This window comes from Morus notabilis, unplaced genomic scaffold, assembly GCF_000414095.1.
Source record: "Morus notabilis unplaced genomic scaffold, ASM41409v2 Scaffold250, whole genome shotgun sequence".
NCBI lineage: Eukaryota > Viridiplantae > Streptophyta > Magnoliopsida > Rosales > Moraceae > Morus > Morus notabilis.
The window spans coordinates 114,715-184,555 of record NW_010358072.1 but is presented as its reverse complement, the minus strand read 5'-3'; the positions used below and the strand labels follow the sequence as shown (position 1 = coordinate 184,555).

The 69,841-nt window shown below is 37.3% G+C and overlaps 7 protein-coding genes and 1 pseudogene across 9 annotated transcripts in view; 3 read left to right on the top strand and 5 right to left on the bottom strand.

The window, feature by feature from the left end:
• Positions 1-2,720, bottom strand: part of LOC112090313 (mitogen-activated protein kinase kinase kinase 5-like) — a 3,645-nt gene extending 925 nt beyond the window's left edge. Inside the window, exons 1-8 of the mRNA XM_024161316.1 lie at positions 2,254-2,720; positions 1,403-2,152; positions 1,176-1,263; positions 1,024-1,086; positions 763-926; positions 582-657; positions 375-434; positions 161-286 (exon numbers count right to left, since the gene is read on the bottom strand). Coding sequence (XP_024017084.1) covers positions 161-286; positions 375-434; positions 582-657; positions 763-926; positions 1,024-1,086; positions 1,176-1,263; positions 1,403-2,152; positions 2,254-2,675 — 1,749 coding nt within the window. The 5' untranslated portion in view covers positions 2,676-2,720. The remainder of the gene's footprint in view (positions 1-160; positions 287-374; positions 435-581; positions 658-762; positions 927-1,023; positions 1,087-1,175; positions 1,264-1,402; positions 2,153-2,253) is intronic.
• Positions 2,721-10,387: 7,667 nt separating this feature from the next.
• LOC21397588 (protein OSB1, mitochondrial) lies at positions 10,388-13,832 on the top strand. The gene is made up of 5 exons (XM_010091636.2): positions 10,388-10,542; positions 11,431-11,895; positions 12,204-12,342; positions 12,776-12,857; positions 13,193-13,832. The coding sequence occupies exons 1-5, from the start codon at positions 10,388-10,390 to the stop codon at positions 13,462-13,464; spliced, it is 1,113 nt and encodes a 370-aa protein (XP_010089938.2). The 3' UTR covers positions 13,465-13,832.
• Positions 13,833-14,471: 639 nt separating this feature from the next.
• LOC21397586 lies at positions 14,472-16,966 on the top strand (annotated as a pseudogene).
• Positions 16,967-37,682: 20,716 nt separating this feature from the next.
• On the bottom strand, positions 37,683-39,589 carry LOC112090316. The gene is made up of 4 exons (XM_024161322.1): positions 39,435-39,589; positions 38,775-39,374; positions 38,476-38,673; positions 37,683-38,244 (listed from the first exon to the last, which is right to left on the bottom strand). The coding sequence occupies exons 1-4, from the start codon at positions 39,587-39,589 to the stop codon at positions 37,683-37,685; spliced, it is 1,515 nt and encodes a 504-aa protein (XP_024017090.1).
• Positions 39,590-40,906: 1,317 nt separating this feature from the next.
• LOC112090315 lies at positions 40,907-43,168 on the bottom strand. Its single transcript, XM_024161321.1, has 3 exons — positions 41,951-43,168; positions 41,616-41,905; positions 40,907-41,555 (listed from the first exon to the last, which is right to left on the bottom strand). The coding sequence occupies exons 1-3, from the start codon at positions 43,166-43,168 to the stop codon at positions 40,907-40,909; spliced, it is 2,157 nt and encodes a 718-aa protein (XP_024017089.1).
• Positions 43,169-44,049: 881 nt separating this feature from the next.
• On the top strand, positions 44,050-47,323 carry LOC21397585 (probable disease resistance protein At4g33300). Its single transcript, XM_010091633.2, has 5 exons — positions 44,050-44,852; positions 44,949-45,343; positions 45,445-45,800; positions 46,087-46,292; positions 46,381-47,323. Exons 1-5 carry the CDS (start codon positions 44,159-44,161, stop codon positions 47,211-47,213), a joined length of 2,484 nt encoding a protein of 827 aa, XP_010089935.1. The 5' UTR covers positions 44,050-44,158; the 3' UTR covers positions 47,214-47,323.
• Positions 47,324-50,561: 3,238 nt separating this feature from the next.
• LOC21397584 (nucleobase-ascorbate transporter 3) lies at positions 50,562-56,284 on the bottom strand. 3 transcript variants are annotated; one of them, XM_024161312.1, is made up of 15 exons: positions 56,237-56,284; positions 55,506-55,806; positions 54,529-54,626; positions 54,260-54,436; positions 53,542-53,642; positions 53,320-53,395; positions 53,185-53,244; positions 52,906-53,090; positions 52,710-52,806; positions 52,370-52,456; positions 52,142-52,200; positions 51,928-52,019; positions 51,763-51,840; positions 51,042-51,202; positions 50,562-50,916 (listed from the first exon to the last, which is right to left on the bottom strand). In XM_024161312.1, exons 2-15 carry the CDS (start codon positions 55,660-55,662, stop codon positions 50,698-50,700), a joined length of 1,647 nt encoding a protein of 548 aa, XP_024017080.1. In that variant the 5' UTR covers positions 55,663-55,806; positions 56,237-56,284; the 3' UTR covers positions 50,562-50,697. The 3 variants fall into 3 exon arrangements, with proteins under 3 accessions (XP_024017080.1, XP_024017079.1, XP_024017078.1); XM_024161311.1 differs by lacking the exon at positions 56,237-56,284 and adding an exon at positions 55,936-56,014; XM_024161310.1 differs by lacking the exon at positions 56,237-56,284 and having other exon boundaries at positions 55,506-55,908.
• Positions 56,285-58,056: 1,772 nt separating this feature from the next.
• LOC21397583 (serpin-ZX) lies at positions 58,057-60,681 on the bottom strand. Its single transcript, XM_010091631.2, has 2 exons — positions 60,243-60,681; positions 58,057-59,210 (listed from the first exon to the last, which is right to left on the bottom strand). The coding sequence occupies exons 1-2, from the start codon at positions 60,630-60,632 to the stop codon at positions 58,428-58,430; spliced, it is 1,173 nt and encodes a 390-aa protein (XP_010089933.1). The 5' UTR covers positions 60,633-60,681; the 3' UTR covers positions 58,057-58,427.
• Between the last annotated feature and the right edge of the window lie 9,160 nt (positions 60,682-69,841).

Below are 69,841 nucleotides of genomic sequence, written 5' to 3'. Positions count from 1 at the left end.
CAACGCCTTGTTCATCCATACAAATGGATCAAAGTTCTACTTCTACAAGAAAAGCCTAATATTTCTGCGTTACATTTGAAGAGCCAAAGTTTAGAGGCATGTGAGAAGTTTAAAAGGCCTAAAACTAATGCAAACAAGCATAACATGTTAAGTCACTTACCCCTGTAAACTCACACCAAGGAGGTCTGCCATTCAGCATCTCGATGATGGTACAACCTAAGCTCCATATGTCAATGGCCAAGGCAAGATCAGGATTGGTGCTCTTCTGCAGCACAGCTTTTATGACCTACAAAAACCGTCTTATTACAAGGAACTACAAGAGATACAAAATTCAAAATTGTAGGACTTGTCTGTAAATTGGCAACTTGAAATACCTCTGGAGCCATCCAGTATGGACTCCCCTTCAAAGAAAGATTACACGATAGTCCCGAAAGCTGAGTACACAAACAATGATTTAGATACAAAAATTCGCCTAAAAGAATTGTTGCAGGCTTAAAATAGGAAGTTAATCACACATATAAGACATGATCAAATTATGGATCTCTATAATAAACCAAAGCTTGTCGAAATATTGAACTCACATGTTTTGCCATTCCGAAATCAGCAAGCTTAACCACGCCTGAAGCATCAACAAGCAAATTTGCGCCTTTGATATCCCTGCAGAGCATATGAAATCTCCTCTCTCAAAACATTGTATATGTTAAATATTTCTACAAATAATCAATTACTCTATTCTCCCTTAGCAAGCGTCACAATTCTCACCTATGGATTGTCTTCGTGCTGTGCAAATAAGCCAGTCCAGACAGGATATGACGGGTGAAATTGCGAACAACGGATTCTGTGACAGCTCCACAATGTTCATGAACATATTTGCTGATTGATCCAGGATAAACATACTCTAAATATATGTAAAAGTGGTCATCAACCTGAAAACAGTACTAGTCAAACAAACTTGCTAAAGGGTCACATTAAGTAAATGAATTCTCCCAATTAAAATCCAAGATGAACCAAACATTGACTTACTATTTCACTCCCATAATATTGGACAATGTTTGGATGCTTTAATTGACGCAGAACTTTAATTTCCTGAAACAAATCTTAAGTCGGACCGTCAAAAAGTTGTAACAATAATTTCTGTATAAATTAAATAAATTCAGAGAGATTCCAGGAGTGACCTGCTCTAATTGCTTTATGCATTCAGCAGATTTAGGATCATCAGGAATAAGATCAACTTCCTTCATAGCACATAAGGCCCCAGTCTCTCTGTAATATAGATAAATATATTTTTAAACACATAAATAATTAAGATACATGAATCTAGTTAATAAAATATTTTTAATCACATATACAATTAAGGTACATGTATCTAGTAACAAGCTCAGTATTAGCTTTATAATCATACCTGTTGGTTCCAAGATAAACACTACCAAATGTGCCGCGACCGATGAGTTTCCCTTTCTGCCATTGGCTTTTCATTGATGGCACACTTAGAGGTTCCACGTTATGATGAAGGGCAAGAGGTTGTGATGCAACATTAGCCCCCGGAGGAAGAGGCAATGGATGGGCATTGACATGAGAGTTACTTTCGGGCCTCTCCGCATTACTCGTCTCTACCAGTGATGTATTATGGAAGGGAAACGAAATTCCCTTAGGATTTTTGCTTTGATTGTGCAGTACGTTTCTGTTTATGGGGCTATGCACTGGAGAATTCTTCGCACTGAGCAGGATTTTCGCCTTATGAACGTTGAGATCACGAAACTGTTGAGGTGCCAAGAGCAGAGGAGACGTATCACCTCGCGGGCTAACGGCGGGGCTCGAGAAGACGCTTGTTGGAGCACTCTTGGAAAGAACACTCGTCCTCAAGTTAAGAGGCTTGACTGGTTTTGGCTCCTCCTGTGCACGGCAATTTGGAGCACAAAAATGGTATGAGTAATTATTACTAACGGCATGAGAAGAAGGCAAAATGATGTCCCCGGCGTTTAGTCTTAAAGGACAAATCGGAGAACTCGAAATCGGAATCGCAGTGTTCTTGGCCGAAACATTGTTATTCGGCCCCAAGCTGTCATGAAGAAGAGTTCCCACATTTGAATCCTGAGAGAACCTCCTCTGACATAATTTGCTTGAGATTTTCGTTGTTTGATCCGTCCTTTTCCTGATATACCAGGGCATGTAGATTAACATCATTACAGTTCTACCAAATAAAAAATATCACTAATATTAAGATACTAAATAAATAAATAAATGCAAATTCACCTGTCAAGCGGAGAATCAGGTTTAGGAAGCGGCAAAGGATGTGGGAGAGCGGAGAAGGACCAATGGTCGGGCCCACAAGGAGACCTCGATTTCCTAGCGGAGTCAGGCGAGGCAGGGGAGGAGCGAGAACGCTGATCGTTCAAGCGGCTGCTGAGGCCGAGCTCGTGGTTGCTGACGTAGCGGAGCTTCCTCTGCCGCGTGAGCCGCCGCTGGGCGAGACAATCTTCTGGTTCTGGTTCGTTTAAGAAATTGTCGGCGCTGCGTTGTTTTTGCCAAGTACGTGCAGAGGAAGAACAAGAAGGAGAAGCAGAATCATAATTAGAAGAAGGCATTATTCGGCTGCTTCGATTGCGAGAGTGAGAGGTTGTTGGGGAAGGGAGGTAGGCGTTAAAGCCTTCGCGGAAGAGGGAGAGAATCCCCATCTGTCGTCGGACTATTTTCGGAAACTCATTGGATACTTCTTTTAGAACAAGAGTGAGGAAAGAAAAAAAAATTATATATATATATATATATATATTAGTTCTTAATTAGAATTGCTTAGTCAAGAGTTTGACATTTCGAGTTGAGAAAACCACCGAAAGCTCTTATCTTAAAGGTTGAATCGGGCAAGCTCTTCTTTCTTGGGGACATCGGAGTCAGAAACACGACGCAGGATTTCCTACTGGGGCATGCATTTCTTGCCCAATACGTGTCTCACGGATAAAAATAATTACATATACAATACGGCTTCTTCCTCTTCCTAAGTTGTTGTTGCTGTTGCTGTTTTGTATGTTGGTCAAAATCGTTGTTTTAATACAGGTAATAAACTCAGAAAGTAGAGGCCGGTTGACAACATCTGCGATACTTCCTTTGTGGAAGTAGGGTTCTGCTTTCATTGAATCGTCAACCCTATGTCACGCGTGACCTACAATACTCTGTCCACGAAAGTAAAATTTACTTCATGTCTTCCTATTCTTCTTATTGGAATATTATTATTATTATTGTTGTTGTTGTTATTTAGGAAGTGTTACTGTTAAAATCAAGTCTTTGGATTTTATTTAAGCAAGTCTCAGAGTCAACGCCGAAGTAACCATGTATTTTTTTTTTTTTTCTTGAAAGGGTTGGTGAAGTTTGTGTATAACTTTATGTGCTTAAGCTCTTTACCAAAAACAAAAAAATAATAATAACATAATACTAAAAACTTATTCATGCTGTCCGACCGGTTGAGCAGGTGATTAAACGGCCAAAAGAGCGGAGCTCATTTTTACTAGATAATCTTAATAAATACTTTTTAAATATGTGTAAGTTATAATTTTTATTTTTTATTCTTAATTCATAACATTTTTAATTAAATAATTACACTAATAAAAAAATATTTATAAAAAATAAATAATAAAAGTCCAGACTCATGCACTCTTAAAAATAAATTCTCAATTTTTTCATTTTCACTCTAGTTATTGAAGCCTACATGCTTGCACGTGTGAGGCTTAATGCGAGAGTTAAATTGTTTATTTGAAAACTTTTGAGTTCTTGAATTCTATTATAAAAATAGAATTTCATTATTTTCATTTTCAATAAAAATAAATCATGAGAAAAAAATAAATTTGTTTTATTAAAGTGATAGGACTATGTTGTTAGGAAAAAGTATTCTAACATAAATACAAATGAAAGTAGAATTGATATTATATGTATGTATATAAGTCACCAGTAAGCTACTAAGGAAAAGAAAAGAGAATCCGTTCCGGGTGAAAATCAAGCTATGAGAAAATTAAATGGTTTCATGTGCATAAATTGTGTGCTCATAAGTAAAACAGTACCTAAAAAAAAGGTTATAGTTGCATGATTTACGCCTAAATTCAATATCAGGTATCTCTTTAGTGCAAAGAAAACGAGAGCGAGAGAGGGGGTGAATTTTTCAATGAGCCACAACCAAATCAAAAGGATATATATATATATATATATGTATGTATATATATGTATGTGTATATATGTATGTATATATATGAAAATTTATTTTTAAAAGTCAAATGTAGTCTCTCTCTTTTCACGAAGACAATGAGACTCAAAAAATTGTATGATTTTGAATGAGCTTTTTGAGCAACCAATCTTTTTTTCTTCTTTTTTTTTTTTTTTTGGAAAAGTGATTATATCACTAAGAAATCATATGTACATAAAAGGCGTTTAGAGACTGAATTGTCAGTCTGCTGAGTCCGTAGCCCTCACGAGAATTGTTGTCTAACAAACAGTTAAGGCCCCAATTACAAGCATCATTTTTTTTTTTTTTTTGGAGTATTACAACACCTTAGAATCCAATCAAAGGAGCAAAATACACAAGACATAGACAATGATTTAACTACCTTGATAAAACCAGTAGCTTCCCAAATCCCATGACACGTCCTCAACCTCTCCCAGGAGCATTCCAATAGTCACCATATATCGGTTAATTCAAGTTGCCTTTTTTGCTGCCCTTTAAAAACCCTTCTACAACTTTCATCGTAGGATTGAAATTTTGTTATTAAAAAAATCCATGGCAGCATATTGAATGGTTAAGATTTTGTGGGGAGATTTTTCGTAAAGTGAATGGTTAAGATTTTTTGGGGAGATTCTTCGTAAAATGAAAGTGGGGGAACTATAGAAATACCCATTATATATTATTGTAGTATGTATCATATTGGATTGTTGAATTTTTTTAGGAGCAACACTATACACGAAACCTTTGAAAGAAGACTAAGGGCTTGTTCTTTTAAAGTAAAACTCAAAAAATGTTTAAATTTGAGTTATAATTTTATTTAAATTTATATTTTTTTGTAAAATTTAAGTTTAAACTTGAGTTTGTGACTAAAATCTGAAGTCAAGTTCCTCATTCAACTCAAGTTCCTAAACTCAAACTCAAGTTAATAAACAATATTTTTTTCTATTCTTAAAAACGTCATAACTTTTTCTTTTTAATTCCGATTGAGATGATTTTTTTTATGCGTTCACAATGAACAGACGAATAAAACCACACTCATATATTTTATTAAAATTTTCTATTATCATTGAGTTTTTATTAAAATACTATCTAAATATAAATTCAAGTTTTGACTCACCCAAACACAAACTCAAATAGATTCTCAATTCAAATCATAACTCAAATGTGCATAATCAAACACAAACTCATGTTATAACTTCAACTCAAATTATAACTCAAATTCAACGTAAAATCTACACTCAAATTATCATAACTAAAAAATACAACCGAACAAGCCCTAAGGCCTTGTTCAGTTAGCAAATTCGAGTTGAGATGTGATTTTATGTGAGAGATTTTCATTGTAGTAGAAAAGTTAAATGTAACTTTTTATAAGAGTTTTTAACTGTAATAAAATTATAATTAAAACTCGAATTAGTGAAATCAACTATGCCTAAGAATTATAGGAAAACAACTTTCTTATTTCTTATTATCCAAGGACCACATTGTCTAACATAATAAATGGCATTGGAAACTATTATATATATATATATATATATACTAGTTAGAAAGCATGTGATATACTTGTTAAATCTAACGATAATGTATTTAAGTAGAGCAGATTTAAAGAAAAAATTAGTAAGATAAAATTAAACAATAAAATATCTAGAAAATACACTTGAGAAAATAATATTTAATAAGATAAGAGAAAGAGATATTTAAAAAGGGACACATTTGAGAAAAATTAATTAAGAAGGACGATGCTAGATTAGTGACATATTTAAGAGAAAATATTTTGTAGAGAAATTTATTTCTCTAAAAAAATATATTTACAAGGCCACTTGTGATGTCTTTGGAAAAAAAAAAAAAAAAAAAAAAAAAAAAAAGAAAACAAGAGGGAGGGGATTGAAAAGAAAAACAAAAAAGAAGGACTTAAAGAAAATGAAAAAATAAGGAGGGGCCAAAATATAAATAAAAAATGAAGGAGAGATTAGAAAGCACTAAAAGCATACGTTTCCATTCCTTAGGGGAAAAACTATTTAAGTGGGGATATATTTGAAAAAAATTACTTTAATGAGCAACAAAAAAGTATTTTTAGAATTAATTTTAATATAGCAATATTTTAAAGGGCTTAAAAAAAGCTATAGAAGGGATATATTAGAGAAAAATAATGCAAGATGAGCAAATTAGATAAATGACATTTATGAAAGAAAAATGGTCTAAAAGGCTGTGGAAAAATAATTAAGTAGGATCGCATTTAAAAAAAATATTTTAATCGGGGTAAATGAAAGAGAAATAAGTGAAAAAAAAAGAGTAAGAATGTAAAATATAAAAATTTTAAGAAAAAAAAGTAAAAGAAAATATTTTAATCCGGGTAAATCAAAAAGAAAAAAGTTAAAACGAAGGTAAAAACACACAATATAAAAATTTTGGAAAAAAAACTTGAACCAAAACGAGCGTTTTGGTTGAATGTACTGTAGCCGAAACATTATTTTGAATCTTATATATTATGTATAGATTCATTTACTGCAAATGAACATTTTTCTGATAAATTTTAGGATTCTTCGTATGACTTTTTTCTTCCTATCTAAGAACTAACTTTAATTACCGCCATTCAACAGTATCTTATCAGAGAAACAAATGTTCCAACTAAGCCTTGTTTAGTTGGCCATTATGATTGTGCGTTTTGATTTAAATTGTAGTAATTTGAATTACAATTTAAATCAGTATTTAAATACATAAATAAATTGTAATTTAAATTAAAAATAAAATCTGAACTGTGTTTGAATAAAGTGTTAAACATTATCATTAGAGTTTGATAATCAATTTTATAAAATTTTATTATAAATAACATTAAAAAATATGTAATATAGATCAGAATTTATTTCTCTTTTCGTTATAAACACATTGAAAAAAAAATTATTTAAATCAAAATTGAACAAAAAAAAGTTATCCATAGCATGTCTGTTTTGTTGGTTTAGCTTCTTCAGCCCAATCCGAGCAGATTCACAGTCCAAATCCATGTTTAGTGGGGTTTAAGCAAAATGGGCAGGTCATTTTGAAAAGAATGGCCCAAGTATGAGTTCTACTACCCCCCATCAATTCCACTATTCAAATTGGCAGTTCAATTCACTGATCTTCACTTTTTTTTTGTTTGAAATTTGTCTATCACTCCACAGTAGAGATTCTTTCCTTTTTCATCTATGTTCATTTCACCGATTCGAGTTTATAATTTAAATTTTGCTACAATAAAAAGCTTTCAGAAACAGTCACATCTAACTTTTTTTCTACAGTAGAAAGCTCTCACATAAAGTCATATCTCAACTCGAATTAAAAACTCAATCAGTAAATTAAACGGGTCCTACACATATATGTGTTCCACTTGTTTCCCCTTCTTTGCTATTATTTTACTAGCGTGTTACGTGTAATGGGCTAGGGCTGGGCCTCCGCTTCTTAGCTCGCAGCCTAAGCCCGGCCCTAGCACGTGTGAAGGCCCGCGGCACGGCCTTAGCCCAATTCGGTCCAAGCCCATATTCGGCCCGGCCCAAGCCCGCGAAACAACCCGTGAAACAGCCCATTCTAAATTCTACCGTTGGTTGGGCAAAGGGCCCAACGGGCGGCCAGTGACGGGCCTCCCGTTTGGCCCATCACGGGCCTTCCGTTTCGCACGTGACAGGCCTCCCGTTAGGCTTGTCATGGGCCGTCCGTTGGGCCCTTTGCGGGCCCAATGGTAAAAATCCGAAAATAGCTAAAAAATCCCCTATAAATACTCCTTAATTCCACCCTAAATCTCACACAACAATTCACTCTTAACTTCTCATCTCAATCTCATTCTATCTCTCAACTTGTCTCTTTCATTTTGATTTTAAGCTTTTTTCTCGCGTTCACTCATTTTCTTGCTCTTTCATTTACAAAGTTCAAGTTCAATCAATTTTTAGAAAATGGCCGCACCAAACCTCCCTGATTTTACTGCTTTTCCTGAGCTTGGTGATAAGGTATTTTTTGAGGATGAAATGATGCCTCCCAACCCCACCCCCACAGACCTAAAAAATGCTCCGGTGGATAATGCTTCAGTGCACAATGAGGAAGCTGGAGAACGCAGCAGGGGAAAAAGACCGCGAACTTCTCGGGCATGGCAGCATTTCACCGAGGAGCCCCGACCAAATTCAAAAACAGGTGAAATGGAAATTCGTGCAGTATGTAAATATTGTAAAAAACACTTTTCTAATAAAAATGGTGGGGGTACTAGTCATCTGGATAGACATTAGAAAGTATGTCTACCATTGCACCAAGGTGGGAGTGTGGACTCCCACCAACAAACACTATCACTCACATCACAGGGGTTACAAAATTTTACATACGATGCATAACGTACTCGTGAGGCACTAGCTAAATTTCTAGCTAGTGCCGAATTACCTTTTTCTTTTGCAAATGACGCGTCATTCAAAAAATTCATCCAGACGACCTTCTGCACACAAATTAAACGGGTAAGTAGAAACACAACTCGTTCTGATTGCATGAAAGTGTTTTATGCAATGAGACAATCTCTTGTTGATAATTTTAGGACTTTTAAACGGGTTAGTAGAAACACAAATTTTGTAATCGATTATGACAAACTAGACATCTTACAGTGGTGGAAGAGCAAGATCAATCATTTTCCATCACTGTCTATAATAGCTAGTGACATTCTGACAACTCCAGTATCAACGGTAGCATTAGAGCCAGCTTTTAGCGCAAACAACCGAATTCTTGACGAGAAGATAAGCAGAATGCATCCAGATATCTTGGAAGGACTAATGTGCGTTAAAGACTGGGAAGATGTCAGAAGAAGAAAACAATAATACACAGATGATTTAATGCAAGAATATTTTTCTAACTTAGAAAAAACAGAATCTTCTAAAAGTACTTAGGTTTGTAATTTACTATTCCTAGGCTCTTAGCTACTGCACTCTTTTTTCTTTCGCTAAGGTTTTATCCCGATCTCCCCATGGGTTTTACTTGGCAAGGTTTTTAACGAGGCAGTCATTTATGTGTATTTATTCTTATTATGTCAATTCAATAAAATCACATCTTTTTAGGACATATGATATTTTTTTAATTAAATTTTTTTAAAAAATACAAGGCCCGGAGCCAACCCGTCAAGGGCCTAGGCCCAGGCCCTGCCCTGACCCTTATGGACTAGGGTCGTGGGCCTAGATTGGGCCTGAGTTTTTCTCCTCAGGCCCCGCACAGGCCCGTAAGGGCCTGGTGTTGGACGTGTTGTGCCTGCCTGGTACAGCATGTTTGACACCACTAAACGTGTATGGGTGTTAATTTGCCATATTTTTTTCATTACTAATTATCCATTGCTAGTGTGTGTTCTAAATAATTATTCAAAAAACGTTCTAATTATTCAAAAAACATTAAAAAAAAATTTAACTATATTTTGTTTATTTTTACTTTCTTCAATATATTTTTGGTCATATTTTAATTTCATTATTTGTGCGTGTTCTAAATAATTATTCAAACCCTGAAAAGTATGAAACCAAAATCAATCTAACATATATAAAGGGAGTTGTAAACATATTACAATCATTGTAGCTGCGCCGATTGTCGTAATCAGGGAGAAAACCTTAAAAAAGTAGCATTTCTCCGTCGTGAGTGTGAAGAGTCGCGTTGCTCCCTCGAGAATTTAAAGCCTGAAATCTCATACGGGTACCAATGGTCGCTGTCGATTAACAGAGAATCGAGGGAGGAGAGAGAAACCACAGAGAAAGGAAAGATAAATCGAGACATAACGAACTCATGGAAAGAGAAATGAGAAAATAAAGGGAAGAAAATTAGAAAGAAAAAATAGAAGGGTAAGATTGACAAACTAACATACTCTAAATTTAGCTGAAATTTAAAAATGTTATTTACTTAACATTATTGATTAGAAAAATACTAACATACCTCCCATTCCTTTTATGTTATTAATATCAAACACTTGCATCCGTCGGATTAAAGTCGAACGCTTGTGATGATATGATCCTATATAGACAAAACTACAGCTAATTGCACTAAATCAAATTCATTAAAACCCAAAAAAAAAAAAATTAGAGAAAAAATAAGAGATTGGAATATTGGATATCCTCTGTCGCTTGCGGTGAGTAAATTCGAAAAGCTTTAGATCTCGGTGAGTGGGGTTGCCGGGCCAGTGGTCTCCACCCACTGGTGGGTCACTCCGTCATGACTGTAGCCGAAAGAGAAGTTGCAATTCCCAAGTTCGAAGCCGTCATCATCGGTGGGGAAATAAAGCTCGTGTGCAGATCTTGTAGGTGGAGAAGGACATACACGGTGGAAGAGGAGGAGATCGCGGCGGTGTCGGCGGAGGACAAGCTCGCGTAGCGGAGGAGGATGAAGTCGTGATTTCGTTGTGACCTATCGCGACTGAGGTCGTGATCTCGTCGCGACGGAGGTCACGATTTCGTTGCGACCTGTGCCAAGTAAGGTCTGTCGCAACGAAGGTCGCGATTTCATCGCAAAGTCTAGTCCTTGTCACGAGCTCCTCCACCCCTTCGGACTGGGATGCGCCAGTGTTTTTTTTATTTAAAAAAATTAGGTATGCATAACGTATCCGTATGATCCGGTACGGTAGTCACGCGCTATTAATTAAATATGCTATAAACTTTCATTGAGGTGTACGGATATGTTATATCCTGCATTTTCTCAATTGACATCACTGTTCAAACTAATAAAAAGGCCAAACACGACTGTCCAAAATACTTAGGGATGTTTGGCGGCTTAAAAATTCAAAAAAAATAATTTAAGTTCAAATTTTATTTAAATTCATGTTTTTTTTAAGTTTGAATTCAAGTTTAAATTCGAATTTAAGATTAAAATTTGAGTTTAAGTTTTCTTTTTAACTCGAGTTTAGAAACTCAAAATCAAATTAATGAATATTATTTTTTTTATTATTAAAAATACTATAACTTTTTCATTTTAATTCTGATTGAGATGATTTTTTTTATGCGTTGACAGTGAAAAGACGAATAAAACTCAACTCATATATCCTATTAAAATTTTTCATCACGATTGAGTTTTTATTAAAATACTATCTAAATATAAATTCAAGTTTTGACTTACTCAAATACAAATTTAAAAAAAATTCTTATATCAAATCATAACTCAAATATACACAATTAAATACAAACTTAAATTATAACGTCAACTCAAATTATAATTCAAATTCAACTCAAGAGCTATATCCATGTTACACTCTAAATGAACAGACTCTTACTGTCAGAAAACCCCGCTAAATTTCTTTCTCTGTCCAATCGCGCCGCCGAGAAAAGCCGGCAGACGATCAAAGGCCAGCGGAATGTTCGCAACCACGCTCATCAGTTACACATGAAGGCCGTCCGTTTTCTGGCCAAAACCAAGATTCTAATTCCACTACTTTCATCGCATCAAAGGTTCGTCCCCTTCTCTTCGTATCCGGCCACCGCCGCCACGAACCCTAGGTTTCGTAACTCCTTCTTCGACGAATCCGAAGGCAGTAGCGCAGTCTACAAGCACGCCCTCAAGTTCCAGCGCCCGACCACCATCAGATGGCAAGATCGCCTTTTTAACTCCGCCAGCTTTATCGGCACCGTCGTTCGACCCGTCGAGGCGCTAAACGCTGCCGAGAACGGGAATCTTTGCGCTTACACCGTTCTCAGCGTTAGTCTCCCCCATCAATCAAGAGGAGGCTTTAGGTAAAACGTTATTTCGTTTTTATCAGTGGAATTAGGTGCTTAAACATTTAGAAAATGAAAATTTTGCCTCCGTCTGAATTGTGAGACTATCAGGCTCCGGATTTTTTTATTTTTCTGTTTCTCTTTTGATTCGATCTTTTTTTTTTTTTTTTGTTATTTTGGATGTTTTTCTTTGCCAACATTTAGCTAATTCAAATTGTATGGCCACCAAAAAAAAAAAAAAACACTTTTGCTGAGAGAAGTTTATTTTCCTGAAGTTCATGCCTTACCAGGAAGTGATGCTAATGAGCCAACATCATTTTTGACAGGATATTGCTGAAAGTGCAGGGCGAGATGGCGGAAATGTGTTTCAAACATTTGAAAGAGAATGATCTGGTTTATGTTTCAGGTCGACTTTTTACTTCCACTAAGGCTGATGAGAACGGGAGCCTCAGATTACTCTACAAGGTTAGATTTGCTTAATTTTTGAGAGGATATTCTTTTAGTATCACTACTTGTTTTATGTTTATTCATGAAAGAATATTAATACCTTTAAATGAACACACTCATGTTTGTATGAACTAGCTGTTTTTGCTTCTTTTATTTGCAGGATATGCAAATAAAATCAGTGCCTCGTTAAAAAAATAAAATAAAATAACAATTCTTATGATGAAGGTGCTAAAAAATAAATATTTTCATTATTGTCTCCTGGACGCTGGTTCCGATTGAGACTGTCAGTTGTTTTATACGAATGAAGAAGTATTTTTGAAGGCCGTTGATTTATATAACTAGGTCTAGGAATCAGCTGAAATTTGGCATGCAAGAGGCTAGTAGATTTACTAGTTATTTCACGTCCACTTCCCTACTTATTGCTACATAATTGTTCATTTTTGCTCCTCAGGTACTAGTGAAGGAGTTGAATTATGTAACACAAAGACGTGATCCAATTTCTCAAAAGTATGAAGAACCAGAATCTGCTGAAGGTACTTTGTCTATATTCACTGCTTTAATTATATCTGTTGTGATAAAGAATATCATTAACTTAGCCTAGTCTAATGGTATGTGTTGTGGTCTTTATTTCTTATTTATAAATGTCACATGCTATGACATGTGCTAATTTTTGAGAATAACATTAGCTTATACGCAATCCGCAGCACTTTCCTCTATGTTGTCAAGCTTGAGTTGGTTGGAGTTGCTCTAAAGGATGATATGTGATTGCTATACTGTGCCGGGGCGGACTTTTCTATATGCTCTTTCTGCGCTTCACTGTGCTTTTCTTTTTGTGTATTCTTCAAAGTTTCTCTTGTGGCAAATTTAGGTAGAGCAGCTCGTTTGGAAAAGTGGAGGGATCGTCTACACTTGTGGCAAGTGTTTTTCAGCAACCCATATGAATGGTGGGATAACAGGAAACAGAAGTTGTATCCAGGAAGCCCCGATTTCAAGCACAAGGATACTGGTGAAGCTCTCTGGTTGAGCCCAAATGATCCGCCATGGATTAAGAAACAACTCCAACTGCTTGATTTAGAAATGGGCCTAGGTGAACCGGTAGGTTGCCGAGCTTGTCTTTCCAAGTGGGAATATGATGCGTAGGGAGGACAAGCATTAGAAGAAAGGGTGGTGGTAATACAGACTTGGTGCATGATTTTTAAGTCATTGTGTTTCCCTCACTAATACTGCTTAACTGCGTATTGGTTTTCTATAGGGTTGAGATTTCTTACATAGTCTCAAATTAGGAGGACTATAGTAATGGCATCAAAATACTTGGCAATGTCTGTCTAGGCCAGTTTCTCAGATAGAGGAACTCTGCTTCAGATTCTGTAAATCAGGTTTCTTTACTTGTCAGCTAATTGTGCAAAATAAATAATTGTATTGGGTAGAAATTACTTGGCAGTATTTTCGAAAGCCATGTATAATACAGAAGACAAAATATTATGCCGCAATTCCATTACCTGTTTATATGTGCTATGTCTCTATTTCATAGAGAATGACCACCGGGAAAACCTGTAACTTTACAGCTTGTGTAAGAGCTACTGAAGTTTCTTCTCTTTTCCTTAATCTTTTGATAGAGAAGAAAAAAACAAAGAAGAATAGGATAGAGGAAAAGGTGGCTGTTTATCTCTTCTTGCTTTTTGTTTCCCTAAAATATATGTTTATGTTAACTATTTTGAATAATCACTTGTTAATATGAACTATTTGATCAGCTTGTCGTTTTGTCTCTATTTTAACTCGCTAGTGTTCTTTGTGTTTAGGCTCAAAACTAGTCGTTGTTTTGTTATTTTGTTATGGTTGCTGCACAGTGCACATGGATTTGTAGTGAGACTTTAATAATATGCTAATGTTCTGATGAGTGAAAATTACTCGGACACTTCTATTATTATTATTTTTTATTATGTTTTGCTAAATTACTCGGACACTTTCTATCCAAAGGCGCCCTAGCTCCGAGAAAAACACCCGCCAGAAACGGCCATTGTTGCTGGTCCTGTTTGTTCCGAAACTTGATTCTTTACCAGGGAATTGCATCATTATTAATCCTTCTTCCTTGACTAAAAACTTTTTCACCCACCGACCTGCCACCACTAGAGGAACCCAGCTGGAAGATGCCGGTAACGGACTTCAGTGATGGCGAGATCGCGACGGAGCTCTTGAAGCTACTGTGGACAATATCCCTAAAAGTGACCTTCTGCAAATCAACCGCCGACAACCTCATATCCTACCTGCAGCAACTCCTCCCAATCATATAGGAGATCATTTATAGCGGCGTGGAGGTCTCGGCCGTCCGCCAGGCCCGGCTCGATCGCTTCTCCGAGCTCCTCCGAGACGGCATGGAGCTCGCCACCAAAGTCCTCAACTCCGTTCGTTGGAACTTCTACAAGAACCTCATGTACGCCCGCGAGCTCGAGCGCCTTGATAAGCGCGTCGCCCTCTTCATTCAGGGCCCACTCCAGGCCCACTCCAGGCCCATCTCCTCGCCGACATCCACCACCTCCACTTCTACACCGCCGAGTGCCTCGACCGCCTCCACCAGTCCAATCCCCAGATTGAGACCTCGCTCGGCTCCCTCAGGGTCGGGGTCAGACCAATTGAGGCTGGGTGGATGGAAGAGGTGCTTAGGCGAGCCGAGGAGGACGATCACCGCCAGAGTTTGGTAAATTTGGGTCTGGACTTGGGGAAGAAGAAGGTTAAGGAGATGATCGTCGGGAGAGACGACTTGGGCGTCGTTGCGATTTCTGGCATTGGTGGCTCTGGCAAAACCACTCTCGCCAGATAGTTTTGCAGAGACGATGAAATCAAATGTAAGTGAAAAAGAAAAGCTCAAAGTCAATTCTAGAAGAAAAAGAAATTTCTTGTCTGAATAAGAATCTAACTCTGGTTTTTAAATAGCTCACGTCATGGACAGAATTTTGTTCCTAACGGTGTCGCAATCTCCAAATGTGGAGCAGCTGAGGTTGAGGATTTGGGAGTTCTTGATGGCGAACGATAATCTCGGGCCCAGTTACGTTATTCCTGAATGGAACCTGCAGCGTCCAGGGAAGACAAACTTCCTAACTCTGGTCGTTTTGGATGACGTTTGGTCGCTTCAAGTGCTTGAAAGGTTGATCTTCACAATCCCCGGCTGCACAACGCTTGTCGTTTCTCGTTTCAAATTCCCCACGCTCCTTGACGCCACGTATGAAGTCGAGTTTTTGAGAGAAAGCGAAGCTCTCGCTCTGTTTTGCCACTATGCTTTTGGACAGAAATCGATGCCTCCAGATGCTAATCATAATCTGGTCCAACAGGTAACAAATAATAATAATAATGGCTTCTCAGTTCTCAATCTCAACTCAGTTAAACCATTATTTCTCTTATTTGTTTCAGATTGTCAGCGAGTGTGTAGGTCTTCCATTGGCCCTTAAGGTCATTGGGGCTTCGTTACGTCTCCAGTCAGAAATGTACTGGTTAAGTGCCAAGAACAGGTTGTTCCGTGGGGAAATAATTTGTGAATGCGACGAGAATTATTTTCTTGAGCGAATGGCTATAACCGTGAACTGCCTATCTGATCAAGTTAGGGAGTGCTTCTTGGACTTAGGAGCCTTTCCCGAGGACAAGAAGATCCCCTTGGACATCCTCATCAACATGTGGGTTGAATTACATGACATTGATGAGCAAGGAGCTTTTGTCATTCTCGTCGAGCTCACGACCAAGAATTTGCTCACCCTGGTGAAAGATGTGCGGTATGTACTCTTAAAAACTGCTTTTGATGTCCGTTGGTGCAAATTTCATCCAACACTAAAACACGTCTTTGCTCCTATAAATCGGATCAAACAACACTTCAATCAATAATTATCTTGTTATTTTTAATGTGTTAACGCTCTATTCTATTCTTGGTGTTTGCAGAGATGGAGATGGCCACACCAGTTATTGTGACGTTGCTGTTACTCAGCATGATGTTTTTAGGGACCTTGCACTGCATTTGAGTAACCCTGGTAATATTAGTGAGCGCAAGAGATTACTAATGCCAAGGAGAGAAATGGGGATTCCAATAGAATGGGAGAGGAATTCAGATCAGCCATTTGACGCTCAAATTGTTTCTATTCATACAGGTATTAGCGTCATCATTAACATAGACAAGACTATAATTATATACTTTTTTGGCAAAATTTCTTAAGTTACGAATTTATGAAAATATAGGTGAAATGAAAGAAATGGACTGGTTCCAAATGGAGTTTCCCAAGGCTGAAGTTCTCATATTAAACTTCTCATTAGAGGAATACTTCTTACCTCCCTGCAATACATGCCAAAGCTTAGGGCATTAGTAATCACAAATTACCATTCAACCAATGCATCCCTTTGCAATTTTTCCAAATTTTCGAGCTTGGCCAATGTAAGGAGTCTTTGGCTCGAAAATGTTTCGATCCCTCAGTCATCAAGTTCCAGTGTCCAATTCTCAAATTTGAAAAAACTATCCTTTGTCCGCTGCAAGATCTTTGATGAAGCAGGTTCAATGTCAGTCTCAACTTCTTTTGATCCATTGAATGACGTCCTGCTTAGTTTCTCCTGTGATCGGATGAGTTTTTCGAGTGATCAATTTAGTATATACACTGATGATATGTAACGCCCTCTAGAATTAAACATGTTTAATTATGCTAATTGTGTATATTAGTGTGCCTAAAATTGATTTTTTCTGATTAATATTGTGATTAAAGATTAAGTTTTCGAGTTATTTTAAGGACTTATAAATTACTTTCAGTTTTTCAATTTTTACCTCAAAAGTTTTTAAAAATACACTTAAATTTTAATACATTTTCCTTTTTTTTCCATTTTTCTTTTTCCTTTTTCTTTTTTTTCTTTTCTTCTTTTTCCTTTCCCTCTTTTCCTTCCCGTGCAGCCCAGCCCCCCACAACCCTCTCTCTCTTTCTTCCTTTTCTTTCCTCTGGTTCTCTCACGCCCAGCCTCTCTCTCTCTCTCTCCTTTCTTCTTCCACGCCGGCCAGCCACCTCCGGGCTCTCTCTCTCTCCCGCCGGCTGTCTCTCTCCGGTTCTCTCTCCCTTTTTCCGGTCATTTTTCTCGCTCTCAGCAGTTTGGCCGAGACACAAAAAAAAAAAAAAAAAACCGAAAATGGGAGAAACAAAGGGAAACAATGCTCCATCAACTAATTTGAGGTAAACACTTTGAAACCCACTCTTTGATTCAAATTTTAAGATTGAGAAAGTTTGATTTTGGTTAGATTTGAATAATTTTGAGTCAGGGTTTGGATTTGAACAATTGTTGTTGAAATTGATTGAAATTTAGGGGTTTTCAGTTATTGGACTTGTTTAGTTGATTGGAAACTGATTTTGATGGATTCTGGAGAATATATTTTGAAATTGAACTTGAATTGCAGGTTTGGCATTTTTCCTATTTATGCCGGCATGTTGCCGAAATTTCTTTAAAAACTTGTTTTTAAACTGAAATTAAATAGGAAACCAAACCCATGAATTGGATTTCAATCTTTAAAGAACCCCCAAATTGATTATAAAATCGTTTGTGAAATTTAGATTTGAGTCAAGGCACACTAATAGGAAACAATTAAACATGATTGAGCTTAATTCGTTGTAGGAATGCGAAATACTTCCTAAGATATTGCTTTTGTGATAAAGCTAGTGGAGAATGTCAAGTATTAAAGCTTTAAGGAAAGCGGAGGCTAGGAGAACGGAAGGCTAACCCAAGATTGATATCCGAGAGGTAGGATATTCTTGTTAGCCTCATTTTAAATGATTTTGGCCCATGAAAATGTTTTAGAACAAAACATGTTTAAAGAAAATGATTTTAAAGAAATAGCATGAGAATGCTATTAAGTTTTTCAATGATTTTGGAAATGAGATTTTAAAGAGTATTATTTTTTAAAATGAAATATCTTAAGAAATGATACAATGCATGGCGGCCTCAGAGATCAGGATGTGGGAATCGCATCCTTGGGGGCAGGTCTCGAAACCCGTACGGATCCACTTCTTGTTTAGTGGAACTATGACTCTGCACTTTTCACTAGACAGACATTTTACCGCTTCTTGTTCAGTGGTATGATGAGCTGCACACTTTCATTACACAGACATTTTTTACTATGTGAGTATTCCCTTTTTCAAAAATAAAAAAGGACGATCGGTTCCGGGTGTAATATCTTCGGACCGTGAGTACGTTTATTTAAAATGTTTTATATGATTATATCCTACTGGGCCTTCCACTCACCTTTATTATGTTTTCAATGTTTTAAACCCCTACTTCAGAGTTAGCGGTTTAGATTTGCAGCATGACAAGTGGATACCAATTGATTGAAGGTGCGAGATTCGAAGCGGTATGTTTGTTTCGAATTTACGGTTTTTAAATTCTGAGATGTACTGTATTTCTGTATGTAAAATGTATTGGTCGACATTGTCCCTGAGTTGTACTATTTTTCTTGGACTTAATGGACTGTTCTAAGTATTATTTGTGAAAGAAAGTCTCCGGAGCAAACTATATTGATATTTATGTAATTATTTTGTGATTTGGTTAAACAGTCCAGTTTAATTAAGTTAAATTTTAAATTAAACCCCAATAATCACGGCCCTATCCTTGGGGTCGTGACAATTTTTGGTATCAGAGCACGGCTTTGAATTCTATGAGAAATCGAGCCTGTGTGAGTTTTTACTGAGTTTTGTTGTTCTTTTAACAGTTTTGTGTCGGAACGTGTCGTACAATATTAGTTAATACATTATACAGTTGCACTTGAGAATTTGACGTTAGAGTCCGTTTCAATTTTCCTAGAGCACTTTGATGGATGGAATTCATATTTCTATTATCGATGTTTATCGATATGAAGATCGAGGGTAAAGTTGACTTTGAAGTTTTTGGGAAGTATTGATTTCGACCCGATGGTTATTGATTTTTTTTTCTTTCCATAAGTGCTCTTGACTCTTGTCAATTTCAAATATAAAATTAGTATTGACTTCGAAATTCTTACGAAGATTTTGGTTTTGAGATGATATTCGTCTGACTTCCACGTAGTTGAATTCCCGATATTGGTCCATTCCACTTTTGATACGTCTAACGTGGGGGTTTAAGTTGATGGAGAGCACGACTTGAAATCGAGCAAGTTTAGTGTCGCAATATAGCTTTGTATCCTAGCTACTCGTTTCAATTCACTGATGCATTCTTTTATCTCTTGAGAGTGTTTTGCTCAAGAGTGTCTACTTCATGGGTTATTGTGTCGATGAGACATCGTTCTTTCTTCTATTGACGACGATGGTGGCTATGGACTTCGTCGAGAGTTTAACGTTTATCTCTAATATTAATTATGTTCGACCTTGCGTGGAAGTGTGGTAGGTCATAACCCACAGGTTCTAGGATTCCAACTTCGAATTCTTTTCTTAATCCGTTTTGATCAGGAGTTGGTCTCTTCGTTATTATTAGTGTATTGATTCGTGAAATTTTTATATCATAGTCCTATGTCACTCAGGAATCGAAATTCTTCCTTGTCTCGAGTGTTAGTCTCGGTGATTCCCGCGTTAATTTGAACCATGTCATTGTAAGATATTGACTATGGATATTAATATTCTCTATCCTTTTGCTTTTGGGATTCGATGTTAAGTCGGAGGTACTTTTAGAGTTGATCATATCACTTATTTCATTTATAGTGAATGATTTTCATTTGGTATGGGATTTGTAGTCAATTTTGACTTTAAAAATCCTCATTCAGTCACCGGGTCTTGGAGATTCAATTGTTGATTGACTTCTAGCTGGAATTGATAATATTCTGGATATGAGATTCCAAGATGACAAAGTGTTTCCGTGTCCCATTCTATAATTCTGAAATTCATAAAGACTCGAATGAGGCGAGTGGACATATTTTATTGAAATTGGAATTTCGTTTCTTTCTCATTGATAGAATGGTTGATTGTGACAACCGATATCATGATGCTGTCAGCAGAGTCGCAAGGTGAATGTTCCTTTCTATCGTTTGGCATGTAAGAATCTACAGAAAAGGCGTAGAAAGTCTTAATTTATAGGTTCCCAGACGAATATCTTGATGAATTGTCGTATTCGCCTCTTTTCCGCCATGGAAGTGACATTCTTGCTTTTGACTTATATTCCAAGTGGTGTTTTAAATGGAAGAACTTCTTTAGCAGTTGAGGTTGAGTTCCCACAGGCTGAAGATGTTGGGTTCGACCCTCCTGAGGAGATGTCTTGTCAATTTCATGTGGAATTAGAACGGGTAGTTCTAATGATAAGTATGAACAACACTATGGATGTTTTCTAAATCAGTGTCAAACCGTGGGTGTTGCATTAAAATCAACCTTGAAGTCATTTAGTCTACGTGATGGATTTCATGCAACTATAAGAATATCCCTAGACAGGCCGTTCTGATTCTCTGTAACTTGTTTTTGAGGGCCTTGTCGATTTCCGAACCTTACGTGTAACATACCAAATTAAAGATCTACGTGTCTAATTTCTTATGGAGTTCATTTTGGAATTTTTAGAGACTTAGATAACAATTTATACATACTCCCGTCAAGATCGACGAATCTGTCATTTTATTGGATTTATGAAAAATATGGATTTGAGTTAGAATCTGATTTATGACTGAACGATTAGAAGTTTGAAGCCTTTGTGGTTGTTTAACATCAAGTATGAGTTTGAAATTTCTCTTTTAAATGTTATTGCTTTGGACTTTAATCATACTTTTCCCACTTGATCCATATGATTTTGGGGAGGATTCTAGGAGCAGCCCAAGGAAAAGCTCAGAACTTGATTATTCTCAATAAGGTTTAATATTAGCTATGTTAAAACCTTAAAATAGACTTTTCAAGCTTTGATAGGAGATTTGGATCACCCAAAAAGGAGTTTTGTAGCTTAAGTTATGAATTTTTCAATTTGTTGGAAAAAGTGTCAAAGAACCTAACTTGGACAGGTTCGATACTGTTGAATTTTGGGAATCCTTGTAGATGAATTTGAATAAATGGGTTACATAATTGGAAACTAAACATCCTAAGCTTCGTATAGCTGTAAGAATCACCTTAAATGGACAACCGTAGCTCAAGTTATGCATTTTTGAAGTTAAACTTGATTTCTAGAAATTCTGCAGAAAAAAACAGCCACGTTTTGATATGGTATAACGTGTTTTTGGAGACCTTAACCTATCTGAAACTAAGCTTATGATAGCTCTTTGGAAAGCCCTAGATGTCTACTTCGATTAGGCGCTAATTTTGTAATTTTCGGAGCTGTGTAGAATATTTTATGATTATTCCCGTAATAGCTGTCAAAGCTGTTTTTTTTAAGAATTGATAAAACAAAAAACTGAGACCCTTACTTTTTGAAATAGCATTGCTGCACCTAAACTACTGTTGCTACCATTTAGAACATGTTATTAGTGATGTGTGGGAGTTGGAATTACGTCATTTGGAGTTTTGTAACCCGAGTTGTGCGCATTGGAAGTTCATGCCAAAAACTTCTCAAAAGTTGTCGAAACCAGGAAATGATAGAATTTTGATTTCTTAGAAACTGTTTTTGAGGTACTTAGAGACCTCAGATTTTAGCATATAATAACTCGTTTCGAAGCTCTAGGTCTTTACTTTATTGAAAAATTGGAATTACACCCGTTAGATTTATGTGGAATATTTTATGATCATTTCTGTCGGAAAGGTCAAAATTGCGTTCTTGACATAACGCAAAAAGTGTGAATTTGAACCCCAACTTCTAGAACCGGGATCGCTGCACTTAAGACACTAATCATACCATCTAGTGTGCATCATTAGTGAGTTGTAGCATTTGGAATCACTCTGCTTGGAGTAATGAAGGCTGAGATGTGCGTAGTTGAAGTTTCGCTTAGAAACTTTTCAAAATGCATTGAAAAGTTGAAGTCTCAGAATTTCAATTTCTTCTAAGATGTGTTAGAGATGCTTAGAATATTTAAAATAGGGCATGTGATAGCTCGTTGGAAAGACCTAAATGTCTATTTTCATTCGAAACCAATTTTCTATCCTCTAGTGGCACGTAATATGGTTTGCACGTGTTTCCGTAACGGACGTTATATCAACTCATGTATGAGATTAAAGGACTGATCAAGTTGAAGGAATTTGTTTAGATAATCCAAGTTTGATTAAATGAAGAGCTATGCTGATAGAAGGCGACTTGGTCTTATTAAGAGTTTCATCGTTCAAAGGAATCACTCATTTTGGTGTGAAAGGGAAACCTACGCCAAGAAACATTGGACCATTCGAGTCGGTGTTGTTGCTTATCGCCTCGCCTTACCTCCTGAGTTATCTCACGTGCACAATGTGTTCCATGTTTCTATGCTTCGTGAGTGTAAACCAGATCCGGAAGCTATTGTACAATGGTACGACGTGCTAATCTAGTATGACACGACTTACGAGGAAGCACTAGATCAGATTCTCGCTCGGAAGATGAAAAGTTTACGCCGTCGCGAGATTCCGCTAGTGAAGGTATTGTGGCAACACCATGGCGTTGAGGAAGTGGCGTGAGAACTTGAAGCAACAATGCGAGAACGATATCCATACATGTTCATATCCTACGGTAAGCTTAAATTTCGAGGACGAAATTCTTTAAGGAGGGTAGAGCTGTAACGCCCTCTAGAATTAAACATGTTTAATTATGCTAATTGTGTATATTAGTGTGCCTAAAATTGATTTTTTCTGATTAATCTTGTGATTAAAGATTAGATTTTCGAGTTATTTTAAGGACTTATAAATTACTTTCAGTTTTTCAATTTTCACCTCAAAAGTTTTTAAAAATACACTTAAATTTTAATACATTTTCATTTTTTTTCATTTTTCTTTTTCCTTTTTCTTTTTTTTCTTTTCTTCTTCTTCCTTTCCCTCTTTTCCTTCCCGTGCAGCCCAGCCCCCACAACCCTCTCTCTCTTTCTTCCTTTTCTTTCCTCTAGTTCTCTCACGCCCAGCCTCTCTCTCTCTCTCCTTTCTTCTTCCACGCCGGCCAGCCACCTACGGGCTCTCTCTCTCTCTCTCTTGCCGGCTGTCTCTCTCCGGTTCTCTCTCCCTTTTTCCGGTCGTTTTTCTCGCTCTCGGCAGTTTGGCCGCAACACAAAAAAAAAAAAAACCCCAAAAATGGGAGAAACAAAGGGAAACAATGCTCCATCAACTAATTTGAGGTAAAACACTTTGAAACCCACTCTTTGATTCAAATTTTAAGTTTGAGAAAGTTTGATTTTGGTTAGATTTGAATAATTTTGAGTTAGGGTTTGGATTTGAACAATTGTTGTTGAAATTGATTGAAATTTAGGGATTTTCAGTTATTGGACTTGTTTAGTTGATTGGAAACTGATTTTGATGGATTCTGGAGAATATATTTTGATATTGAACTTGAATTGCAGGTTTGACATTTTTCCTATTTATGTCGGCATGCTGCCGAAATTTCTTTAAAAACTTGTTTTTAAACTGAAATTAAATAAGAAACCAAACCCATGAATTGGATTTCAATCTTTAAAGAACCCCCAAACTAATTATAAAATTGTTTGTGAAATTTAGATTTGAGTCAAGGTACACTAATAGGAAACAATTAAACATGATTGAGCGTAATTCGTTTTAGGAATGAGAAATACTTCCTAAGATATTGCTTTTGTGATAAAGCTAGTGGAGAAGGTCAAATATTAAAGCTTTAAGGAAAGCGGAGGCTAGGAGAACGGAAGGCTAGCCCGGGTTTGATATCCGAGAGGTAAGATATTCTTGTCCATATCCTTGTTAGCCTCATTTTAAATGATTTTGGCCCATAAAAATGTTTTAGAACAGACATGTTTAAAGAAAATTATTTTAAAGAAATAGCATGAGAATGCTACTAAGTTTTCTAATGATTTTGGAAATGAGATTTTAAAAAGTATCATTTCTTAAAATGAAATATCTTAAGAAATGATACAACGCATGACGGCCTCAGAGATCAGGATGTGGGAATCGCATCCTTGGGGGCAGGTCCCGAAATCCGTACGGATCCACTTCTTGTTTAGTGGAACTATGGCTCTGCACTTTTCACTAGACAGACATTTTACTGCTTCCTGTTCAGTGGTATGATGAGCTGCACACTTTCATTTTACAGACATTTTCTACTATGTGAGTATTCCCTTTTTTCAAAAAAATAAAAAGATGATCGGTTCCGGGTGTATATCTTCGGACCGTGAGTACCTTTATTTAAAATGCTTTATATGATTATATTCCACTGGGCCTTCCGCTCACCTTTATTATGTTTTTAATGTTTTAAACCCCTCCTTCAGAGTTAGCGGTTTAGATTTGCAGCGTGACAAGTGGATACCAATGGATTGAAGGTGCGAGATGCGAAGCGGTATGTTTGTTTCGGATTTACGGTTTTTAAATTCTGAGATGTATTGTATTTTTGTATGTAAACTGTATTGGTCGACATTGTCCCTGAGTTGTACTATTTTTCTTGGACTTAATGGATTGTTTGAAGTATTATTTGTGAAAGAAAGTCTCGGGAGCAAACTATATTGATATTTATGTTATTATTTTGCGATTTGGTTAAACAGTCTAATTTAATTAAGTTAAATTTTAAATTAAACCTCAATAATCATGGTCCTATCCTTCCTTGGGGTCGTGACATGATATTGAGGACTGAACAACTTCATGAATTGATCGGATAGATTGACATGTCGTTTTCATTTTTTGGAGAAACAGAGAGGGTTGGACTCGGAAGCCCGAGTAAGTGATCTTCTGTGATTACCCCAAAACTCTTGTGAATCTTAACTCGCTAGTGAATCGAGTTCTCTGATCAGTTTGTATCTTTTTTATGACTCTTATCCTGCTTAAAGTCTTCTTTTTTATTATTTTATTTTATTTTTTTATAAATGATAAGCATCAGCCATCAGGTTTCTTTGCTTGTCAGCAAATTGAGCATAATAGAGAATTGTATTGGGTAGAAATATTACTTGGCAGTATTTTTGAAAGCCATGTACAACACACATGGCAAAATATTATGCCTCAATTCCATAACCTATATATATATATATATATATATATATGCTGTGTGCTATGTCTATTTCGTAGAGCACGACCACTCAAGGGATCACATCGTTGCAGTGCCAGAATAGCACATCAGTGTATACCTAGCAAGTTTATTTCCGGCGTCGCGGGCACAACAATTATTCAGTGACCGAAATTAGAATACTCTAATATTAATTTCAAATGATACCTCAAGCATTTTTCTAAAAAACTAGGTTGATAGTCTCAGTTAAAGATGTCGACATTTTAAAATATAACTTAAAGATCATAAAAAATCCTATTTTTATAATGGCGCCACTGATACCAAGCATCTTTTCACAAAACTAGTTTTGAGTTTATCAAATGTTGGTGATCCTTTGCAACACCATTATGCTGACACTATTCCAATCAATGTGCTTTTATTGACCAAAAAAAGATCGTTTGAGTTCAATTTCACCCAATAATTTCGAGAAGTATTGCATTTACACCCCCAAAAAAAAGTAGTCAGTAAAGAAGTTTTGATGAGTGAGCTTGCCCTGTTCCCCAAGTTAGAGAAAAGGAAATCCTTTTATGCTCCAATCCATTTATTGTGGACAATAATTAAAGGAAAATGAGACAAATATCATTTTAAATATATGAGATATTTTTATTCTTTATTCTTTAATTAAAGAACCATGTTAGTCAAAAGGATATTAATCAAGATTAAAGAATAAAAATCTTAAAACAATTCATTTAAAAAGTGAGTTCACACATTTTCTCATAATAATTTAATCCTAATAACCCCTCGGTCTATCTCTGTCTGTATCTTGAAATTTATGGATATGATATTATTGGAAAATTGCTTAATAAGCCATGTTAAAGGCCTATTTTAAGGCCCATATTAGAATGGTTCCAATTAGATTTTTGTGACGGATTTTGATGGATTTGCATTCTCTGTCGCGAGGAGATCGAAATTGGATATTCATAAGCACAAAATGGATATTAGGTGAATGAGAAATTAATGCTCTAAGTATGCCATTTGAAATGATAAATTGGTTGGAAATTGTAAATCTCACATTAGCTAGGAATCAAGCTTTGGTGGTGTATATAAGTGATAACATTTTGAAGCCTAGATAAGCAGGTATACCTAAGAGGCTCTCTCATGCGCAAAGGGGTGCAAATCACATACCCGCCAGGTTAGGGGCCCAATGTGTGCACCCCGACCTGCGGACACGAATGCCGCACCGAAAAGCCCACTCCATGCGGGCCTCATTTTGTAATTTTCTTTTTGTTTTTTCCAACTTAAATTTAGAATTGATTTTTAAATTCGGATTTGTAAGAAACTGCAACATTTATGCAGGCTTTAACTCTGCATATAAGGTTTATGATTCAGAAAATTGTAGCATTATTGCTTGGTTTAATTATGCGTTTATGAGCGTGAAACCTCTAAATTTGGACATACCTTGGAGCAAGTTCATCTGGATTTGCAGAGGTTGTAACCTCTAAATTGAATTTCCATTAATCTGAGAATAAATTTAGATTTATTCACCATTATTCCACCTTTGTAACATCCCCTTCAGCAGCCTATATAAGGAGGTCTCCTCAGCCATTTGGACACACAACACCAGAACACCCATCTCTTCTCTCGTTTATTTTGAGTTTGTTTTGCAGTTTTAATAGTAAGTTTTTGGTGATAGAGGGAAGGTGCAAGTTCTAGTTCGCCAGACGGTTCTAATAGTGCTTTGTGCTATCGTTGTTGTCGTTGTATCCTGTGAGACAGATGTCTAACGTAACTTTAAGCAGTTACCGAAGGAGACGAATATATTTTAAAGAGAGCGTGATTCACGTGCTTCGACATCATCTTTTTCAATTCAATTCGGGTTTTCAAGTTCAATTGAAGGTTAAATTTGTGTTGTACCACTTTCATTACAAAAAGTTGATATATATTATATTGTTCTTCTTTGTATTTTTTATATTATTGTCTAACAGATATATATCAACAGGCTTTAAATGGCAGTCCACAACTTGGATATATTTGTCAGGTATGTTATGGATGAAGGAGAGGACCGTCCTTTTGTTCGTCAACCAGCATAGCCCATTTTGAGGGGCAATGTCATCTCTACACCTAAGGAACATCGCTGTTTGCTTTCTAATTTGTCGCTCAGATAATGACTTGCGGCTTTTTCTCCAATTACCAAATTTCGTTGTTTCTGCTTGTCACGTTCTGAACTAGGCATATCATGTATTACTTCCATATGAATTAATTTTCTTTTTGCACACATTTTTAAAGCATTTTCTACGAATAAACCTTAAAAAAGACCCCACTGGCCACCGGTGAAGACCCTTATTTTTAATTATTAAATTAATTTTTTAATGATCATATTTATAATAAGAATATTTTTATGTGGCGCGGTATAAATTTTTATTATGAACTTGTACAAATTTAACAATTAAAAAATTAATTTAAAAATTAAAAATATAGATCTCACCGGTGAGTCTCTTTTAGAGGTCTCACTCTAAAGATTATCCATTATTAAAAATAGTTAGACAATTGTCTAAGACATCGTAGTCTATTGACACTGACACTGGGGATTTGAATAGGGTGGGATTTAAATGGGAGTTACGGGTTCAATGACGTATTGTATCAATAAAATAGTTGGACAATTGAAATGAGGTGAAATTGAGGAGTGATTGTCAAAGTATAGGCTCAGAATAAATAGTATCAAAACCCAAATCTTCAAAGGTGAACTAGATTAATGAAACAAATTCCACATTTTTACTAGATTAGAAGAAGGTGAAAAAAATGAACTAGGCTCATAAACTTGACCCCAGTATTAGAATTGACTTTATTTTTTATTTTTTATTTTTTTATGCGTGATCTTTAGATTTTTTTGGGGGGATTTGTATCAAGTTTGACGTAATGGCTTATGTATGTAAATATTGCATAAGGTCTGAACTTTTAAAGTGCATAAAAGATAAATAGATTCATATTCACTAGCCAATAACACGTATGAATTATGGCCGCAGCATAGCCACAATGATTTTATGAAATTGTGTTTGGCGTATATATATTTTTGAGGATTGTTGACAAGAGAGCGTGGATTAGTCTTCTTTTCGTTTTATTTCAGTTCTTAAATTTTAAAGCTGGTTCAAAATTGGGGGTGGGGTCACCGCCAAATCTTATTTTTATTTACTTTTATTAAAAAAAAAAAAGAATTTATCTTGGCTTAGTGATGATTGTAGCTCACACTACATACCAGTCTTTCCTTGAAAGTTCTATGATATTTCACAGCTCGGGTGCATGAATCTCAGTTATCATACACGACTAGGGATATATTTAGTAGTGATTCTTAAAATTTAAAATTAATTCTTTAGTCATTTACAGTTAAAATTTATGTTTAATAAAAATTATAAAAAGTAATTTTTAAAGAATTTTTAAAAATTTACAATTAAAATCAGAAACATCATAAATATAACTTCAGTTTTTAAATTGTATAATAATTACTTTAAAATATAATTAATAAAATTTTCATAATATGTATAATATTCTTATAATTAATTCTTATATAATTACAACTTATTAAATACTTAATTACTTTTTATAATAACCGCACAATTAATAAATTTTTTTAAAAAATTTACAGCACTACTCGCCCAAAATTCAACTTTTGTACAATATCTATCTCGAATTATTGAGCTGGAGGAGGAAGTTTCCTTCGTATTTCTTGAAGGAAAAGTCCCTTTTGCTTTGCCAAAAGATTCAACTTATTAAAATCTAATGTCAAATTTTTTTTTTTTTTTCTTGAAAAAACTCATGTTAAACAGTGAAAGTTTGGAAGTCGTCTTTGAAGAATGCAAGACTGAGGGGAGTCATATGGTTCCCTTTTTAATTAAGAAGTCTATCAAGATGATATTGAAAAACAATTTAAAGTCTCACGCTCAAGCATGAGATTCCCTTGTCAGTTTCTTCCAAAAGAACTACAATGCTAAAATAACTAACAGTCTTATATCAGTCATTTGGAAACAACTTGCATATAATTATATATGTATATATGCATTTTTTTTATGTCATGGATCTAGTATAGCAGATGTATAAGATTATAAAAACCTTGAAGGATAAGTAAGATTAAAAGGTTGAATAAGTCTACTACTACATGTATCAATCCAGCAAATAGCACTTTTACCCACAAGAAAAAAAAAAATCCAGGAATAGCACCGATAAACTTGAACTGTTTAGAAATTCCTTATGTTTTTTTTTTTTTTTTTTTTAAAAAAAAAAAAAAAAAAAAAAAAAAAAACCCAAATATTACAATAGTTACAAAAGACCAAAATTGATAACAAACATTAAATTTTGGATAGGAAAGCATACGTGCAACGCACATGTATGACCATGCAGGGGAAATTAAGTAAATTAAAATAATTTATTTTAAAAAAAATTAAAAACAAAAGAAAAAAGAATAATTAGTATGAGGATTATTTGTAATTTTTGTCGAAAACTGATGTTAGTGACTTATTGCATTTTTGTTTGTTTGCAACTATTCTAACCGTTTAAGGTTTTTTTTTTTTGTTTTGTTTTTTGTTGTTGTTGAGATTAGTCCGTTTTGGTGATGTTTGGTAGATGGATTCGTTCCCTGATTTGAATCATGGTTCGTGGTTCGCTACAGTATTTTCTCTCACAAAAAATACACATAAATAAAAAATAATTCTAATCACATAGTTCTAATTCATAAACCAAACGTACCGTGACATACTAACAATTTGAGAATCATTTGTGCTAAAGACCGAAAAGGAAAGAAAAAAAAAGATGTATGAGGCATGACTATTGCTTCCGTGTATATCTAGATATGGTATGTATGTACATGTCAATTTTGTTTTTTTTTTTGTTTTTTGTTTTTTTGCTAAATAAACGTATATATATCAATGGATAAGATCAGTGACAGAGCTATAATTTATCAGTAGAGGGATCAAAATTTTTTTCTTAAGATTATACTAACATATATATATGTGTAACAGTTTTTGTTTATTAAATTAATTCATGACATATTGACACATAAAAATATTAATATTATGTTTAAGTAAGAAAACATATCACTGTTAGTACATGAACTTTGAAGTACCAATTACTAATGCGTAATGAATAACATAACTTGATTACGTTTGAACTTTAAAGTACCAATCACTAATGCATAATGAATGGAAAAAAGTGTCCCTAAATTATACATTGAAATAGAAGGGAAAAAAATTAAGATTATAAAAGGAAAAAAAGAAAAAGAGAAGAAAAAATAAAATCTAACCTTGAATAATGGAGCAAATTTCCAAACTTCTTTCAATATTTGATTTTGATTTTTTGAACAGCTTAGGTATAACCTTCATTCACTAACTTGTTGAGTCATTTTAGATACAACTTATAACTTTAAATGTCGGTGGTAGGCATTAATTTTTAAAAAAGAGTTTGGATATAAATTACCTTCAATTGATAGAAAAGAAATTTTGCCACTTCATGCTTGAATAGTGTTGTGACTCATAGGTATAATGATATTCTAGGTATTTGTTTGAGAATCGGAAACTGAAGACATTTTTAGATTTAAAGTGTTCTGAGTAGATATTTATGTAAATAACCCTTTTCTTTTTTAAAATTTAAATGGTTGGCCCAATAAAATGTAGAGAACTATTAATTTAAGGGAGGTCAATTCTAATTTATACACACACCTACTATAATAAAATTAAAACCACTATATTAAAAAATAAAAGTTGGGGCCATGGCCCTCCTAGCTCCGTCATTGGGTAAGATGCGATTGGTGTTTCATTTGGTGGTTTGAGTGTTGCTTACTTGCTTTTCATACATACTAGTTTAAACCGAGAGCGTATACGCGTGAGATTCTGTAGAAAAAATTTATGGCATTATCTATAATATTTTAACCCCTGTAAATATTTTTCTTGTATAATATTAGGGGGAGACAAAAAAAAAACAAGAGTAAAAAAGTGAGAAGAAACAAAAATAAAGGACCAAAGAGGTAAATAACAAAAATAAGAGAGGACAAGAAACACAAAAACGAAAAAAGGGACAAAACGGGCAGTGTTTGGAATTGATCTCATTTTTATTTTTCACGTTTTTTGAGAAAAAATGAAAACATTCTCAAAACAGCGTTTAGCGTAATAAAGGCAAAAAACAAAAATGAAAACAATTTTTTAGTTTAGTGTAAAATGAGAGAGAAATATTTTTTGTTTTCATTTTCTCCTCTCTCGAGCAGAGAAAGAGAGTGAGAGACATTAATGAGTTTTTTAACACTGAAAATAATCTCTTAATAAAACTACCAAACATATTTTTAAAAATGATTTATGTCTCAGATTGAAAACGTTTTCATTTTTCTTTTCATACAAAAAATAAAATTATTTTGAAACGAATTTCAAACGCGCCTGTCAGTGGAGCGAGAAGGTTTAAAAAAGTTAGATAGAGATATGAATAAGGAAAAATTATTTGAATGGGGAATTAGGGAGAAAAATATATTTATAGTGGTTAACTTGGAAAAAGGAAAAAAAAGTATAATAGGGTAAAAAATAAGAATAAAAAAAGGGAAGACTGAAAGAGGGGGAAAAAAAGAAAAATAAAGACAAAAACGCAAAAAAACAAAGGCAAGAGACAAAAAATATGTTTTGCGAAAAATAAAAACAAAAAACAAGGAGAAAACATGGGACGAAACGTGTTTCTTAATGAGACAAGAGGATTTTAAAAAATTAGAGTAGACTAAGAAAAATTATTTCAATGGGGAATTAGAGAGAAACAAAAAAAAAAAAAAAAAAAAACAAACAAACAACAACCCTAAAAAAGCAAACTTAAAAAATTTTTTTTGGGAGAAACGTTTCGTTAGAATCTAACTCTCAATGACGTACACTAAAGTAGTGTATATTTTATCATAAAAAAAGCTCCTCATTATTTGCATAGAAAAGCTCCTCTTTTTTATTATTTTTTTATTTTTTTATGCAAGTGAAATATCTTATTTACAAAAAATTTTCTTGAATTATAACTCTTGTAACACTTTACCTCTTAATTTTTAAAACATAATATCCATTCCTTCTGAATAATAAAATGCTAACAAAAAAGCTCTATTTGTTAAATTTTTAACAAAAATTGATATTTAATTAGTTATTTTAAGAGTATTTTAGTAACTATGGTTTGAATTTAATATGAATTCTAAACTAATTAAAATTTAACCTTTTAATTATTAAACATAATTGTGTAATGGGAGTGAAGATGATTTATTTTTTTAATTATATTATATGTAAATTCGACTAAAAAATTAAGATGCGTGGTTAAAATAATAACTATGATTTAAATTGTTTAATAATAATTGTTATTTATGAGATATGTGTAAAAATTGTTAAATTTTTTAATGGATGGAGCATTTTTGTTATTATTTTATATTTTAAAAAATAAATATTATGTTTTAAAGATTAAGAGAGGAAATGTTACGTAGGAAAATTTTTGTAATTAATCCGTTTTTCTTCGATAAATACTTTGGCTTTTTTTTTTTGTGTTAGCACTGAGTAGTACTAGTGATGGCTGATTTTGCACTGTTCTCCTTTATCGGTGCAAGTGTGGGCATTTTGTGCCAATGAGATCGTGGGGCAACCTAAGCATCTATTTCCCACCGTTGATGAGCACTGTTGACGGTGTTTTTCCGTCAACTCGTGATTAGCTCTCCAGAAACAACACGCGTTAACACTCACGGTCTAATTAAGGATTAAGACTTAAAAATAACACAAGGGATACAACAATTTTATAGTGGTTCGGCAATAACTTTTTGCCTAATCCACTTGTGCATGCACTAATATTTCAATTGGTTACAAGTTTTCTCCTCTTAGTAATGAAATGATGTCTAGCCCCTTTTTGGGCTCTATTTGGCTCTATTTATAGGCAGTTACAAACAACTAAGCCTTCTCCGTTCCCAAGGAGGAAGCCATCTTCCATCCTCGATCTTCGGGAGGGTAGGTGAGTTTTCATGATGACAATCTCAGGAAATGCGGCTGACCCCTCTCATCTACCGCACGATCCACTGACTCCTGCAGTAGCCGTTAGATTGATGCTTCCTTCCCCGAGTTGACAAGACTGCTGACGGGTTTGACTTGGCGGGATTCCTCGACGCAGTGGCTCTCAGAGGTCGAATCGCTATCATTGACGCCTATCTCCATGTGTGATCTCTCGGCGTAGAGGGCACCTTAGCTACAGCCACTCATTTGACGCTAGTGACCGATGCAGAACGGGGAGTCCTCGGCGCCTAGCGTCGAGAGTGTGGTCGATCCCTCGACCATGGTGTAACAATTACCCCCTAGGCTGGGACGTCGTGACACAACTTTCCTGACTACTCAGCGTTGAGGATGCCTCGTGATAAAAGCTTTTCTGCAGGCAGCAGTGGTGACTTGCCAGCACAGTGATCCTTGCGGTTGGTTTCTCGGGCAGCGGAACCGTCACGTCGATCTTGTCAGCAGCCACGTCCCCAGTTTCCTGGCACCACGTGACCCTGGGAGGATGAACCACAGCCGTCCGATTAGATCCCTCTCCATTGCTTTCTCCCCAACCGTTGGATCACACATTCTCGAATTCACCGTTGGATGGAACCGAATCGAATTCGACGGTCGGGATTTGGAGTCCTTTGGACTCCTCAGGCGTGTATTTAAACCCTCTGCGAGGGCGTTGAGGCTGCACATTTCCTTGAATGCCGTTACGTTGCCGGATTTTTCCCAGACACTCTTGGTTCCGCACGCTTCTTACCTTCATCCCCATATTTACGTCTTCTAACAACCAGTGAGTTCCGGTTCCCTTTTATTTTTGCCATTGTCCTGGTGCCATTGCGTGTAAAACAATGACCCCGTATCGAAACAAGAAAAAATGGGAGAAACTGTGGTCATCCACCATGGCTGGCTGTACGCCCGGGGCTGAGCTTGAGTTCCCAGCCCCTGGTTCTGGTAACTTTGGCTGGGACCTGTTCTTCGTGCCTCTCTGCACAACACTTTGACCTCTCAACCATTAGGACCTAACTTTGCCCTTTGTTTATTTTCCAGAGCATGTCGCCAAAACAAGCTAGGGGTCGAGAGGTCTCCACATCAAGGGTGAGGGATGACCCAGTCGAGGTGGCGACGATGAGCTCGTCCTCGGACGGGAGTGTGGACTCTCTGCTTCGGCAGGTGGAAGACTACCGCGAGGCGTCGGCCTCGCTCTCTCGGTCAGACGAGCTGATCCTCCTCGACGAGGAGGACACTGGTGGGCAGGTCGGCCCTGCTGAAGGCCGGGGATACGGGGTCGTGTCGACCGGTGGCCTCTCGGGTTTGGCCACAGATATTAACCCGTCGAAGATTAAGCCCCGGGCCGCTCTGAAGGCCTTCAATGATGCCGGGATCGACCCCTGCATTTTTACTTGATCATCCCGACCCCCAGTGACCGGGCCCACAACCCCCCTGCCAATCATATGACTGTTTACACCCGGGCTCTTAGCTTCGGGCAAACTCTCCCTTTCCATCCTTTTGAGAAGGCCCTTTGTAGCCTTCACAAGATATCCCCTGCACAGCTGTCACCCAACTGTTGGGTGACAATTAACTCCATGATTATCCTATGGAGGAAATTCTTAGGGGTCGACTTAACCGTCGATGAATTTTTGTACTGTTACTCCCTCAAGGCCTCCCCAGACCAGAGGGAATTTTTCTATTTAGCTTCCTCCGCCAAGTCTAAGCCTCCCGTTCCCCCGTTGGTGGTCGAGAAGACCTCTAGTGCCCATGGGTGGAAGTCCCAATTCTTTTTCATTGGGGGCAATTTCAACTCCCACCCTCTCGACGGCGAGCGTCCCTTAGGGACGCAAACAGTATTCAGCAAATACTGTAGGTCCCCCACTCTCTATGCTCCGTCTTGATAGCACCGATTTTGTCCGTCGAGCTTTCTAACGCATTGCTTCTTGTTGCAGGTGAAATTATCCCTCGGCTGCGACTCCCTGCTTCTGCTCTTGCACGCATCGAGTGGGTTCTCGCTCTTCCTGAAGACAACTGTCGCGCTTCGGTTCTTAACACTGCCAAGAACCGGGAAGAATACAGCTTGTCCGTGCTCCTCGACACTCCTTGACGCCCTGTCGGCCCTCCCGCGGATCTCCTGAGTGGTAAGTCATGGCTTTTCTCTCTTGTTCTTGTCTGGGGCCGAGGGATACGATCGAGAGGTTCTCGGACTGACCCCTTTTTCTTTTTACAGCTGTGCCGTCAGAGATGACGTATGCTGTCCCAGCGAGGCCGAGGAAGAGAAAGAACAGGGATGAAACTTCAGAACCGCCTAGGCAACCGCTGAGGTAACCGCCTGTTCAGGTCGCTCCCTCCCCCCGTGTCGCTGATCCTCTCCTTCGGGGGATGTTTGTGATTGACCCATCCGCCAAGGGGCCATGGGTCGAGGACTCCCGGGCCCCGGTGGAGGTCAGGGAGTCGCCATCACAGCAGGCTCGGTGCCTCAAGAAGGGGAAGGGCGTCGAGGAGGTCCCTCCTGAACCTGAGCGGCTGGTGATGCCGGGGTCAAAAATGGATGACCCCAAGTTTGTTGTCACGGACGTTGTGTCGCGGCATCTCCATAATGCTCTGCGCCTTCCTCCCCACTTCAGCCTCCCTATCCAGGCCATTTACACACTCTTCCACGAAGATTCCTGGAACTCCTTCGCTAGGAGGAGCATTCTAGAATGCCAGCGTCTGATTGTGACGTGCCAACTCTCGGTATGCTCCTCGACTTTTGCTTTCCTTTTTTAGGGTTATGTCTCTGCGCTCTAACCTTGTCCCCCCCTTTCCCTTGGTACGCAGGCCCTTGAGCTCGCCCTCCAAAACTATGTGGAGCTGGAAGACCTGATTCAGAAGGAGGCGGCATCGAAAGACGCCGAGCAGGAGCTCCAGACCCTTCGTGCCGCCCGGGAGGAGCTTTCCTTGAACCTAGAGGTCGAGAAGGCCAAGGTGGTGTCTCTTGGGGAGAGCATCACTACCGAGAAGGCCGCCAGCTTCTGGGAGGGCGAACGGCAGGGAAGCTCCAAGGCCGTTGAAGAATACCTCTCGTCCGCCGAGTTCCAGCAGCGGCAGAGAGAAGTGGCTTCAAAGGCGGTCTGGGACTTCATGGCCTCTGAGGAGTTCGGTCGCTTGGTCGACGCCAGGTTGGAGTCGTTCAAGGTGTCCAGGAAGCTCCAGGAGATAGTTGAGGGGCAGGTGGAGCAGTTCAAGTCCTCTGAGGCCTTCGAGGAGCTCGTAAACCAGAGGCTCGACGCCTATCAGGACTCTGCTGAGTTTGAGGAATTCCAGTTGTCCCTCATAAAGTCTGCTGGGGAGCAAATCCTCGACCACTTCCGGAAGAAGCGTCCGGATGTCGACCTTACTTTCCTCGACGAGTCTGACAGCGAGGAGGTAGAGGTTGTCGAACTGGACCAACCGGCTGGGGGTGTCGAGTGGACACAGGTTGAGGCTAAGCAAGCGGCCGAGGGCTTAGAGCGGACGCTGGGAGAAGGCGGCGAGCCGAAGCTAGGGGGCGAGGAGCAGGCCGACGGGGACGGGGGCGCGTAGTAAAGAGATTTTAGTTTCTCTCTTCTTGCTGTTATTCTTTTTTTTTTTTTTACAATGGGGCTGTAAAGCCCATACAATATTTATTTGGTGGTTTGTAACGACCATAAGGTCGAGACAAGTATTTTTGTTGTGTTTTCTTTTTATATATTCATGTTTACTTTGTTCATTCTGTTGTGTGGAGAATTTTTCGCTAAGTGTAGGCTCGACTACCTTTCGTGAGTTGAGTTTTTTTTTTTTGTGTGAGGGGCCTCATGTTGGGCCTTAGTACCCCCTCGCCTAAGCTGAGTTTCAGAACTCGGCTTTGGCGTACCATTGTCGAAGCGTCGACATAGATGGTAGAATATTAAGTGTAGGAACTTTGCTTGTTGCTTGGGTATGGTTGAGCCGGAGCCCCACCGCCCTTGCAAGTTCGTGGGGGCCTTATTGTCCCCTCGTTGTCGACGTATCGATGATTTTAGTCGACGTATCGACAAATTGATCTGATCGACGTATCAACGGGAACAGTAAACAGTTGTACTCGCGTAACAAGAATCGGTCGTAAGGCAAGATTTGTTTAGCTAAGCGTATAACGCACGCTGCTTTTTATTCATGTAGAATTTACAAGTGGCTTTTTAGCCTACCAGAAAAGAGAGATGAGACACAACAAAAGTAACAAGACATTTAGTTCGTTCTGTTAGGTCGACGTTCTCGTGATTACTGGTAGTAGACCTTCGACTGGTCCGCATTCCAACTATGCTTGATGCCTTAACCATCAAGCTCTGCCAGCCGATACGACCCATTAGTCACAATTTCTCTTATTCTGCAGGGCCCTTCCTAAGTTGGGCCCAAGGTTCCGGAGTTCTTGGGTTTGGTGTTGGGGGTTACCACCCATAAGACTAGGTCTCCGACCCCGAAGCGCTTTTGCTTGACCTTCTTGTTATAATACCTAGCAGTTCTTGCCCGGTAAGCGGCGAGCCTTAGCTCTGCGTCCGTGCGCCGTTCTTTCAGGAGGTCGAGCTCCAAGCCCATCAGCTCAGTGTTCCTCTCCTCCTCGTACCGGGTTACCCGGTTGGTCGGGATGGACACCTCGACTGGAAGGATTGCCTCGACCCCGTATGCCATCGAGAAAGGGGTTTCCCCCGTAGTAGTTCTGCTCGTTGTTCTGTAGGCCCACAACACTTTCGGCAACTCATCGGCCCATTTCCCTTTGTAAGCGTTGAGGCGTCGTTTGAACGTGACTTGGATTATCTTATTGACCGCCTCAACCTGCCAGTTGGACTGGGGGTATACGACGGAGAAAAAATTCTTGTGGATTCCTAGTAGGCAAAACTGGCTGGTGTTGTCGTTATTGAACTGTTTCCCGTTGTTAGAGACGAGAGAATGCGGCACACTAAACCTGTAAACTATGTTGTTCCATATGAAGTTCGTACATTCTTCCTCTGAGATGGTCGTCAATGGCTCGGTTTCTACCCACTTTATGAAGTAGTCGACCGCGACAATAGCGAACGTATAACCCCCCGGGGTTTTGTACAGGGGACCGATAAGGTCAATTCCCCATTTAGCGAAGGGTCAGGGAGACACTATAGATGTTAGGTCCTCTGAGTGCAGTTGAGGTATGGGGGCGTACCTCTGGCAGCTCTCGCACCTCTTCGCGTACTCGGCTGCGTCTTTCTTGAGACTTGGCCAGTAATACCCTTGCCGAAGTATTTTGTAGGCTAGGGACTGTCCCCCCGCGTGGTTCCCACATATCCCATCGTGCACCTCAGACAGCACTCTCGTTGCCTCTCCTGTGCCGAGGCACCTGAGCAAGGGCGTCGAGTACCTCCTGCGATAGAGAGATTATCGTGCATTGTGTACCTTGCTGCCTGGTACCTCATCTTTTTTGCCTCATGCCTGTCCTCAGGGAGTTCACCGTGGACCAAGTACCTGATGATTGGGTCCATCCAGCTCGGCTGATAATCCACCGGCACGACCTCGGGCCTCTTTTCCGTGGTCGGGGCTTTCAAGACCTCCACGGGAACCAGGTTCAAGAGCTCGACATCTCTCGACGTCGCCAACTTGGCAAGGGCGTCGACGTTGCTATTATCTGCTCTTGGCACTTGCTGTATATCGTAGGCCGTGAGCCTCCTCAGGGCTTCTTTGACCTTCTTCACATACGCGGCCATTTTCTCATCCCGGGTCTGGTATTGGCCCTTCATTTGATATACAATAAGTTGTGAATCGCTAAAGATGTCCAAGTTCCCCGCTAATCGGAGTCCAGCCAGCAGCACCTCGTATTCGACTTCGTTATTAGATGCGGGGAATTCAAACCTGATGGCCGAGGTGATCTTGTGTGCCTCAGGTGTGTGTAATACCAGCCCTGCCCCATTGCCGTTGTCGTTGGAGCTCCCGTCAACGTAGTGCTTCCATCGCGGTGATTTGTCAGCTTTCTCAACGTTGTCCGGTAACCCTATGAACTCTGCCACAAAGTCTGCCAGGGCTTGGCCCTTGATGGCAGTCCGCAGTTTGTAGTCGATGTCGAACTGGCTGAGCTCTATGGACCATTTCAAGAGTCAACCGGAGGTGTCGGGCTTTTGCAGCACTTGCCTGAGTAGGTGGTTAGTCAAGACCTGAATGCCATGGGCCTGGAAGTAGTGCCGCAACTTCCTCACTGTCACAACTAGCGCGAGGGCGAGCTTTTCCATCTGGGGATACCTCGCATTCGCGTCGAGGAGGTGCTTGCTAGTGTAATACACTGGCATCTACACCTTCTTCTCCTCGCAGATCACCATCAGGCTAACGACGTGTTCTGAGACCGCCAGGTAAAAGCTCAGCACCTCTTTGGTCACAGGTTTAGACAGCAGAGGGGGTTTTCCAAGGTGTTCCTTCAGTTGTTGGAACGCCTGTTCGCACTCTTCTGTCCACAAGAATGGCTTGCTGCCCCTCAGGGTGTCAAAGAACGGTATGCACTTATCTGTAGACTTTGAAATAAATCGGTTAAGTGCGGCCACACAGCCTGTCAGCTTCTGGACTTCCTTGGGCTTCCTCGGTGATCCCATGTCAAAGAGGGCCTGAATCTTTTCCGGATTGGCATCGATTCCTCAACTGCTCACCATGAAACCCAAGAATTTCCCAGAGGCGACGTCGAAGGCACACTTGCGGGGGTTTAGCTTCAGTTTGTATGCTCTGAGGACGCTAAACATCCTCCTAAGGTCCTCCACATGGTCCTCTGTCTTCCTGTTCTTTACCAGTATGTCATCCACGTAAACTTCCATTGACTTTCCTATCTGCCCCACGAACATCTTGTTGACGAGGCGTTGATAAGTTGCCCCGGCGTTTTTGAGACCGAATGCCATCACCTTGTAACAGTAGAGGCCTATGTCGGTGACAAACACCGTGTGTTCTTCATCGCGGTCGAGCATTGGTATCTGATTGTACCCAGAGTATGCGTCCATGAAGCTCAGTAGTTCGTGCCCCACCGTAGCGTCAACCAGCTGATCGATTCGGGGAAGTGGGAAGATGTCCTTAGGACATGCTTTGTTCAGGTCACTGAAGTCGACGCATGTCCTCCACTCTCCATTTGGCTTCCTTACCAATACGGGATTCGAGACCCACCTAGGGTACAAGACTTCTCGGATGAAGTTGTTTCTGATCAGCTTGTCGACCTTTTCCTGCAGGGCCTCGTACCGCTCGACGTTCATAGGTCGTCGCTTCTATCTCTTAGGCCTAAATTTCTCGTCGATGTTCAGTCTGTGACACATGACGTCGGGGCTTATCCCTTCCATGTATTCGTGGGTCCAGGCGAACACGTCGAGGCTTGTTCTGAGGAACTCGACCAGTCTTTCGTGGGCCTGTGTCCCCAGTTCTGAGCCCACCCTTAACATTCTCATCAGCTTTCTTTCATCAAGGGGGACCTCGATCAATTCCTCGACGGGTCCCGTTCCGATCTCATCTCCTAGGAACCTTGGATCCAAATTGCATTCTTCCGCCCTAATCTCGACCATTCTCAGCTCCCTCCATACCTGTGTCGACTCGGCGTAGTGGCGGACCGTCTCCGAGTACATAAGCCTCGACTCGTACTAATTTTCCCGGGCCTTACCGATCCCATTGGGTGTTGGGAACTTCATCATCTGGTGGTAGATGGATGTGACTGTCCTCAGATCCCTCAACGTCGGGCGCCCTATGACCGCGTTGTATTGGTCGCCTCCCTTCACCACCAGAAATTTTGACATGACAGTCGAGGTGTGTGGTCGGTCTCCAATTGTCATGGGCAACTCTATCGCCCCTTCCGGGATGACGCTATCCCCTGTGAAACCGTACAAGGACTGCGCACTATTTTGTAGCCTTGCGCGGGGGATCCCCATCTTGTCAAGGCAGTCCGAGTACAAGATGTCCACGGAGCTGCCGTTGTCGACCAGGATACAGCAAACCGTATGGTTACCGATCATGGCCTCGATGACCAAGGCGTCGCTCTGGGGGAAATGTACCCCCCTCACGTCGGCCTCCGAGAAAGTGATTTCGGCCTCCTCGTATCGCGTTGCCTTAGCCTTGCATCTGGAGACGTTAATAATCCTCTGGCTGAACTTTTCCTTTGCCTCCCGAGCGTACTCCTTCTGTGTGCGTTGGGAGGAGCCTCCGAGGTATGGTCCCCTGAAGATCGTTCTTATAACGCCGGCCGGCTCGGGCGGGTTGTCGTGCCTCTGCTCTTCCCGTCGGTCGTTATTGCATCTGTTGTTATTGTTCCGTCGGTCGGCTCAGTACTCGCTGAGCCTCCCCTCCCAGATCAACCTCTTGACCTCGTCCCTCAGGTCGTAGCATTTAGCTGTAGTATGCCCACTCTCACCGTGAAACCGACAGTACTTGTTTTGATTTCTCCGTGCAGGGTCAGACTTCAACGGCGGTGGTCGACGCATGACCTGGAGGTGGCTGATCTCATGGTAGACGTCCTCGATCCCCATAATCAAGGGTGTATAGGCGTCGTACCTCTGCGGCTTTGGTCGCTTGCTTTCCCCCTGGCTCATCGAGGCGTTGCCGCCCCTATTGCTCGGAGCCGGGTTATACCTCTTATCGGCTTGCACCTGAGGGAGTCCTCAGTGCTTCTTGCCCTTATTTTGATTGCTCACCTGCCCTACCTCCTCTTTGACAGGGGTCGGCGCCTTACTCTTCAAGGCCTTCTTAGCCTCATCGGCGTTAATGAACCCCTGTGCCCTCGTTAGGAACTCCTGGTAGGTATGGGGCGGTCTCCGGTCGAGGTCCGTGCTATAGGGGATATCCTTCTTCATGCTCGACAGCGCCCCCATCAAGGCCACCTCGTCAGAGATTCCCTCGGTGGCAGCGACTTGCTCCCCAAACCGGGCTATCCAGTCCTTCAGAGACTCATTAGGCCCCTGGTACACCCTTGAGAGGTTTTGTTTAGGTGGAACGTATTTCTTGACACCTATGAACTGAGTCAAAAAGGCGTTCTTCAGATCATCCCAGCTGGTGATGGAGTTTGGCTTCAACGATCTAAACCATCTCCTCGCGGAGTCGGAGAGGTGATTCCTGAATGCCCGGCACATGACCTCCTCAGGGTATCCATGCAGGACCATATGCCCTGTGTAAACCTCCAAGTGGCCATCCGGATCGCTCATTCTGTCATATAGCAGAATGGGAGGCGATATATACTTGTCCGGGAGCGGCACCTGAATGATATTCTCTATGAACGGGTGGTCGTGCGACGTATACATCTTGGTGTCGACATTGACCGCCTCGGCTACCTTCCCTACAACTTGCTCGAAGTTGTTTAATCGACTCCCAATCCGCTTTTCAAGCTTAGCCATCTTCTCGGCCAGGGCCTTATTATCCGCTGCGAGCTCTTCCTCTCTCGCCAGCTGCACGGCTTTCCCACGTCGAGCGTCGAGCCTCGCCCTGAGGTCCCCGCCGTGCACAGACGAAGACCCCACGGGGACAACATTCCTCCTATTTGTGTCCGGTTGTGGTCGATGGGGCGCATCCCTGTTATTCACAACTTGCGCCGCAGCCTCCTCCCGCGCTATCCTCTGTGCCGCCCATTGCCTGCCCCCCACCGACCTGTTTGACTTGGCCGGGCGAGGATCGTTGGCTCGACTATCACTGATCCCCTCGGTGTCACCGCGTTGGTCGCCAATCCCTTGGTCCCCAACGGCGGCGTTCACCGGGTTCATCGGCGCATCCTCCAACGGTGGCATAGAGTTTTGACCTTGATCCCGCCCAGCAAGGGCCGTAGCCATCCTTTCTACGGCTGCGGCCAGCGTTTCGACCTGTTTTTGAAGCTGGTCGAGGCGGTCTGGGGGGTTCACAGCGGCTGGTGGGAGTGGGTTCATCGAGGTCCCCGCGGCGATGGGATTTTGGGTTGCCTAGCTCCTTGGGTCGGCCACTAGCAGGCGAGCGTTCCTGAGAGGCATAGTTACTATTTCCTTTTTGTTAAAAATTGGATTAGATTTCTGGGCTTAAGGGCCCTCCTTCTACCGTCAATTGTTGACGGTGTTTTTCCGTCAACTCGTGATTACCTCTCCAGAAACAACACGCGTTAACACTCACGGTCTAATTAAGGATTAAGACTTAAAAATAACACAAGGGAGACAACAATTTTATAGTGGTTCGGCAATAACTCTTTGCCTAATCCACTTGTGCGTGCACTAATATTTCAGTCGGTTACAAGTTTTCTCCTCTTAGTAATGAAATGGCGTCTACCTCCTTTTTGGGCGCTATTTGGCTCTATTTATAGGCAGTTACAAACAACTAAGCCTTCTCCGTTCCCAAGGAGGAAGCCATCTTCCATCCTCGATCTTCGGGAGGGTAGGTGAGTTTTTATGATGACAATCTCAGGAAATGCGGCTGACCCCTCTCATCTGCCGCACGATCTACTGACTCCTGCAGTAGCCGTTGGATTAATGCTTCCTTCCCCGAGTTGACAAGACCGCTGACGGATTTGACTTGACGGGATTCCTCGACGCAGTGGCTCTCAGAGGTCGAATCCCTATCCTCGACGCCTATCTCCGCGTGTGATCTCTCGGCGTAGAGGGCACCTTAACTACAACCACTCCTTTGACGCCAACGACCGATGCAAAACGGAGAGTCATCAACGTCTAACGTTAAGAGTGTGGTCGATCCCTCGACCATGGTGTAACAAGCACGACTCACTACCACGTAAGCTGTAGGCCAGAGCTGCCTCCATTATCATTGTAAAATCAGTGCACACGAGACACGAGCAGACGGGCATATATTAAGGAAGTAGTTAGTCATCCTTTCCACCCAGCTAAAACTAAAACAATTATTTTAACCAACCCACCCGCCACCATCCCACCTGGAAGATGGCGGTGACGGACTTCTTCGCCGGCGAGATCGCGACGGAGCTGCTGAAGCAGCTGTGGGACATATCCCGAAAGTCATGCCTCTGCAAATCAACCGCCGACAACCTCATATCCCACCTGGAGCAGCTCCTCCCCATCATCCAGGAGATCAAGTACACCGGCGTCGAGCTCTCCGCCGTCCGGCAGGCCCAGCTGGACCGATTCTCCGAGCTCCTCCGCGACGGCAAGGAGCTCGCCACCAAGGTCCTCAACTCCGCCCGCTGGAACTTCTACAAGAACCTCATGTACGCCCGCAAGCTCGAGCGCCTCGAGAAGCGCGTCGCCGTCTTCATGCAGGGCCCACTCCAGGCCCACCTCCTCGCCGACGTCCACCACCTCCGCTTTGACACCGCCGAGCGGTTCGACCGCCTCGACCAGTCCAACCACCGGATCGAGACCTGGCTCGGCTCCCTCAAGATCGGCGTCGGAGGACCAGCCTGGGTCGAGGAGGCGATTCGGCAGGCCGAGGAGGATGACCACCACGCCATGAACGAGGAGGGTAGTTTGGTCAATATGGGTCTGGACTTGGGGAAGAAGAAGGTTAAGGAGATGGTTATCGGGAGAGACGATTTGAGTGTCGTTGGGATTTCCGGCATTGGCGGCTCTGGCAAAACCACTCTCGCCAGAGAGTTTTGCAGAGACGATGATGTTAAATGTAAGTAAATAAAATAACTAAATAAAATGCAATAAGAAATTTCTTCTTCCTCAAAAAATAATTTTATTTAAGAATCTAATTCTTGTTTTTAAATAGCTCACTTCAAGGACAGGATTTTGTTCCTAACGGTGTCACAATCTCCGAACGTGGAGCAGTTGCGGTCGAGGATTTGGGGGTTTTTGATGGGGAACGATAATCTGGGGGCCAATTACGTTATTCCTGAATGGAACTTACAGTGTCCATTGAAGACAAGCGTCCGAAATCTGGTCGTTTTGGACGACGTTTGGTCGCTTCAAGTGCTAGAAAGGCTGATCTTCAAAATCCCCGGCTGCAAAACACTTGTCGTTTCTCGTTTCAAGTTCCCGACGGTCCTCAATACAACGTACGAAGTCGAGTTGTTGAGAGAACAAGAAGCTCTTGCTCTGTTTTGTCACTCTGCCTTTGGACAGAAATCCATGCCTCCGAATGCTAATCATAATCTGGTCAAACAGGTAATGAATAAAGTCGCTTCTCAATCTCAAAACTCAGTTAAAACCATTAGTACTTTCTCTTTTGTAGGTTTGATAATTGAAGATTTATTTATTGGTTTTAGATTGTCAACAAGTGTAAAGGTCTTCCGTTAGCCCTCAAGGTCATTGGAGCTTCGTTACGGGACCAGCCGGAAATGTACTGGGAAAGCGCCAAGAACAGGTTGTCTCGCGGGGAAGCCATTTGCGAGTCCCACGAGAATCACCTTCTTGAGCGAATGGCGATAAGCGTGAACTGCTTGTCTGATAAAGTTAGGGAGTGTTTCTTGGACTTGGGAGCTTTCCCCGAGGACAAGAAAATCCCCTTGGATATCCTCATCAACATGTGGGTCGAATTGCACGACATCGACGTGCAAGAAGCCTTCGCCATTCTCGTCGAGCTCGCGAACAAGAATTTGCTCACCCTGGTAAAAGATGCGCGGTATGTACTCTTAAAAACTGTTTTATTGTCTCTTGGTGCAAAATTTTGTCCACACTAAAATAACGTCCTTAAACTTATAGTCTGAATCAAAATCAAGAACGTACGTGATGAAAGCACAAATAGGAATTGGGCTTTCTAAAAGCTTAGAGTTCCATCTTGAAAGATCAATATGCTAAATGAAGTGGATCCTTAAAAGTTTATGTTGAATTTTACGTTTGAATAAATAATATGACTTCGATTTGTTGTTATTATTATTATTGTGTGTGTCTATTCTTGGTGTTTGCAGAGATGGAGATGTGTACACCAGCTACTATGACGTTGCTGTTACTCAGCATGATGTGTTGAGGGACCTGGCACTGCATCTGAGTAACCGTGGCAATATAAGTGAGCGGAAGAGGTTACTAATGCCGAGGAGAGAAGCGGGGCTTCCAAAAGAATGGGAAAGGAATTCAGATAATCCATTTAACGCTCGGATTGTTTCTGTTCATACAGGTATTACCATCATCACTAACATAGATAGACAAGCCTATCATGTACATTTTTGGCAAAATTTCTTATGTTTGTAATCTCTGCAATATAGGGGAAATGAACGAAATGGACTGGTTCCAAATGGAGTTTCCAAAGGCTGAAGTTCTGATATTGAATTTCTCATCAGAGGAATACTTCTTACCTCCCTTCATGGAGTACATGCCAATGCTTAGGGCATTGGTAATCATAAATTACCATTCAGCCAATGCATTCCTTCGCAATTTCCCTGAATTTTCGAGCCTGGCCAACCTAAGGAGTCTCTGGCTTGAAAAAGTTTCAGTCCCTCAGTTATCAACTTCCACTGTCCCACTAAAAAATTTGAGAAAACTATCCCTGGTCCTCTGCAAGATCAACAACAGCTTTGATCAATCTGTGGTGGACTTGCCCCATACATTCCCTGCTTTGTTGGAATTCACGATCGATCACTGTGACGACTTGTACGAGCTTCCTTCGAGCATCTGCATGATGCCTTTCCTCCAGAATATGAGCATCACCAATTGTCACTATCTATACAAACTACCAGCTGAGCTGGGAAAGCTCAGGTCTCTACATATTCTGAGGTTATATGCGTGCCCTGAACTAAAGGAGCTTCCTCTCAGCATTTGCGAGCTACTTGGCTTGAAATATCTCGACATATCGCAATGCGTTAAACTGTCATGTCTTCCTCAAGGGATCGATAGGCTTGCGAGCTTGGAAAAGATCGACATGCGGGAGTGTTCTAGGTTCAGGAGTATCCCAAAGTTTTCTGCTTCTTTGAAGTCTTTAAGGCAGGTAATCTGCGATGATGAGGTCTCTTGGCTATGGGAGGACGCCAAGAGCGCATTGCCGAATCTTTACATTAAGGTTGCCGAGAAATATTTCAGCCTGGACTGGCTTGACGAGTGAACTATATCTAGTGACCATCAAAAATTGTATTTGGTGTTTGATGTACATAATTTTGTAAACAATTTCCGAAGTAATAAGAAGTTCTATTCCACTCTCTTTTTGCATTTTCATTCCCTGACTTATAGAGTGCGTTTGGAATCCGTTCTAAAATAATTTTATTTTTTTGTATGAAAATAGAAATGAAAACGTTTTCAATCTCAAGTAGAAATCATTTCTGAAAATGTGTTTAGTAGTTTTATTCTGATATTGTTTTCAATATAAGAAAAAATAGAAATACTATTTGGTAATTCATTTATACTGATCTCAACTATTCATAAATCATAACAACAATGTATATCATAATAACAATGTAAAGATTTAACATAAACATAATTCAATCAATTCCTTAAAAAAGAAAAAGATTTGGATGGTTGCCTAAATCTCTCTATGTCTCCCACTTTGTTCTATCACTGTCAAATTACTGAAAAAAGCTCTGAGGACGATCTTCATACTCGTATTTGGCAATTCTCAATGCAAGAACAATACCAAGACTCGCAAACCCAAATTCGACCACGATCATGAATTTGTTTTATAGGCTATGGTGATAAAAATACCACCAGGATTTTTCTTAACAAAATAAAAATAAATAAAACTAAAAATCAAAACCTAGATCTGCATCACCATTTCCCTCTGTCAGATCCGTGCCACCCATGCTAGATCCGCACCCAACGGAGTCCATAGCTAGCCACCGCGTTGGGCTCAGAAATCGCGACCGTCACCCTCACCATCATTGTCGCCGTCGGTTGCAACCGTCCTATCAAGCGCATAACTCTTGCTATAAAATTCATCCCCCAATTTTCTAGAACAAAACAAAAGAAATCAAAATCAAATTAGCTGAGTATGGAATTCATTATAGAGTTTCTGATTGTTTTTTAACAAGATCAATAAGATCTTAGAAAGAGAGATCGGGGGTCCAAATCGAGTTAGGAAAGGGAAAACGGAGAAGAGAATGGAGAAGAGGGCGAGAAGAAAATGGAGAACAGGGAGAGAAGAGCACGGCGAGAGAAGTGAAGGTAAAAACAAATTTCAGACGGAGAGAAAATGGAAACGGAGAAAATAAAAACGACTTTAATTCGTTTTTAGAAATGCATCCATTTTTAGAAAAAAAAATATAAAAACGTTTTTATTTTTAATTTTAATACAGTACTACCCTAAACACATTTTTCTTTCTATTTTTATTTTTATTTTTTAGAAAATGTGAAAAACGTTTTTGAAAACGGAAACAAACACGGCATACTCAACTAGTACCGCCGAAAGTGTTACAAAATTTTAGCATTTTAATGTTGAATGTGTTAGTCTAAGCGCGAAGATCCAGTTACTAGTGCAAATCACTTTGCTTCAAGACCATGAACACGAAATAATAAAAATTAAAAAAAAAATCTAAAGACTATTTGGCAAAAAGCAAACGCTTTTATTTATGGGTCAACGCACCACAAATTTTCCAGGGCATCAGTCACTCAGGGCGGCTGGGAAGCAAAAGTAGAACTTGAGAAAATTGCATATGAATCCAAAAGTTGGGACACTCAAGTGGGGTCCATTACTACGTGTTCTTTGGTTTGACCTTAATAATTCTATGGGCTGCTGTATTATCTCACACCCGGTTATTTTATCTATTAAAATTTAAGTTTTATTATATTAAAAAATTATTAAAAATAATTATATTTAATTTTTTTACTGTAATAAAATTTATTTATATAAAATTATATCTTAATTTAAATTAAAAATTTAAATCTTATATATATCTTCTTTTCTTTCACGCGCCCCAAAAAAAAAAGTTATATCAAACGCGGATTTATGTAAGCCTCGTTCATCTCGTCGATTCGAGTTTAGAATTTAAGTTTTATTACAATAAAAAGTTCTCAGAAATAATCACATCTAATTTTTTTACTACAGTAAAAAATTCTCACATAAAATCATATCACAACTCGAATTAACGAACTAAACGAGCATGAAGTGATAGAAAACGTGTGGGACCAGGCTTCAGTGAGAATGGAGAATGAAGGTTCTTTAGTCGATTTATGCCTACAAGTGACGTAATGTTTGATAGGAGAAAAAAAAAATAATGAAAAGAAAAAGATATTAGATATGTTACTCGTTGAACTATATATTTAGACGTCCAATTTCTGATTGAGCCTTCTCTTACAATATGATGCAGGTAATGGACCATCACTGAAGTCTGAAAGGCTACAGAATATTTCTTTTTTAAACTTGTTTGTTTTCTTTTTATTATGTGTTTTGTTTTATATATTTTGTTTATATTGACTAGAGTTTCAACTTTCGTGCATGCCTCATGTTTTTGATTAAAAAGTAACGATCAGGCGTCATTTACTGCATTTTCCAAACCTTAAATTAGATAAGCTCGTCGACTATGACTACTCAAGATCAATTGAATTTTTAACTTTGAAAGTTAGGCAGCTTTGTACATGAAACATATTTACGTCCCATTCATTTTACCGATTTAAGTTTAAAATTTAATTTTTATGACAGTAAAAAACTTTAAAAAAATAGTAAAATTTAAATTTTTTATTACAGTAAAAAACTCATATAAAATCACGTCTCAACTCGAATCAATAAACTAAACGGACTCTTAAAAAATCATGTTTAAGGTATGAAAAGAAAAAAAAAATACTCTTTGAGACGATTACGACCAGAAAATCACATCAAAGTCATATCATTAAAAACAATAAATTGACTAAATCTAGTTAATGATTAAAATCTATTTCCTACTATTAAAGCATTCCTACAGTGAATTCTCCTTTTTATTTCTTTGTTCTACTTTTCTATCAAGAGATGAAACCTATTTTATAGGGGACCGAAATAACAGCAAGCTTTGTTGTTGTCGTTGTTTTTTTTTTTTTTTTTTGTCCTGAATTAAACCTGTTACAACAACGGAAAACACTTCATTTCAGCAGTTAAAAAGTCAAACGTTGACTTACCTCAGTGTCTACAACAGACTTTACTCTTCAAAATTTAAAAAAAAAACCTCCGATACGCTAAGGTAGACTAAATTTTCTATATGTTAAATCTACATGTAAAAATAAAAAAAAATACGCAAATTTAACGGTTAAAAAAACCAACCTACTAATTCGCCAGCCAAATCAGCACCAAAACCCTTTAGAAGGCAGAGGAGAGTGAGATCGTTAACCTTGAAGTTCAAGATCTGGGAGAGACTTGGCCAACAAGAGTTGAAAACAAAAGGATGGGAAAAATTAAAAAGGAAAATTTTCAAGGGAGATGTGTGAATTGTGAACGATGGAAAAGCTGCACGGACCAACAACTACCATCGAGGCCCCCGGGAAAAATTCTACAAGGCTCAAAAATCATGACATTTATAATATCGTTACAATTTATAACACAACCCAACATGCCCATGAAACAAAGATTGTGCTTATAGATAAGATAGTACACACAAAACTGATAATATACAACATCCGACAATTTGAGCTCACAGAAATCTGCTGGGAATATATTCATGTATCCTGAGGGGTAGACCGTAAAACTCATCATTTCTTGGGTCTCCCTTCCTGTGCTGGAAGGGTCTCCACCATGGCACTCCTCTGTCATCAATCGCATACTTGGATTCAAGCGTGTTGTCGAGCAACGTCCCCACAATCATGGCAACCGTTGGGGGAGACGAGAAGATTGTGTTCAGTATGTCGTCGAACTGCAGGTACGACAAAATCATGTATACATATCAGACGAGTTTAAGCTGATATTGAAAAATGTCGATAGAGAATCAATGTAGAGAGAGCTCAGATTACTAGCATGTTTAAGATAAATATAACTTACCCATCCAGCATCCGTTCTGACTGGTCCACGGCCATCAGCAGTGGTGTTCATAACAAAATATTGAGGTATTGATATCCCAAGGAACAAGGAAAGGCCCAAAATGTAGAGATTTCTCATAGAATTACTGTTTGCGAATTGTATGAAAGAGATCCCAGAAGCAGCTGGCCAAAAAAAAAAAAACAAACAAAAAAAAAAGATACTAATTCTGTTAGATACTAGCTCCTGGAAAGTTACTGACTAAGAGGGGTAAAGTGGGGGAGAAAGAAAATAAATTGGGTTTGGATGTAATTTCTGAGGAATTATGTTTACTGCTGATTTGTCTTGGTTTTGGCTAGGATTAGAGGGAAGGTATAAAAGGGAGGTAAGGGGCAGAGTTTGATTAGGCTGAGATTTGTGAGGAAGAGTTGGTGGTCTCTCGAATACCACCGAGTTAGGAGTTGGAGTCCTCCAATACTCCAGTCTATCCATTTCGGTTTTCTTTAATTTTCTCAAGCTGATTTTGGTTTGTATGAGCTGGTGTTGAAGTTAATCTCAATAAAAAAAAAATTTCTGTTCGCATTCAATTCTGGTGTTTGGCTGCTTGGGTTGTTTGGCTGGGAAAAAGACCACGTTCCTAGCAAATTCATATGTATATAGTACGTGTTCATAACTAGAAACACAGAAAAAACTGAGAAGAAAAAAAGACAAATTGGACCATAATGTCATCAGCAGCATCACTCACCGACAATGCCAAACAAAACACAGTATATTGCAGCAAATATTGGCAAAGGAATAGATGCAAAGAAGGCACCAAACTTTCCTGAAAACACACAACGTAAGATGATCAAACATGAGAACGCAACCCTGAATTCTTCGAAATAATGTCGACAGGAAGTGAAAAACAAACCAAATATGGAGAAGAAGAACATGAAAGCAGTAGATATTTGCACTACTCTTCTGCTACCAATGTGTGTGAGTCCAAGGAGGCCAACATTTTCACTGTAACAGTATTTAGAAAATATTGTTAATAATGTAAGGAGAAGTGGTAAAAAAGAAAACCGAAAACTGTATAGCACATGAAATATGAAAAGCAAAACCGGATAGAAGCATTGTTTTCTTACACAGATGCAGTATTGCCAAAAGCAGCACCGAAAATTCCTTCAAGCAGCATGCCTATACCCTGCATTTGGAAATTACAGAACCTTATTTTTAATTTCTAGTTGGTTAAGGTCCTTAAGGAATATCGAAAGACCTATAATTCTATCTTCATGACAGCAACTATAAAGATATAGAATTTTCAGTTTTGGGAGTTGTCTAGGGTCGAACAACAGAACAGATGGTGACCAAACCTGCATTCCAATACTTCTGCTAAGAACAAATGCTGGAGGAGCTGTAGCACCAGAAAGCCGCGCTGCGGCAAAAAAAGTTCCAGTTGACTGCATTGATTGTTAAAGTTATATTCCAACATAGAAAAGAGATTGCGAACTCAATACAAAGTCTCAGATAATAAATCAGTTATCAATACACTATATTGAAGCCAACTTTAACTAAGATTTGAAAATCTCGTGAATAAAACCAAACGAGAATAGGAAAAGTAAATTTCACAATATATTTAGGAAGACAAGCAGGAAAAGAATCAGTGTCTTTCTAAGTAAATTGATACTGAATTTCTGTGGATAGAGACTAAACCTCGGCAGATGCAACAAGAGCTGCCCCCATCATCCCAAAGACGTGGCTTGCTTTGAATATGGGAGTACCCCACTGAAATGGGTATGGAATTCTGATCCTACATTGGAACAATACCATATTGTGTCAAGAGAAATAATTCCCAGAAGGAAAAAACATGACTCCATTAGGAAGCAGAAGACTCGTCATGTGAACATACCAAGGAGCAGACGATATAAGGAAAGAGCGGTCCGTACGGCAACTTATTTTAGTCTGCTGCTTAACATTGTTGTAAGCACCAGCAGCAGTGAGGATAGCAGCAAAAACCCAGACAAGCCCAATGCAAAGAAGCAAGGCAAATCTTTCGAGTACGTGATGAGCAATAGGGTGGAGACGCTTCAAATACTGGAAAAACACAACATATACAGTTTTACAGTTATTGTAAACCCTCAGCAAAACGTTTAAGCACTATAAGTGGAAGGCTTGTTAAGTTGTTAACCTGTTGGGAGATGACCAGAAGAATTAACATTGGCAGGCCAATTTCCACGCAGTTCCCTAGCTGCATACAAGATAAAGAATGTTACACAGGCTTTTGATATTTCCACGCAGTAAGGTTTTCTGGAAGTGACATTACAAGTGGGAAGCCCCTCGAGAACAATCCAAGACCGACGAGTGAAACCAGTGGCACGATGACTATGGGACTAAAGAATCTACAGGGAAAAAACAATTTGACATGATGGTCAGGTTAATATGAACTCCTCCAACATTTCAAGCTACAAAATCTCAACAAGGACACAACAAATAGGAACTAAAATGATAATAAAAATTTGATATAAAAAGGTTAGAAATACGTTACCGTGTCAAATTGCCCCATGCCCCACTGAAACCGAGGATCATGTTGACAAAGGAAGAAACGATTAAAGATCCTTGGATAGTTCTCATTGTATAAAGAAACCTCTGCACGCCGCAAAAACTAAAGTTATCACGGTATCCATTTTTTTCTAAACACAAACTGCTAACAAGTCTTATAAAAAAAAAAAAAAAGAAAGCTCAGAAACCATCGAAGAGAAAATTCAGGCAAGGAAGTTTAAATGGCAATTAAATCAAACATAAACCTTACTCTCTTACGTAGCCTTAGAGACCCAGGCCTAGCTAACCAGGGCAGGAAACAAAAGAAGACAAGGAAAAGTCATGCTTGAATTGCTCGGAAGTCCGGATTGAAGAAGAGACAGATCAAAATGTGGTGCAGAAAAACCAAACAAACACAAACCATTGATCTATTGTTACATATATTTTGTTTCTTTCTATATTGGAACTTCAAGGACAACATTAACAATTTAAGAAGTAATCAAGAAGTTTAAAATAGTATGATGCATAAGATGTTTGCTCGAATGTGGGAAAGAAATCAGGTCATGTCATACATCGAAACACGAGTACACAATGTTTTTAAACATTTGAACATTTCATGAATTATGCGAACATACCATAAAAGTGCTAAAACGTACTCCATCTTTGTACATATAAATTCAGAAATAATTAACAATCCAATCATACTCCACCATATTTTTGGGTACCTCGTGCTCATCTGGAAATGTCCTTTCAGAGTAGCTGTTGATAATTGACAACACAGGCAGAACAAAAGCAAACGAGGCACTCATCACCGTCGGAAGCCTCGACCCAATCATCGTCTGAATCAGTGTGTTAATTCCTGCCATAAACAGCAATGTTTGGATCACCCGCGCTTTATCACCCTGTTGAAAAAAAATGTTAACCCCCCCGGGTTTTTTTTCCAAAAAAAAAAAAAAAAAAAAAAAAGACATTGGTATGGTCAGAAATAACTTACATTGTCTCCGCCCATTCGAGGCACAAGCGTCTTGGCAACCAAAACTATAGTCCCAAGCATCACAACATAATGTTGGAAAGCTAGAAGACATGATATTGCTGTAAAATCACAATTAATTCGAAGGATTAGTACTTGCAGAGATACTTAACTCCATCAACAATACTAAAAAGCAATATATATATATATATATATTCTCAACTTTACAATTTACCTAAAAGTTTCTCTTTATAGTTTTTGTAAACATGATACTTCAAAGTTCTAAGTTCTAACTTATGTAACATGGAATTGGCTATTGTTAAGGCCAAAAAAAAAAAAAAAAAAAACGAAGCGCGAATTGGCTAGGAAATTTATACAAATCAATTAAATAATGAGCATTTAGACTTAAAGATTTCAACTTTGAATTAAAATTAAATCGTAATCAAGGTCCAATAAAAATAAAGGTCATCTGAAATTGACGAGGCAGAAATGTAATAAATACATATATATATATATGGGGATTATGTAAGATCCTCTCCTTAGGCGTAACCCCACCCAAAAGATGTAGACATGCAGGCTGCAGTTAGCTAATACACTTAAAAATAATAACAACTAATAACAATAATAACAAGAAAAACACATACCTCTTTTAATTAAAAAATTAAAATACAAAAGAATCTCAACTTTACTATCTTTTCATCAGATAAAAAATTAAATTAAATTAACAAGAACAAGGAGATGTTTAGTTAGAGAATTCAAATCATGATTTAAATCAAGATTCGTTAGTTCACTACAATATTTTTTTTTATAAAAAATACACGTAAATAAAAAATAATTCTAATATTTTAATGTATGAACTAAACGTCTCTTAATATACCAATTAAAGTAGAAATCCAAATCAAAAAGGTGAATTTTCCAATATCCAGATTCGAGATAAAGCAAGTAAAAGAATGATATGAAGATAAGAAACAAAAAAACAAAAAGGGGAGAAATGGACTAACGCCAAGAGGGATTTGAGTGGATGCAATAGTTAAGCTGTTGGAGTTGCTCAGCCGGAACCCAAGTGGGACCCCTGACGCCTCCGAGCGGTAGCGGCTGAGGCGGCGGCGGCATCATCTGTGCTGACGGCGGTGGCTGGTGATTTGCCGTTTCCCCCATCTTTTCTTTTTTATTCCTTTTCTCCTCTTTCTTCTACTCTTTTTTTTCTTTGTTTTTTTTTTTAGCCTAAGCGGATTTCTGAGGAGAAAAGTTTCTTCCTTATTCCTTGTTCAGTGCTACTACTAGTAATTGTAAATCACCGACCTGAGAAAAATGAGAATATGGGAACCCGAGAGAGAGAGAGAGAGAGAGAGAGAATTAGTAAAGAAAAGTGTTGTTGTATTCTTCCGAGAAAGGAAAATAAATTTTTAAGGCAGGTCGTCATTTATTTACTTGTATTTATTTACTTATGCTCAGACCTCCTTCCCATAAAATACACAGAACCCTCAGAGAAAAAACAAAAACAAAAACACAGAGAGAGAGAGAGAGAGTTTTTTTTGTGTGCGTCTCAAACGGATTACGTTGGGACGTTGTCGTTTACTGAGAATTCAGAATGAAATAAAACCCAATTATGAAGTATGGGTCTCAACTCTTCAAACACCCTTCGAGGAAATTGCACTTTCTTGCGAACTTAAGCAATCCCATAAATAACAATTCTCAAAAACCAATATTTTCTCACATGCAATTTCCTCACCGTTACTGCTATATTTACTTGCTTTTTCTCAACCTCATAACGACCAATATTGCTGTTAATTAATTTGAATCTGGATGAGACATTCTTCACATTCTTTCTTTTTGTTATATTCTAATAGTGAAAGAGCATAACACAAACACATTATTATGAGATACAGGGTCTTGGAGAGAAAAAGGGGTCCAAAGACACTTGATTGTTTAGAGGTCTAATCGAAATTATAAACCTAACTTTTTTTCTTATCCGATAAATACAATGAAACTCTAGACGACCCACATGACAGAAAAGACATAAAAATAGAAAGCCAAAGTGATGCATGACAATTACCTTCCACCTCACAGTTTTAGCTCATTTCAAACTTAGAATATTTCATTTTTGGGCAAAATTGGGCCAAGAAAAACCACTACAATGATATAATTGGGTCACTCGTGTCTTTGTAATTCTTTTTTTCGAAAAAAAAAATGGTGAGAAAAAATACCTTTTTTTTTTTTTTTTTAATATGCATCTAACTTAAATTTTTTGGTCTAGTTCACTTTACGGAATTAAATTTTCAATTCGAGCAGAGATATGATTTTTTTTTAAGTTTTTAACTATAATAAAAAAAATTAAATGTGACATTTTTTAAAAAATTTTAACTGTAAAAATCTAAAATTAAAAATTTAAATCAGTAAATAAACGAGGTCTTTGTATTTTTATACGTTGAGTTTGTAATGACGGCTTTGATGATTCCGCAGTGGAGTTATTATTCAGATTTCAGTCAGTGGTTTTTGTTTGTAATGGACGGATCAAATCGATTTTACACTTGACAAAGGAGGATAAAAAGAAAGCGTTAAAAGGAGAATTCAGAATTTTTCAAATTTCGCGCAACCTTAGCTACGTAATTGTTTAATATATGTTTTTTGTTTAATGTAAATTTGTAATCACACTAGATCACGTAACTAATCATAAATTAACTAATGAACAATGCACAGGTGGATTAAGTGGAGATATTTTACAAGAATCAGTTAACAAAGCGAAATGAAACGAAAAGCAGTTCGATACCACGTTACGAGTTAAGAGAGGCATGTTATGTGTGAATACTAAATTACAAAAGTCGGCCATTAGTATCTCAGTCCCCACGTGCACATTTCAGCCGCTGTTTTGTGGCTAATGAACCAACCACGTAAACACGCTTTTCCTTTTTTTCTTTACACAATCCTGTAAACTAAGGAGTTGTACTTTTAAAATGTAATTTGAGTATAATTTTTAAGTTAAATTTGAATTATAATTTAAATTGAAGTTAGAATTTAAATAAAATTGAGTAAAATTAAATAAATTTAAAATTTAAAAAAATGTAAATTTAAATAAAATTAAAACTTAAATTGTCTTTTTTTAAATATTTTAAAAAAAGAACATGTCCTAAATATATCACGTCTTTTAAAAGATTTGTCTTAGTTGAATTGATGGAAGATGTACTTGGCATTTGAATCTAAGAACTGTGTAGTTATCTGAGGTCATCAATTTTTTTTTTTTCTTCCTTGGAGAGAAGGGATCGTCACTTAAAACAGAAGTTATCCAATGCGTTTTTACATTTTGCAGATACTGCGGCAGAAATTCGGATAAAAAACATGTGCGTAACAATATTCTGTCCCCGCTCTCTTTTTCGTTTGTCAAAATGTTTGGTATGAAATTGTTGTTATTATTAGAACCCTGACTAATTGTGCTGGTTGAAAATTCCCCCCTGATTATAAAAAAAAAAAAAAAAAAAAAGAAGAGAGAGAGAGAGAAGGCGATCGACAAAAAAAAAAAAATCCCACATCAAATGTCAATTACCGACGGGAAAATTAAAAAAGAAGAGATGCTAAATACTTCCTTTACATAATCCTAATAATAGATCCACATACAAATTATAAGTCAACATTATCCAGTATCAGAGTAAGGTTATAAAACTTTTATCTGATTCTCAACATATAAAGTCCAGCAATCAACAAAAAAAAATACGATTCTTCACGCTAGCTTATTATACCGGATTTCGCAGATCCTAATACTGCATCAACAAAGAACATTGTCCACGTTCTTTGAAAGCAGTACATTAAATGAAGCTGCAAATGTCATAGCAACGGCAGTTATTTAGGTCCAGTCAAGGAAAAACCATATGCTCGTGTTTTTAGGTTCGATCTACTCACAAAGTTTTCAGTATAGAGAGATTATGTGATCAGCCCGCAAGGAGGGGATTGACCACGTGACCACTGAACAGAACAGTCCCGGTCATGTCTTCTCTGATCAGGAACAGGAATGGATGGTCAGCAACAAAGTCTATTTCATTGCTGACCACCAGAGATCTCAAACTTATAACACCAGCAGAAGCAGCTGCAGCTTCTGTGCCTTCCTCATTAACTTCAATGAAGGACTTTTGGAATATGCTTGAAATATATAGGTTCTGACCGACAGGCGACTCCACCATCTCCGTCAGGCCACCTTCACCAGAGAAAGGCAACACCAGTCCTAGACTTTTCAGGGTATTGGAAGCTTCGAACCCAAATGAAATTTTGAACCTCGGAATCCTGAAGTCGCCCACTTTAACTTGTTGATAGGGAATATGGCGTTCCAAGAATCCAGGCCCTGAACCAATTTTGTCCACCAAATGTGGCAGCCCATCATTAGCATCTGGAAGAAAGAAGTACATGGAGAAGCGCCGCTTGTCCTCGCCTTGTTTATAAGGAAGTCCTAAGACTTTGAATCCGTCGTAGGCACTGACGAGCTGCTTCTTCTTGCTGGTCATGAAGGGTACCTTGACAGACCCATTAAGAAGGTGGAAGTCATAATCTTTTGTTTTTGAAGCATCAAACTGCTCGCTCCAGGCTCCTTTGAAGTACAATGCGTTGGCAAAGATGAGCCTGGTTGTACTGTCAACTGATCCAGGAGGAAGAACCTCTTTGATAAGGCCACTAGTTTCTTTCTCAGCCCATGAATTCACTTCTCGTGTCACCTCAGCAGCCTCCAGCACCCCCCACAATCAACGACTCACAATATCAGCATTCAGAAAACTAGGTTGTAAAAGAAAATATTAGGGAAACTAAACATGGTATCATTTCCAAAAATAGATAGGGAAAAGAATTACACGGTACAGAAAGTGAATAGGCAAATCTGTTGAGTTCTGTTGCCTAATTTTTGTTGTTTTTAGGATTAATCAAGGAGATTAGAAAAAAACACACACACACACACACAGAGGCTGAGAGAGCCCTGAGGTGTGATTTCTCTTGTAATCTTATTTTTCATCATAGTGAAATTTTATAGCGGCTAAAAATGGATGCAAACTCTTTCATCATGGTGAAACACTAAAAAACTTGTGTGTTCTTGTTTGTTCCTTTTTCTTCAGTGATTTTTATTGCTCTCAGTAGTATAGAATTAGGACGTCTAATTCTTAATAAAATCCCGGTGAAAACCATTGGAATCCTTGAAAAGTGGATAAATCCATTATGTTTTACAGATTGAAATGACTGATTGCTCTATCAGAGTCCAACTACGTTGCCCTCATTTTGTCATAAAAACATTTAGATAATACCAGTTTAACTATCATTTTCACAGTTTTGGCATAAGAAATTAGGAAAGAGAGATCTAGAAAATCACGGGGTCTCTTTCCTTCTTTAACTAAGTATAAAAACACATGGTTGAGATTCTCAAGAAATTCTGATACTAAAACGGCTCATAAGCCTCATGCTATTTGCTTAAAGAACAAAGAATTAACCCCAAAGTACGATATAAACACCCAATTTCAAAAAAACCCTCAATCTAATGAGCTGATCATAGAATAAAAGTCCATTTCTTTGATCATATTAACGCCTTAATAGTGCATCAATTTTACTTTACCGAACAGCTTAAAATAGCAACAAATAGGAAAACAAAATATAATTATAATAACCAAAGGAAAAAGAAAAGAAAAAAAGCGGATCATCATTATTCATCAGAAGTACAGATCGTTCACTCAAACAATTCCAAACCTAATTAAAAAGAAAGAGAGAATCTTTACCTTGGTCTGGAAATCAACCTGAGAAATAGCCGCCTTGTAAGAAGCGTCCACAACCTGTTTGAAAGAAGGCTTGAGAGGAAGAGACTTCTCGACCCAAGCGCCGTTGGCGAAGGACAATCGGGGTCCGCCTCCGGAGCTCCCGTCGGCGAAGACGACGGCGACGAGCTCGGAAGCGAAAGAGTTGAGGTGATCGGTGGACTTTGACTTGAGGAAGGAGAGAAGCTGGTCCAAGGTGGGACCCTTGGACCCAGCGGCGATCAGACTCAACACTACGTGGATCGACAATGGCGAGAAAACCAGGTTCGAGTCCTTGCCTTCGGTCTGAAGAAGATGCTTCGTGACGCTCAAAGCGACGTCGGTTAGGCTGGTTATTGTTTCACGGACGTCCATTGTTATCACGGAGAAGAAGAAGCTTACAAAGAGAGTAATGTATTAATGTGTCACCGACCGTCTGAGATTTCATTTGAAGAATGTGGGGCCTACGAGGATGTTACGGGAATACCCCCCATGAATTAGTGCCTCGAAACGTGAAAAGGACGACGTCTTACGAGGATGACTGGCATTTGAGATTTGACCGTTTACGCGTGTCTCTCCGAGAAGGAACCGTGTGGCAAACAAAAAACAAAAATTGCTGGCGTTTTATCCCATAAGTCCGTTCATTTGGTTGATTTCTTAATTTGATGAGTTTAAAATTTAAGTTAAGATGTGATATTATATAAAAATTTTTTATTATAATAAAAAAATTATGTAATTATTTTTAAAAATTTTTTATTATAATAAAATTTAAAATTTAAATTTAAATTAACGAAAATTAACAAAATAAACAGAGATTCTCAATAAACGCATAAAGATGATGTCGCTTTATTAAAACGACAGGGAAAACAATTCGGGACCGACGACAAAAATTATAGCGGGATGACAAGTTGACAACATCATCTATCCAACTAAACTGGGTAACTGAAAATGAAAATATTTGTCGTGGAAACGACATTGAAAACATTATGAGACATTGGGAATATTCAAAGAGACTCGTCAGTGTTCATGTGAATTTCTTCTTTTAACCTCATAAATGTGTATTTACCGATTTAACTTTTCATGTTTGCTTAATACATCCTTCCCGAGCTGGTTTTTGCGTCTCTCTCTTTAATTTTTTTAAGAAAAAAACTTTCTCCTCTGCGGATAGAGTAACAACTGTAATAGTATATTTCTTCTATTTTCTTCCACCGCCAATAGATCCCATTATTTCCTTCTCTTCTAAAAGCTTTCTTCCATTAGAAATTTTTTTTTTATCTCTTTGTTTTGTTATTAGCCTAACTTTTTTCCAATCTGATTTCTTTTTTCACTGTTTCTTCTCTCTGTTTTGTATCCTTTTGGGTTTTTTTCCCCATTTTGCTGCTTTGATTTTTTCTCTACTTATTTCGACGTTTTTTTTTATCTGATTTCTGTTTTCACTGTTTCTTCTCTCTATTTTTTTCTTTGGGTTTTTTTTTTGGATTTTGTTGATTTGATTTTTTTCCTACTTATTCCGACCTTTTTTTTGGATCCTATTTCTATTTTCAGTGCTTTTTCTGTCTGTTTTTCTCTTTTTGTTTTGGGTTTTTTGGATAACGTTGGTTTGTTCTTTTTCGTACTGATTTCGTTCTTCTTTCTTTGCTGGTTTGCTTTTTTTACCTATTTATTTCGTTATTTTTTTTGGATTCTATTTCTATTTTAACTGCTTCTTCTGTTTGATTTTTTCTTTTTGTTTTGGGTTTTTTTTTATGATGTTGGGTTTGTCTTTTTGGAGTTTAATTTCAGTATAATTCTTAAGTTGAATTTGAGTTATAACTTGAGTTGAACTTGTAATTTGAGTTGAACTTGTAACTTGAGTTAAACTTGTAACTTGAGTTTGTGTTTGGTTGTGTACATTTGAGTTATGGTTTGAGATAAAAATCTTTTTGAGTTTGTATTTAAATGAGTCAAAACTTGAATTTATATTTAGATAGTATTTTAATAAAAACTCAATGTTGATGAAAAATTTTAATAGAGTATATGGGTCGGGTTTTATTCATTTTTTCGTTGTTAACGCATAGAAAAAAATCATATAAATCAGAATTAAAATAAAAAAGTTATAACATTTTTAAAAATAGAAAAATACTGTTCATTAATTTGAGCTTGAGTTTCTGAACTCGAGTTGAAGAAAAAATTTAAACTCGAGTTTGAACTCGAGTTTAAACTTAAAAAAATATGAACTCAAATAAAATTGTAATTCGAGTTTTTTTTTTTTTTTTTTAAGTTTTTTACTAAAAAAAAACAAGTCCCTTGTTTTGATATTTTTCGCATTGATTTCGTTCTTCTTTTTGCGTATATTATTTCCTAGGCTTTTGCGTTATTTTTTCTCTCCAAATATGGTTTTATTCTGTTGTTTTTCCTTTCATCGTTTCTTTTGTCGGATTTTGTATTTCTTTTTACGTTTTCTTTGGTGCTAATGATTTTTTATCTTATGCACTGATTTCGTTATTTCGTCATTATGATGTTGTGTTCTTTTGTTTTATAAATTTTTTCTTTTTTTCGTCTATGCACGTATTTTTTCCTTCCTGCACTGATTTAGTTTCTATTCTCTTCTGCAGAGATATTAGGTGTGTTTAGAATTAATTTTAAAATAATTTTATTTTTTATATAAAAATGAAAATGAAAATATTTTTATTTTTATTTTAGAATCATTTTTAAAAATACGTTTGGTAGTTTTATTCTGAAATTATTTTCAGTTTTAAAAAAATTAAAATTGTGTTTGGTGGTTTAATTTTTAAAAACATGTAATAATATTTAAAATAATAATATATTAAATAAAGCGGCCCGCGCAGGCGGGGGGGCGGGCAGTCGCAGACGGCGGGGCGTAGTCGCAGAAGACTGGGGGGAGGGCGCGCAGTCGGAGACGGGGGTGGGGGGCGCACAGTCGCACGGTCGTAGAGTGCAAAGGCTGAAGAGAGAAAATGAAAACGGAAAATTGAAAACGGAAATAAATCGTTTTCAGATTTTCATATAAGGACAAGAACGTTTTTGTTTTTAATTTTTCAAAAATTTGACGCCAAACGCGTTTTCTTTACGCGTTTTTATTTTTCATTCTCGAAAATCGTGAAAAATAAAAACGAGATGGGAAACAAACAGGGCCATTGTTTCTTCTTCGGTTATGCTTTTTCATTATATGTTCATTTCTCATATCTTCTTAATTTTTTTTCCATCATTTAGGGTTTTTTTCTGGATTTTTTCAAAAGGGTTTTTTTTTTCTCTGGGCGGTTTTCTTTAATTTTATTTTAGAATTTTTGTTTGTAATTTTTTTCTACTTTATGTAATATTTTTTCCTTTATTATTTATTTCTTATTTGTTACTATTTTTTGCTGGTATTTTCTTTCTACAGTTCTCTAATGTATAAATGAGGGTGGTTTATATTGTGTTAGCATTGGTATTAGTGTTATAGTTTGACACATATATTTCATTTTCCTCCGTTTTGTATAACATATATCTATTATCTTACTGTCAGTAGTTTATTGGTTTTGTTTTGCGCTGACACTCATGCCTTATGACATCTACCGTAATATATTTATCACTCTAATTGATATTTTTTTGCAGGTGTTCATATAAGAGATTGAGCGAGATTTGTGACTATTATATTATGACACGTACGTTTCATCACTTTCAGTTCTGTTTAACACAAATCTAATATCTTATTGTTGGTTGTTTATTGATTCTATTTTGCAGTGCGATCCATAATTAATGATACTTACCATAATATAATCATCACTTTGATTGATATTTCTTTGCATGTTTTTGTGTCGGTCTTCTATCAAGATTTCAGTTACTTTGTGTATATATATTGGTCTTCATTTTATATTTGGTCTTCATCTGTTATATTCTATCCTTCTTAGCCTTATCTGTTTCCTTGCAGTTTAAAAGTATTATTTTTATTAGACTTTTCATAGTATTTCTACTGCCTCTCTGATATTTTGCTTTTTTTTTTTCATATGCAATATTTGGTCTTCTGTTACATCTAATTGTTCGGTGTACTTCTTTGTAAAAGATAATATATTTTTACTTATTATATGTGTTTCTTAGCTTTTTTAAAATATTACTTTATAATGTTATCTCGATTGGTTACATGAATTTATTTATTCATTTAGTCATTTACTAATGTTTATATTTTTTCCTAACCCTCTTTTTTTATGCGGTTTCAATTTCCTTTTTCTGTGATCGTTTAGTGCTTATGTTATTTTCATTATCGTTATTTAACTATATGTTATGTCTATATATATAATTTTTTTTTCCATCGTAAAGCATCTACCTTTTTTAAAGGGTTTTACTATTTATTGGTGATGATGTTGTATTTGTCTTCTATTATGAGCATGTATCATATGATTATTAATAGTGACTTGGCTGTTGTTGATGCTGCTCGAATAATTTTAATTTTATGCCTTTATCTTTTAACTTTTTTTATTCATGAGGTATTATTGTTCTTTCTTATTGAATATGTTATTTCTTCGCCTTCAGGTCATTATTTTTCAAAGCCTTTTTACACATTTTTACTAATCAGTTTCTAAAATTTCGTCTCTGTTTTATATTGCATGGCCTTAATCCTTTAGTAGTTCAAATTCATCATTTTGCCCTAAAGTTTTTAGTTATTCATTTGTTCTTATATATGTCTGGTTTGTACTTTTTGTGTAAGTGAAGGTTTTAAACGACAATCTAATTTCTTGATATTTTGCATAAATCTTGTAATAACTTTGATGGCAGCCAACTACGTTGCTAGGTTCTATTTTAGTTACATATGGTATATCTATGAGTAAGATTAAGAGATAAATATCTGAACCAAGTAACTAATAAACATTTTCCTGTTTTGTTTATCTTCCATTGACACTAAAATTGATTACTAACTCTAACTTTTTTTTATATATCTCAGTTTAAATGGATTTGTTTTTTTAGTTACTGAACTGAACAATGTCACACAAGAATTTATTTTATAAATTGATGAAAAATGTGCATGTCATGCATTTATTGAGCCGAGGATATTGTAGAGACTATTTAAACTTCCTTCCTTTTGTAAAACGTCTTTATCATATTAAATATTCATTATATTATAATGTTTTCTGTTTTATTTTGCTTATTCAAAGCAGGTTCGGTGTTAGACATTGAAAATTAAATTTAGTTGCTCTCTCCATCCTTTAGTCCCCTGCTTCATTAACAATCGTTTGATGCTTTCTATTGCTATCTATGCATCCTTTTTTAATCTATATTCGACATTGATTGGCTACCATTCCAGGTACCTTTAATAGTTTTTGCCCTGATTTATTTCATATCTGCCGCTGATGTTTCGTATATATGTATAATGTGTTGATAGTAATATGTGCTTTTTTAGTTCGATAGTATTTGTTCATACTATATTTTAATACATTCTTAATAAAAGTTACTATCATACATTGCTCATTGTTAATCTGTTATGTTCTTAATCATTTTTTGTTAAAGATATTTTTTGTTTTTACTAAATATTTGATATACTTATTTGGCTATATATATTTTTCCTTTTTTTACTTATTGTAATCTTTTAATTTCTTTTACATTAATTTTGTATTAAAGTCTATATATATATATATATATATATATATATATATATATACACACACATTATTTGATTTTAACTGCAAGTAGATTTTATGTTTTCCATTCACTTTACACATTTTTCTCTAACAATTTTTTAACTGTAGCGATGATGATGGCACAAGATCTTCACACTCCTTTTTTCACATAGATTGTCCAAAACTTACTGTGAATACAATCTCCTTATTTTGATTACTTTTTCCTTAACTTCTGTTTACTAAAACAATTTCCCTTCCTCTTTCCAATGTTCTTCTTTACTTCTACACCTAATCTAATGCCATTAGTATTTCCATCTTACAAGATTATTTACAACCTATTTATACATTTATGTATATTATTAGTATTAAAGATTTTACTTATTTACTTGCTATTTTGTCATTCATATATTGCCCTCTGTTTTACATCACACAAATATTATCTTTCTTAAATATATATTATGTTTTACTATGTCTTGTTTTAGCCTTTTTCTCTCTACTACTATAGTTTTTCATTTTCTGCCTAATTTGTTTCTCATTTACTTGGTAGAATTTTTTCTTCTTACTTTTTCTTTAAAACATATTTACTATGAAAAATATTCTAAATTCTTCTAAATACACATCTAAATAATACTCTGAATCAAAATCAACAAAATTTTCTACAACGCGTCTAAGAAAAAGGTAATATAAATAATTTTAGATCTTTTATTATACACTATCTATATTAAAATTTTGTAAAACTATTTAAATATTGTATTGACCTATTATGATTTCTTAACACTTCTATCTTGTAGTTTAAAAAGACAGTACAATAGATCCGATAGCGTTATTGTATTATAGTGTATATATGTCTATGTGTACATAAAAATATATTTTGACCTATAATACTGTATGTTTATATATTTGTAACTATGTTTGTAATAATAGCAAATGTTTTATTTCCACAGCATATTGCATGTGTATATATTTGTAACTATTTTTGTAATAATAGCAAATATTTTATGTGATACAACATTATACTCCTTAGCAAAGCACAGGATTTAGGCTCATTAGAGTCTAGGACGAACAACAAAGTTCCAAACATATCTGCCTAAGACCTCTTGGTCTAGTGGCATTGGAGGGTTTGAGTGGGGTGGAATTTGGGTGGGGTTGCAGGTTCAATCCCGTGTTTAATTGAAAAAAAAAGTTTCAAACTTAATTCTTTTGCATGATTTGAGTTAGGATAACTTGAGTTAAGATCTTGATTGGAGTTAAGACATATTTGAGTTATGATTTAAATTGAAAGTCTAATTTGAGTTTGTGTTTTGATACGCATATTTGAGTTATGGCTTGAATTGAGAATGTGTTTGTGTGAGTCAAAACTTTTAATCTGTATTTTGATAGTGTTCCTATAAAAACTCAATGATGGTGAAAAATTTTAATAAGGTATATGGATTAGATTTTGTTCGTCTTTTCATTGTGAACATATAGAAAAAAGAATCATCTCAATCAAAATTGAAACAAAAAAAATATGTTTTGAAATTTAGATCAAATATTGTTCATTTAACTCGAGTTTGAGTTTAAGAACTCAAATTTTAGGGGAGACGTGAATTTAGATTTTAGCCTATAACTTAAGTTCAAACTCAAATTTTAACTCAAATATTGTTTCAAGTTTTACTACCAAACATGAATTTGAGTTAAAACTCAAACTCAAATTCAAGTTTTAACTTGAATTTGGTGGGGCTGACGAACAGCCCTAAATGGATCCTTTTATATGTGAACGTTGAGATCCAATTTATATTTCTTGATCTCAATAAAGTAACAATTGTTCTTTAGGTAGCAGGATGCGTGTCTTTATATCATTTAGATAAGAATAATGCTAAGGACACCAACTCCAATCTCACTTTTTGTATACCAACTGATGTGGTACGTGAGTTGTCCTCTTTTTATTGGTAGATGTAATCTTTATCATTAATAGACATGATAATGTTTTAAACACTCACCAATATAAAAATGACAACTCAATTTATATTTCTTGATCTCAATAAAGTAACAATTGTTCTTTAGGTAGCAGGATGCGTGTCTTTATATCATTTAGATAAGAATAATGCTAAGGACACCAACTCCAATCTCACTTTTTGTACACCAACTGATGTGGTATGTGAGTTGTCCTCTTTTTATTGGTAGATGTAATTTTATCATTAATAGACGTGACAATATTTTAAACACCCACCAATATAAAAATAACAACTTACATATCACATCAGTTGATATACAAGAGTTGGAATTTGAATTGGTGTCCTTAGCATTATTCGAAGGAAATATTTTTTTCTTTTTTTACGACGATGATCGATAGCTCAATACACAATCAAAATAGAACATAATATGTTTACGATAATAGATGGACAAATCATTTTAAATTCAAATAATGACATTAAGCACAATCATTATTAGATAATTGGATTATTTTTTCCTCTTTGCTAAAACAATGAGGCCATATTTGATAGTTTGTATTGTGTTGTATTATATAAAGTGTATTGTATTGTGTTATGTTACCATTATACAATATGTGTTTGGTGTCATAACGTATTATACAATGAGTTAAAATGTAAAGTTTAAAAAAGTTTAGGGTCAAAATGTAATATTTCAATAATTTTAGAGTCAAAGAATAATTTTTCAAAAGTTTTGGGTTTAAAATATAATTTTATAAAAAATTTGAGGTCAAATGTAATTTTATAAAATTCTGGAGGTCAAACTATAATTTTGTAAAAATTGAGAGGTCAAAATGTAATTTTTAAAAAATATAAATTTGCATTATACCCCTCCAATTATTAAACAATTATAGGCACTGGCATGATTCAATATCGACCCGACCCCGATCCCTAGTTGTGATAAATCCCGACTTGAATCAAATCTATTATATAATAATACAATACAATACGTTAAAAATGAGTCATATTCAATAATACGACATAGATCGTATTAATTTACTATATGTATTAATTTATACAATACGATGGTCACACTAAACATTATATTAGTGTAAAATACATTACTCTATTACGATTAAATAAATGTCTTGAAAGTTTTAATACAAATGCCATTTTAAAACGTTGTGATGTTTATTCATAATATTGGTACGAACCTCGTTATAAGATTAAAATTGTTGCTTTGGCAGAACTGAGTTAGTTGTCATAAGGGAGAGTTTATCTTTTGCTCTTGATATTGGGCTTCGACCATCCGTTACTGAAAGTGATACCTCAAGTGTCGTAACTGCAATCAGTTCCAATAATATTGTTTCACGCAAGGTGCACAAAATGTCTAAAAATTTTGAGAAATTATTTTTTCCACAAAAATCAATACAGCACATTTTTTTTCTTCTTATTTTTCAATAGAAAGTGACGACATGATTCAAATCAAAAGCAAATATTACGATTTAATTAGTTTTTTAAATAATTTTTACTTTTTAAATGAATAATCCATTTTCAAATATTAATATTTTTACTCATATTAACCACTAGGCAACATCTAACATGTGATTCTTTAGTCTTTAGCCTTTTCTGTTGCAAAAACGTGTTCATGAAATATTCACGTTTACTTCTACACTTACTTTATGTCATATATTTGTAGCACACTTTCACTGTTCGTATAGTATTATGAATTATTTTTGTTCTTCGGAGGACATATTCATGAGATTTTTTACGTTTTATTCTGCTAGACTTAACTTTTATGAGAATGTACAAATAGTATACTTTTACTGTTTGTCTATTAGTATCAATTATTGTACTTTTTCTTTAAAAAAAATAAATTACATTCTTTATAAAAGACGATGCTTGAACTTAATGTCATTACTTAAAGGGGACGTTTGGTATGTAATAATTAGTATAAATCATATTTTTAGAAAAAGTGATGAGAGATAATATGATTTTTAAGAATAATATAATACTGTGTTTAGTTTCATACATAAATCTTACCTCAAATTCTCAGGAATAATACATTACTGTGTTTAGTTTCATA

Bases quoted from the DNA above. Each gene is read 5' to 3' on its own strand.
- LOC21397588 (XM_010091636.2), top strand. From the start codon at position 10,388: ATGACTGTAGCCGAAAGAGAAGTTGCAATTCCCAAGTTCGAAGCCGTC. The intron at 11,896-12,203 runs GTAAAACGTTAT...CATTTTTGACAG, and splicing joins CAATCAAGAGGAGGCTTTAG to GATATTGCTGAAAGTGCAGG. The intron at 12,858-13,192 runs GTACTTTGTCTA...TGGCAAATTTAG, and splicing joins AGAACCAGAATCTGCTGAAG to GTAGAGCAGCTCGTTTGGAA.
- LOC112090316 (XM_024161322.1), bottom strand. From the start codon at position 39,589: ATGCCAGTGTATTACACTAGCAAGCACCTCCTCGACGCGAATGCGAGG. The intron at 38,674-38,774 runs GTACTTGGTCCA...TCTCTATCGCAG, and splicing joins TGGATGGACCCAATCATCAG to GAGGTACTCGACGCCCTTGC. The intron at 38,245-38,475 runs GTACGCCCCCAT...CATAGTTTACAG, and splicing joins AGGTGCGAGAGCTGCCAGAG to GTTTAGTGTGCCGCATTCTC.
- LOC112090315 (XM_024161321.1), bottom strand. From the start codon at position 43,168: ATGAACCCACTCCCACCAGCCGCTGTGAACCCCCCAGACCGCCTCGAC. The intron at 41,906-41,950 runs GTGAGCAATCAA...GGACTCCCTCAG, and splicing joins TCAAAGAGGAGGTAGGGCAG to GTGCAAGCCGATAAGAGGTA. The intron at 41,556-41,615 runs GTTGATCTGGGA...CAATAACAACAG, and splicing joins CTGAGGGACGAGGTCAAGAG to ATGCAATAACGACCGACGGG.
- LOC21397585 (XM_010091633.2), top strand. From the start codon at position 44,159: ATGGCGGTGACGGACTTCTTCGCCGGCGAGATCGCGACGGAGCTGCTG. The intron at 44,853-44,948 runs GTAAGTAAATAA...GTTTTTAAATAG, and splicing joins CAGAGACGATGATGTTAAAT to CTCACTTCAAGGACAGGATT. The intron at 46,293-46,380 runs GTATTACCATCA...TCTGCAATATAG, and splicing joins GATTGTTTCTGTTCATACAG to GGGAAATGAACGAAATGGAC.
- LOC21397584 (XM_024161312.1), bottom strand. From the start codon at position 55,662: ATGGGGGAAACGGCAAATCACCAGCCACCGCCGTCAGCACAGATGATG. The intron at 53,396-53,541 runs GTAACGTATTTC...TTTTCCCTGTAG, and splicing joins GCATGGGGCAATTTGACACG to ATTCTTTAGTCCCATAGTCA. The intron at 51,841-51,927 runs GTTTGTTTTTCA...GTGTGTTTTCAG, and splicing joins GTTCTTCTTCTCCATATTTG to GAAAGTTTGGTGCCTTCTTT.
- LOC21397583 (XM_010091631.2), bottom strand. From the start codon at position 60,632: ATGGACGTCCGTGAAACAATAACCAGCCTAACCGACGTCGCTTTGAGC. The intron at 59,211-60,242 runs GTAAAGATTCTC...GGGGTGCTGGAG, and splicing joins AGGTTGATTTCCAGACCAAG to GCTGCTGAGGTGACACGAGA.